Genomic DNA, 72,089 nt, shown 5'->3' on the forward strand with positions numbered 1-72,089 from the left:
GAAAGGAGTAGTACGATTCGGTAAGAAAGGAAAACTAAGTCCAAGATACGTAGGACCATTTCCAGTAATCCAACGTATAGGACCAGTTGCTTATCGATTACAACTACCAGAAGAATTAGCTGGAGTACATGATGTATTTCATGTATCCAACCTCAAGAAATGTTTATCAGACGAATCCCTGGTAGTACCTCTTCAAGATATAGAGGTAAATGAAAAGCTGAAATTTGTAGAGAAACCACTGCAAATAGAAGACAAGAAAATCAAGTTTCTCAAACACAAACGACTAGTGCTAGTCAAAGTCAAATGGGATTCAAAGAGAGGGCCAGAATACACTTGGGAGTTAGAATCAGAAATGAAGCGGAAATACCCTCGTCTATTCCAATAAATCTCGAGGACGAGATTTTTCTTAAGGTGGGGAGGATGTAACAACTCTCACAAAAAGTAATAATTAGGATGATAATTAGCCAATAAGAAAACCCTAATTAAGACACCCAAGTAATTCTGCATTAACCCTAAAATTTTCAGAACAATCAGAATCAGGATCAGGGCCCCTAAAACTCAAGGGGGGTAAACCCTAGCTAACGATTATCTAAAATATTCGTTGTCCAAATTGAATTTTGTTTAAGAGTTGAGTCAGCAAGGCTAGTCCCGAACCCAGCTAGCCTATATAATTAGACTGCTTCCCTTACGGACCGTAAGGGAAATGGCATACGGTCCGTAAGCGTGTCCAAAAATCAGTATAAATAGCAGACACTGGCACTTGCTTTCTGAAGTTGAAACGACGTAAGAATTATCTGTGTACGTCGAGTTATAGCAACAACAGTCCACACCACACACTAATTTACGAAGTGCTGCCACAAAACAGGGTAATAACTCGATCGCTATTACGATTCATTTTCCGACCGATCAATATATCCAATGGATGTTTAAGTGCCGCCCACATTAGGGTTATACTTTGTCGTTCGTCGTTAATTCGATGGATGTTTAAGTATCGCACTTTGTCGTTCGTTGTGAGAATTTGATCTCGTGAGTTATCGTAAATGCTGTATTGATCACTAACCCGGTTTTGTGTGCATTGTTATTTAAATTAGGTTAACAAGGCTAATCCATATTCTGTCCGTGTTAAATCTGCAATGTGAGTCATTCTCTTTTTATCAAATTATTTTCAAAAGCATGTTTTCAAAAGTTATAATTACAGTGATTAAGTTTATGTAATCACCAAGTTACAGCCAGTATGTGGGGTTTTGTATACATTACTGCTGTTTTATCACTTTAGGTGGGCGAACCTAAAATTTGTGATATTCGTCACTATTGGGGCAGCCAATAGTGGTATGACCATAGTCACAGATCCGGTCGAGTGACAAATACTGTGGGTAGTTGGTAGATATCAGAAACATTGTAATCTCTCTTAATACTGTAAATTATAATAAACGAGTCATTTTAAATAGGATGATTCACTCAGTATTTCCCGCTGACAAAATCTTTTTCAAACATGTTTCAGGTGATCTATTGTAATGCAGGAAAAATGCTGGGGAGCATTTCAAGCTTAAGAAAGTGGCTCATTATAAAATAAAGAAATATGTTTTGTAAAAATAAAGATTTCTCAGTGAAATCATGTTATTGTAAATTACCGGGTTTATATCCCGAGTTATGAAATAAAATAATCAGGAAAAAGTTTTTAGCTTTAAAAAGATCCTGATGATAAACTTCCGCTTCTAAAATCAATTAAATAGATATCACGGGATTTCTGTCCCGCGGCTCCTGAAACGGGTCAAACCAGGTCGGGGCCGTGACAAAAATAAGGTGGTATCAGAGCCACTGAGTTAAGCTAATTAAGTATTTAGAAATACTTAATTTTCCGGATTACTATTATGTGATTATGTGTTTTATTAAACTGACTATTTGTTAGTTACAGTATGGGTAAGCAAAAGCTGCTAAATATCTATCTTAAATTAGATAGGTCAGTCAACGAAGAGGGAAGTTCATCCCAAACCAAATCTTTAAAACTCCCTGCAATTCCTGAAGAAGGAATATTTGTGCGAAAAGCACAATATGAGAAACCACTTTCTCCTAGAAAAAGGAGTATAATTATTAAGAAAAGTAAAGAGCAAATCCGAGAAAAGAAGATTAAAAAGGAAACCCAGGAATTAATCAATAAATCACCTTGGGAAGATAAGCTAGATGAGAAATGGGCAAATTTGTATATGCTAGCCACTGTAGCAGAACATGCAGATATTTAAACACCCTAAGTCTAGTAATAACATTTCCCAGTAAATAAATAAATAAATTCAAGTGTGTTCTTTCTTGTTATTTTGTACAAATAGTGTGCAATAAAACTTTAGTGTTTATTTGTTAAACTTTGTTCCAAAATTTTTACTTAGCATTTTTGTTCATTTTGCATACACAGCATGAGTGAGATATCTGAAGCCTTTCAGAACCTCAATCTTTACCCGGTGAATATAGAAGTTTCCAAAGAAATTACTGAATATTTTCCTGATGTGGAACAACCTGTAGAATTCAATGCTCCACCTTTGACAAAGCCAAAACGAAAGAAAAGAAAGAATTATGTATGGGGGAGTCGTATACGTAGGAAAAAGCCAGCTACAAAACTTCCTAAAATAAACAATCCTTTAGAAAAAGGAAAAGAAATTGTATCCAAGGAAAGTTGTAAACAGCAGGAGATGGAAACTGAAGTCAAGGAAGATTCTAGGCAAATGGGAACGCAGTTTGAGGAATATTCTAAGGAAATAGAAATGGAAGTTGGACAAGGTTCTAGACCAACTCAGATGGAAATTGGAGAGAGCTCCAATCAAAACCAGGGAATAACTTTTCAGGAGGAAATAGATTTTCTATTAGCAAGCTGTGAGACTATTGAGCCTGTCAATACTAATGTTTTTACCTATCCTATTGAAAATCAACTCCCTATGAATTTTGAACCAGCAATCCCAGAACCAATAATTCATTCCCAACCTGTAGGAATGGACGAATGGTGGACGAATGATTGGCAATTTCAAAATATTGTCAACGATCCTTATTCCTTTCTTCCACAATTCGATCCAGAACCCCTACCTAATCCACCAATGAGTAATGAAAATATGGCTGAACTTCGCCATTTTGGTGAAGAATTGATGGATGCAGGAAACAGAATCAGGGAGATAGGGGGACAAATTGCCTGGAAGTATGATGAAAGGGAATTTCGTTTTTAGGACGACAAGTGATGAAAGATAGTAGGATGGTAAAACTATAGTTATGTACTAAAAGTAATAGTAAAATCAGTCTGTAAATAACTACGAATAAAACTTTGTAAGATATGGGTGTGTAGTGATGCATACTATAACCGATATAAAATGGAATCGAGAAATCGATAGTTTTGACTATACGTGTATTATAAATTATCTGATTTTTTTTATATTTGCTATTTATTAGATACTAATAAAAATTATATATATATTATCAGATGGCAAACATTGGTAATGAACCGGTAAATGAGGTTAATCAATCAGAGCAACATCCAGGGGATCAATATATGACTAGGCAAGATATTGAAAATATTGTTGCTCAAGGGATAGCCAATGCTATTCCAACAATCATTGCTGCTGTGAAATATCCAATCGAACCGCAACACATCATTCCTAGTAACCGTATTTCTGAAGATAACTTCAGTAATAGTATAAACGTGGGCAATAATCATGTTAATCATGATAATGAATCCCAGCACACGCCGCTCCCTAAGAAACTAAAAGCTGCAACACCTGGTTGCACTTTCAAAGAATTCCTTGCTTGTAAACCCACTGAATTTGCAGGCAATGAAGGGGAAACTGCATCACTGCGTTGGTTAGAGAAAACCGAAGCAGTAATTGCAATAAGTAAGTGTGCCAAAAATGAGCAGGTTATGTACGCATCAAATCTTTTTAAGGAAGGAGCACTCGAATGGTGGAACACTGTGTTACAAGCTAAAGGAAGAAATAGGGCTTATGCTATGACTTGGGAAGAATTTAAAAATCTTGTAGAAAGAAAATTCTGTCCTGAGTATGAAAAGGAACAAATGGCAAATAAGTTCCTAAATCATCGGATGATAGGTGTAGAGTGTCGCGGTTATACTTCGACATTCTTTGAATATGCTAGAGTGGTACCAACACTGGCTTCGCCAGAACCGGTACTCATTTCTCGCTATATTTGGGGATTAATTAGCGAAATTCGCAATATCGTTAAGGCTGCGAGACCTCGCACTATTGACGATGCAGTAGAATTAGCTAACACCCTAACTGATGAACTGGTACGCACAAGAGATGAAGACAGGAAAAAGGAACTAGCTCAGAAAATTACCCAAGGATTTCGGGTGGGTAATAGTAGTAATTTCAAGAAAAGAGGAGCAGGGCAATCTTCAACTCTGCCATTCTGCAAAACTTGCAAAAAGAAACATTTCGGAAGATGTAATATAACTTGCAATTTTTGCAAAACTATAGGACATCATGAAGAAAACTGCAGAAAGAAATCCATAATTTGTTACAATTGTGGAGAAGCCGGACATTTCAAAACAGAATGTGCTAAATTAGTCAAACCAGTAGACAACAAACCCAAGGCAACCGAAGGAGTTACTAAAAAGAATGTCAGGGCATTCAAGCTAACCACTCAAGAAGCCGAGCTCATTTCAGATGTGATAGCTGGTACATTCCTAGTTCACAACGTATACGCAAAAGTATTATTTGACTCGGGTGCAAATCAAAGTTTTATAAATACTTTATTCTGCCAAGCTCTTAAGTTACCATTAACACACATTAGGCAGATTTTTACAGTCGAAACTGCAGATGGGAATTCAGTTAAAATCAATCAGGTTTTGCAAAAAGTAGAAATAGAACTTTCAGGTCATAAATTTGCTGCAAACCTATTTGTAACATCCGTCAAATCGGGTTTCCAAAATCCGACCCGTTTTGAAAATCCGAATCCTAACCTTCGAAACCTCAGATTTTTTTCGCGAAATAAATAATCGTTTAAAGATTTATTCTTTAATTTAATCATCGTTATAGTTATTTAATTAAATCAATTAATTTATAGCACAATATAATTTTTTTTCTAATAGGTTATATAATTAGAGTTTTAAACGAATTAAATAACCATTGGTTTTCGACTACTTAATTAACTAATTTGTTAAATAAACATTTGCAAAGTTAATATTATTTAATGTTATTCTAAACTAATTAAGTAATGGTGTTAAAAACTTAGTTAGTTAGAAAGTATAACAAACAGGGGCCACTTGTGTACTTAATAGAAACAGTAGCTTACAGGGACTATTGGTGCCAATAACTGATAGTGTAAATAAATGAATTTTAAAAAGGAAAAACAACAAGAAGGGGTGATGCCCAGATTCGAACCCGCGTTTTACGGTTTAGCAAACAACACTACAAACACACAGCCACTCCACTGTAGCTTCTTTTGACGTTAGATCTATTAATCAGTTTCTTATTAATACGCGACAAAGTCGGCCATTGAAACCTTCAGTTTGCCGCCAAAGATGACAGCGAGAACACCAACTGTTCTTTCTTTCTTTTTTTTCGTTGATTGCCTTTCCTTCCTCCTTTCCTTAGAACGATCCCTGATTTCTCGAAATTTATATGATTGAAGCTTCCTTTCTTTTGAATGAATGAATCTAGACTTATTATCACACACGTACAAATCATTCAATCACGATATGTTTCCATACTTTACGAGACCTTCGAACGCTATAAATATAGAGACCCTCATCATTAATCGACACCCTTGACCCTCATCACCGTTTTACACCCTCACAAACTCTCACCCTCTTGTTGTCGATAAAAGCCTATCGGAGAAATACAGTCGTCACCGGAGTTCTACCGGAGTAAACAACACCGACACGACATGACACAATCACGCTCTTTCGTTTAATCCGCAACTTCTGTCCAAACCAAAGCACTTTCACGACTTACCGGAGAGACACGGAGATCGACGGAAGCCGTTTCGCTTTGTTCGGAGTTCGTCGGAGACATTCGGAGAAGACGATCGGAACCTTGCGGCCTTTTCTCTCGTTTCGGTATCGATTCTTTTACTCTTCGTTTTGGTAAAAACTGTCAAACACATCTTAACATACATATATATATACTCAGTTTGACATCATGTTTTTTTTAAAAAGAAGAAGATAACCGTTTGGTCTTGTATGAATGAATCAAAAATGGTTGTTGATGCTGTTTGAATACACGAAGTGCGCGAGATCGATCCCTGTCCCCTACAAATTCGCGGCATCTATTTTTTTCTTATTCAAACCAATTCTTTGCTAATAATATCAAGTTTACTGTGTTCTCGTTGACTTCTCATTCATTTATTTATAAACCATAACAAATTATATAATTAATAGTTTTGATTCTAATTCTTTTTTTTTAGTCTCTTAATCTTTATCCATATAACAAACGAGTCTTGTTTTGTTTTTCTTAAATTTGTCATTAATAAAATCATTAAATCTAATAATGATTCATACAGTAACTGACAATTTATTTCAATTCCTATATAAGATTAATGATTTTTTTTTAGATTTCAAAAACCTAATTCAATTAACTCTTTTATTTATAACATAAATTATTTGTAAAATAAATTTAAGATTTTATTTAGATAATAACGAGATCGTCATGTTACATTTAATTATCTAGGATAATCTCTTGCAACAATTGGATCCAATCCACTCTCGTATTCTTTTGCCAAGAAATACGCAACGCAATCTAAGGTGAGTATACTCGATCCCATTTTCGTTTTAAACACATTTGGGTGCAACATGTATTCCGTATTCAAATTACACAACACTTGAGTCTTGTTTTTAAGCACACTCTATCCGCATTTAAACATGAAACAATTTGATGCTTGTTAATCTCTTATGCTATGTATGTTGAACGTGTTAATCTCAATGCCCTTGAGTCTTGGGGTATTGCGATGTTGAACGATATGTGAACGATATGTGAACGATGTTGAACGAGATTGAACGATGTTGAACGATGTTGAACGAGATTGAACGATGTTGAACGATATTGAATGACAAAGTAGTAACATGTATCATTTTGTTCATGTTGGATATGAGCACATTTAAACATTTTATTCTACTATGTTATGTATCAAACTTGTATACTCGCCAACATATTTTTGTTGATGTTATTTTAATACATGTTGCAGGTTGATAGTCAAGATGAGGAAATCAAGTTAGGATGGACTAGATACCCATTTTAATAATAAACCATGTTTGTTGCTATTTGTCTTTATTTGAAACAATGTATTTGAATTTAGTCATTTATGAAATTTGATTTAATCTATATTGTCACAATTAGTGTTATGTTGTTTTGAGCAATTTGTTCGTCTCATCCCGATGTTTCCGCCATCGGTTGGGGTGTGACAGATTGGTATCAGAGCCATAACTATAGGGAATTAGGTAGGATTGCCATACTTTTCCCTAGTCTATAGTAGGAGTACTCTGATACCAGATTGGTATCAGAGCCATAACTATAAGGAATTAGGAATGCCTTGCCTAGTCTATAGTTTAGGAGCTTATTCACTATGTGTTGCTTAAAACAACTTCCTTTCTATCTTCTTTGTTTCCCTCTACTTTCTTTTGGACTCTTAATATACATGCCTTTCCTAAGGCTAACACAATACACACTTGGAGGCTATGAAGACACTCTTACAACACAATCGAAATGACTCATCAAGATAGGGGTGATTCCCACACTTGGTGAGGATTTTCACTCAGCTATACTTTGATTTTTGCACGAAATCTACCCTCAAGTTAGGAGTGATATCCAAACCTTGATGGGAGTTTTCCATTTCATATTCCAGTGGACCCTTATCTTAGGATAAGTACCAACCACATTAGGGCACGATGTTATCAAGTTAGAGGTGATACTCGCATCTTGTTAACTAGTCTCATTCCTCGATTTTCAATCTCGCCAAAGTTTCGATTTTCCCAATCGATTAAGGACGTGTAGTAACTGGAAGGACAAATATCGTTAGTCGCTTCTCGATGAGAGCATTTGTCTATTAGGCCAAAGCACGTTTCCTTAATTCGAAAAGGACTTCGATTCACTTTGGAATAGTCTTATGTTACGTTCCGTGACAATCCATGTTTTATGTTTTATCTCTTTTATGCTATGTCAATTTTCATGTGCTTTACATTTGTACGTTATATTATTTCAATTTATAACATGCATACTAATATGTTATACTGGATTCGTGATTATTGGGTTATTCTTATGTGATGGACTTGTCTTTTAACCCACACCTTAACATGTATAGCACTATGCGTAGTGCTATAGGAGTAGCGCCCGCCCGTATTCTAGTGGTCATGTTAAATTAACAACAATACACCCTCCTCGTTGCGACGATGTTGGGTAGTCAACTTTGCGGTACACGATGGGTTGACATGTTTATTCGCATGCCAGTGATACGTTAATTTGGTTAACAAAGTATGTCATGTGGATTGTTCTACATTTTATTCTAATACTCATATTCCCAATCATGGAAGCTTATCATCAAGATAGGAGTGATTTCCTTACCTTGACGACTAACTTCACTCAATTTTCAACTTCACCAATGAGCTAGGGATGATTTCCTTACCTCAGAGGTAGTTACCAACTCTTATTCTTTCTCAATGAGGCTTTATATTTGAACGTTACTTTCATTTCCAAGCTTGGAGACACGCTACGCACTATCTTCGCAAACTAAAACAAATAATAATAATCTCTTGGGAACAAACTAAATTTACGATATTTTCATTATCTATGTTACACTACGTGAAATTCATGTTTATGCTATGTGAAACTAGTTGGACCATTTATATGCTATGTGAACATTTTGTATGCTATGTGAAACTATATGACGCATTCATGAAAACAATTTCCTAAACATTGGGATCAAAACTCATCTATTCCTTCTTTTGAATCTTTAGAAGTCTCTCTAAGATTTCGAGGACGAAATCTCTTAAAGTAGGGGAGACTGTAACATCCGTCAAATCGGGTTTCCAAAATCCGACCCGTTTTGAAAATCCGAATCCTAACCTTCGAAACCTCAGATTTTTTTCGCGAAATAAATAATCGTTTAAATATTTATTCTTTAATTTAATCATCGTTATAGTTATTTAATTAAATCAATTAATTTATAGCACAATATAATTTTTTTTCTAATAGGTTATATAATTAGAGTTTTAAACGAATTAAATAACCATTGGTTTTCGACTACTTAATTAACTAATTTGTTAAATAAACATTTGCAAAGTTAATATTATTTAATGTTATTCTAAACTAATTAAGTAATGGTGTTAAAAACTTAGTTAGTTAGAAAGTATAACAAACAGGGGCCACTTGTGTACTTAATAGAAACAGTAGCTTACAGGGACTATTGGTGCCAATAACTGATAGTGTAAATAAATGAATTTTAAAAAGGAAAAACAACAAGAAGGGGTGATGCCCAGATTCGAACCCGCGTTTTACGGTTTAGCAAACAACACTACAAACACACAGCCACTCCACTGTAGCTTCTTTTGACGTTAGATCTATTAATCAGTTTCTTATTAATACGCGACAAAGTCGGCCATTGAAACCTTCAGTTTGCCGCCAAAGATGACAGCGAGAACACCAACTGTTCTTTCTTTCTTTTTTTTCGTTGATTGCCTTTCCTTCCTCCTTTCCTTAGAACGATCCCTGATTTCTCGAAATTTATATGATTGAAGCTTCCTTTCTTTTGAATGAATGAATCTAGACTTATTATCACACACGTACAAATCATTCAATCACGATATGTTTCCATACTTTACGAGACCTTCGAACGCTATAAATATAGAGACCCTCATCATTAATCGACACCCTTGACCCTCATCACCGTTTTACACCCTCACAAACTCTCACCCTCTTGTTGTCGATAAAAGCCTATCGGAGAAATACAGTCGTCACCGGAGTTCTACCGGAGTAAACAACACCGACACGACATGACACAATCACGCTCTTTCGTTTAATCCGCAACTTCTGTCCAAACCAAAGCACTTTCACGACTTACCGGAGAGACACGGAGATCGACGGAAGCCGTTTCGCTTTGTTCGGAGTTCGTCGGAGACATTCGGAGAAGACGATCGGAACCTTGCGGCCTTTTCTCTCGTTTCGGTATCGATTCTTTTACTCTTCGTTTTGGTAAAAACTGTCAAACACATCTTAACATACATATATATATACTCAGTTTGACATCATGTTTTTTTTAAAAAGAAGAAGATAACCGTTTGGTCTTGTATGAATGAATCAAAAATGGTTGTTGATGCTGTTTGAATACACGAAGTGCGCGAGATCGATCCCTGTCCCCTACAAATTCGCGGCATCTATTTTTTTCTTATTCAAACCAATTCTTTGCTAATAATATCAAGTTTACTGTGTTCTCGTTGACTTCTCATTCATTTATTTATAAACCATAACAAATTATATAATTAATAGTTTTGATTCTAATTCTTTTTTTTTAGTCTCTTAATCTTTATCCATATAACAAACGAGTCTTGTTTTGTTTTTCTTAAATTTGTCATTAATAAAATCATTAAATCTAATAATGATTCATACAGTAACTGACAATTTATTTCAATTCCTATATAAGATTAATGATTTTTTTTTAGATTTCAAAAACCTAATTCAATTAACTCTTTTATTTATAACATAAATTATTTGTAAAATAAATTTAAGATTTTATTTAGATAATAACGAGATTGTCATGTTACATTTAATTATCTAGGATAATCTCTTGCAACAATTGGATCCAATCCACTCTCGTATTCTTTTGCCAAGAAATACGCAACGCAATCTAAGGTGAGTATACTCGATCCCATTTTCGTTTTAAACACATTTGGGTGCAACATGTATTCCGTATTCAAATTACACAACACTTGAGTCTTGTTTTTAAGCACACTCTATCCGCATTTAAACATGAAACAATTTGATGCTTGTTAATCTCTTATGCTATGTATGTTGAACGTGTTAATCTCAATGCCCTTGAGTCTTGGGGTATTGCGATGTTGAACGATATGTGAACGATATGTGAACGATGTTGAACGAGATTGAACGATGTTGAACGATGTTGAACGAGATTGAACGATGTTGAACGATATTGAATGACAAAGTAGTAACATGTATCATTTTGTTCATGTTGGATATGAGCACATTTAAACATTTTATTCTACTATGTTATGTATCAAACTTGTATACTCGCCAACATATTTTTGTTGATGTTATTTTAATACATGTTGCAGGTTGATAGTCAAGATGAGGAAATCAAGTTAGGATGGACTAGATACCCATTTTAATAATAAACCATGTTTGTTGCTATTTGTCTTTATTTGAAACAATGTATTTGAATTTAGTCATTTATGAAATTTGATTTAATCTATATTGTCACAATTAGTGTTATGTTGTTTTGAGCAATTTGTTTGTCTCATCCCGATGTTTCTGCCATCAGTTGGGGTGTGACACTATTGCCTATGAAATTTGCTGAATTTGATGTTGTGTTAGGAATGGATTGGTTAATAGCCAACCATGCTCAAATCATTAGTGATAAAAACTCTATAGAAATTCAATCACCTACTTGAGTAGTAATCATGATTACAGGAGATAAACCGCGTAAACCCATGAAGTTCATATCAGTAATGAAAGTTGCTAATTATGAACGAAAGCAAGGAATAGTATATATGATTTCAGTAATCATTAGTACTAAGGGTAAAGAACTTAAGGAAATTCCTGTAGTCTCAGAATACCCAGATATATTCCCAGAAGATTTACCTGGATTACCACCAGATAGGGAAGTAGAATTTAGGATTCATCTAATTCCAGGAACTACACCGATAGCCAAGGCACCTTATCGGTTAGCTCCTACCGAAATGTTAGAACTAAAGAAGCAATTAGATGAATTATTAAGTAAAGGATTCATACAACCTAGCTCATCCCCTTGGGGAGCTCCAGTGTTGTTTGTGAAAAAGAAAGATGGATCAATGAGAATGTGTATCGATTATAGAGAGCTAAATAAAGTTACAATTAAGAATCGATATCCATTACCTAGGATTGATGATCTTTTCGATCAATTGCAAGGCGCTAGGTACTTTTCTAAGATAGACTTGCGCTCCGGATATCATCAATTAAAGGTTCAAGAAGAAGACATACCTAAAACTGCTTTTAGAACTAGGTATGGACATTATGAGTTTACAGTCATGCCCTTCGGCTTAACTAATGCACCTGCAACATTTATGGACATGATGAACAGGATCTGTAAACCATATTTGGATAAATTTGTAATTGTTTTCATAGACGATATACTTATTTATTCAAAAAGTCAGGACGAACATTGTCAGCACTTGCATGCACTCTTAACTTTGTTAAGAAAAGAACAGTTGTACGCCAAGTTCTTGAAGTGTGAATTTTGGCTACAAGAAGTGCAATTCTTAGGACACGTGGTGAATCATGAAGGTATTCACGTAGATCCTGCTAAGATAGAAGCAATTACCAATTGGAAGGTTCCGCGAACCGCAATGGAAATTAGAAGTTTTATAGGTTTAGCTGGGTATTATAGACGGTTTATTAAGGATTTTTCCAAGATAGTTGTACCATTAACTAAGCTAACCTGTAAAGCCATTAAGTTTGAATGGGGACCTAAACAAGAAGAAGCCTTTAGAATCTTGAAGCAGAAATTAACAAATGCTCCAATCTTAGCCTTACCAGAAGGAACTGAAGATTTTGAAATATATTGTGATGCTTCAAAACTAGGATATGGATGTGTGCTTATGCAACGCAAAAAGGTGATTGCATATGCTTCAAGACAATTGAAAAAGCACGAAGAAAATTATACGACTCATGACTTAGAATTAGGAGCTATAATTTTTGCCCTTAAGATATGGAGACATTATCTGTATGGAAGTAAGTTTACTGTTTATACAGATCATAAAAGTTTAAGGTATATACTTGGGCAAAAAGAGTTAAATATGAGGCAAAGAAGATGGATGGAAATCCTGAGTGATTACGACTGTGATATTCAATATCACGAAGGAAAGGCAAATACAGTCGCAGATGCCTTAAGTCGTAAGTATCATGAGAAGCAAAAGCGAGTCCGTGCTCTTAGAATAAATCTACAAGTAGATTTAATAGAACAATTGAAGGAAATTCAGGAAACAGCAATCAAAGATGATGGTGAAGGAATGAAAGGTTACATAAAAGAATTGGAACAAGGAAATGATGGAATTTGGAAATTTCACAAAAGTAGAATTTGGGTACCTAAGCAGGGAAATTTAAGATCTAAGATTTTAGAGGAAGCTCATAAATCTAGGTATACTTTACACCCAGGAAACAATAAGATGTACCAAGATTTAAGAAAGAATTTCTGGTGGATTGGAATGAAAAAGGATATAGCTAGTTATGTTTCTAAATGTCTTACTAGTTCACAAGTTAAGGCAGAACATCAAAAACCTTCAGGTCTACTACAACAATTAGAGATGCCAGTATGGAAGTGGGAACTTATCACAATGGATTTTGTTACTAAGTTACCTAAAACCAGAAAAGGTAATGATACGATTTGGGTAATTGTGGATCGATTAACCAAATCTGCTCACTTTCTACTTATGAAAGAAACCTTTAGCATGGAAAGATTGGCAAAGTTGTATGTAGATAAGGTCGTATCTTTACATGGAGTTCCACTCTCCATTGTATCAGATAGAGATAGTCGGTTCACTTCCCATTTTTGGAAAAGCTTCCAAGAAGCAATGGGAACTCGACTAAACCTCAGTACTGCATATCATCCGCAAACAGACGGGCAAAGTGAAAGGACGATCCAAACTCTAGAAGACATGCTCCGAGCATGTGTAATTGATTTTGGTGGTAATTGGGATAACCATTTACCCTTAATTGAATTCTCCTATAATAATAGTTATCACTCAAGCATCGAAGCTGCTCCATTCGAAGCACTGTATGGACGCAAGTGCAGAACTCCAGTTTGTTGGGCGGAAACAAGAGAAAGTCAATTATCAGGTCCAGAGATTGTACAAGAAACCACAGACAAGATAACTCGAATCAAGGAAAGACTGAAGACGGCTCGAGATCGCCAGAAAAGCTATGCAGACAATCGCCGCAAGCCACTAGAGTTCCAGATAGGAGATAAAGTACTTTTGAAAGTCTCCCCTTGGAAAGGAGTAGTACGATTCGGTAAGAAAGGAAAACTAAGTCCAAGATACGTAGGACCATTTCCAGTAATCCAACGTATAGGACCAGTTGCTTATCGATTACAACTACCAGAAGAATTAGCTGGAGTACATGATGTATTTCATGTATCCAACCTCAAGAAATGTTTATCAGACGAATCCCTGGTAGTACCTCTTCAAGATATAGAGGTAAATGAAAAGCTGAAATTTGTAGAGAAACCACTGCAAATAGAAGACAAGAAAATCAAGTTTCTCAAACACAAACGACTAGTGCTAGTCAAAGTCAAATGGGATTCAAAGAGAGGGCCAGAATACACTTGGGAGTTAGAATCAGAAATGAAGCGGAAATACCCTCGTCTATTCCAATAAATCTCGAGGACGAGATTTTTCTTAAGGTGGGGAGGATGTAACAACTCTCACAAAAAGTAATAATTAGGATGATAATTAGCCAATAAGAAAACCCTAATTAAGACACCCAAGTAATTCTGCATTAACCCTAAAATTTTCAGAACAATCAGAATCAGGATCAGGGCCCCTAAAACTCAAGGGGGGTAAACCCTAGCTAACGATTATCTAAAATATTCGTTGTCCAAATTGAATTTTGTTTAAGAGTTGAGTCAGCAAGGCTAGTCCCGAACCCAGCTAGCCTATATAATTAGACTGCTTCCCTTACGGACCGTAAGGGAAATGGCATACGGTCCGTAAGCGTGTCCAAAAATCAGTATAAATAGCAGACACTGGCACTTGCTTTCTGAAGTTGAAACGACGTAAGAATTATCTGTGTACGTCGAGTTATAGCAACAACAGTCCACACCACACACTAATTTACGAAGTGCTGCCACAAAACAGGGTAATAACTCGATCGCTATTACGATTCATTTTCCGACCGATCAATATATCCAATGGATGTTTAAGTGCCGCCCACATTAGGGTTATACTTTGTCGTTCGTCGTTAATTCGATGGATGTTTAAGTATCGCACTTTGTCGTTCGTTGTGAGAATTTGATCTCGTGAGTTATCGTAAATGCTGTATTGATCACTAACCCGGTTTTGTGTGCATTGTTATTTAAATTAGGTTAACAAGGCTAATCCATATTCTGTCCGTGTTAAATCTGCAATGTGAGTCATTCTCTTTTTATCAAATTATTTTCAAAAGCATGTTTTCAAAAGTTATAATTACAGTGATTAAGTTTATGTAATCACCAAGTTACAGCCAGTATGTGGGGTTTTGTATACATTACTGCTGTTTTATCACTTTAGGTGGGCGAACCTAAAATTTGTGATATTCGTCACTATTGGGGCAGCCAATAGTGGTATGACCATAGTCACAGATCCGGTCGAGTGACAAATACTGTGGATAGTTGGTAGATATCAGAAACATTGTAATCTCTCTTAATACTGTAAATTATAATAAACGAGTCATTTTAAATAGGATGATTCACTCAGTATTTCCCGCTGACAAAATCTTTTTCAAACATGTTTCAGGTGATCTATTGTAATGCAGGAAAAATGCTGGGGAGCATTTCAAGCTTAAGAAAGTGGCTCATTATAAAATAAAGAAATATGTTTTGTAAAAATAAAGATTTCTCAGTGAAATCATGTTATTGTAAATTACCGGCTTTATATCCCGAGTTGTGAAATAAAATAATCAGGAAAAAGTTTTTAGCTTTAAAAAGATCCTGATGATAAACTTCCGCTGCTAAAATCAATTAAATAGATATCACGGGATTTCTGTCCCGCGGCTCCTGAAACGGGTCAAACCAAGTCGGGGCCGTGACATTAACCGATCGGTTAGGTACTTCAGAAATGGGTCCTCAATGGGATGTCACCTGATCGGACGGCATGTTCGATCGGGTGGCACTCCAATACGTCGAACGAGTTGAAAATCGATTAAGGGTGGAAGCATAATATCTCATGATTCGAAGAGTAATGTTATCCAACAGTCGTTCGATTGAACATCACTTCGTTCAATACTATACTTCATGAAATTGTTAAAGAGTGGGGCCATGTGCTAGCCGATCGGCTGGCCTGGTCGATCGGCTGACATGTCCGATCGGTTGGGCTGTTCGTTCGAACAGCCTGTTCGATCGGTCAGCATTCTGACCTGGTCGGCCTGTTCGTCTAACACTTGGCTGTTCTGGTTGTTTGACGTTATATCGAGGTATTTTGACAACGAGCTGAACCATGGCACCTTCCTTCTTACTTGTTTCCCCTGCTCGGACAGGAATCACCCAATGTCCGGCCGGTGAACGGTTCAGAACGGTAGTTTAACGTTTAACCCGAAATCGGTGAACCTCGTAGATAGAATCCGAATCTTGAACCACACAACCATTAAAATGATTAGTGAGTTGGCTCAAGCTCCATTTCTACCGGTTTGAAGGCATTGAGTGTAAAAGAGTTGAAAGAAAGTTGAAAATCCTTCTTTCAATCCTTCACACCATGTAAATGTTCAGATCTGTGATAGATCTTAGTTTGTTTATATGGAAATCGGCTAGATCCAAGTGATTCTTAGTGGATTGAGACCAAAACATGAAGTTCTTGAAGAACACCATGATGACATCATCCTAGAACACTTAAATCTTGATGATTTCATGGTTAGAAATCAAGATTTGAAAGATAGAAAGGTGTAGGAGTGTGCATAGCTCAAAAACGTACAAGATTTAGGATGAAATCTTACCGGGATTGAGAGAAATCTGAGAAATAGTGAAGAACACGAGCTGGTCGGTCAGAGGGTTTCCAAAAGTGGAAAGAATGACAATGACAGGCCTATTTATAGGCTTCCAAAGGGGAAAGAGCTAGCCGATCGGCCAGGCATCCCGATCGGATAGCCTGCTCGATCGGACAGTCCGTCCGATCGGCTAGGAGCCTGATCGATCAACAGCCTGCTTTGAGTGTTCGGTGCGACGGTTTCTGATAATTTGATTTCAATTGAAGACGATACGAATACGATAGAGTTTCCTATTCAAATTACTTTTAGTTCCAACCACTATATCTACATACAAGCATCTACATTTCACACTATCTTTTCGCTACCATTCATCATAATTCAATTTCGATTGAGTTCGATTGAGTTTCGAGTTTCGATTCGATTGATTACCACACATAACATAAAGTAAGCACACACAGGTAACACGTAAGGCACACATACACGTAATATAACACCAAATTCGCATAATTCGAGTTTCGAGTTTAATTGATGATTCGATTAGCTTGATTATTGATTGATTGACTTTATCGCATTGTTACTTCCTACTATTCATAGTCGTAAAGCGTTTTGTATCGATTAAACATTCGATTACTTTGATTAACAACACTTACTCCACATAATACAAATAATAAAACATAGAATAGACTAATTACGGTCGAAGAAGTCAAACTTGACTTTGACTTTGACTTTGACATTCGGTAACACGGGGTGTTATATATATATTGTTATATAGTGTTATATAGTGTTATATGGTGTTATATGTTGTTATATAGTGTTATATGATGGATGTATAGTGTTATACATTTCTTGTAGCAGTTACATATTTATGTATTTTTAGAATTTAGGATCGATAGAATTTAGCAGTTAAATTTGAATCTCTAGAATTTAGGAGTGGATCACTAGAATTTACGAGAGGTTACCTAATTTAAAGCATATACAAAGACACTATTACCCCTATAATTTTCAAATCAGTCCATATAATTAAAACTCAATTTATACTTTGGTCTGTATTGATCTCAACCATTAGATCAAAGATCTAATGGTTAAAAAACACTTCTTACACTTCTCACACTTTAGACACTTTGTACACTATCCCTACCCTATATATATAGGGGACCGTTAAAATGAAAACCACCTCCAGTTATAAGAACCATGAGAACTACACCGTACGGGGCGAGTTGGACCAAATTTTTTTTCATAAACGTAGATACGTGTATTATAAACACATTTGTAAAAAGAAAATTAAAAAAAAATGTCGTGTGTGTAGTTTTGAGCACCACAAGTTTGTGTTTACGGGTACCGTAAATTTTACAAACTTGTGGTGCTCAAAACTACACACACGACATTTTTTTTTTGAATTTTTTTTTACAACTGGAGGTGGTTTTCATTTTAGTGGTCCCCTATATATATATATATATATATATATATATATATATATATAGTGTAAGGTTCATTGGGAAACACTAAAAAGTGGGGAACAGTGGGGAACCGACTCAAACGAACTCCGATTGGACTCATTCCAGCGGCGACGGAACCGGCTCGTCGAACCCTAACTATGATCTTTTAACCCTAAACCCTAAATCATAACCCCTAAACCCTAAATATATTAGGGTTTGGCTTTTAGGGTTTAGCTTTAAGGTTTAGCTTTAGGGTTTAGCTTTATGGTTTAGAGTTTAGCTTTAGGTTTAGTCTTTAGGGTTTAGCTTTTAGGGTTTATAGTTTAGATTTTACGGTTTAGCTTAGGTTTTAGCCTTATTTTTTAGCTTTAGGGTTTAGAGTTTAGGAGTTAGGACTTAGGGTTTATGGTTAAGGGATCTTAGGGTCCGATGAGCCGGTTCCAACGCCGCTGGAATGAGTTCAATCGGAGTTCGTTTGAGTCGGTTCCCCGCTGTTCCCCACTTTTTTTAGTGTTCCCCAGTGAACCTTCCCCTATATATATAGGGTAAGGTTTATTTGAGAACCACCTTTATTGTGAGAACCACGAGAACCAATATGAACACAAAATAAAATCTAAAAAAAACCAAAAAAGCACTCAATTTTTGTTTAATATAGTTTTTAAAAAAATCGCTATATTTCATTACAAATCTTTTTTGAGTAACAGTTATCCATGCACATGTGCATATGTATCATTACTTCAACAAATTCCGTAATACATTATCAGTAATAGACAATTGCACTTTAATTTACAGTACTATCCGTAATACACTACTTTTTACATTACCAATATTTAAAATGCACATATGCATCATTATGTATAACCATGATATAACGTGTTTTGGTACAAAAAGTTTGTGATTTTGAATGGAGAAGTAGGCCCATATACATGTTTTTTGGTTAGTTATATCCATGGTTGCCAAAGTCGCTAGGGGCCCTCTAGTCGGTCGACCGGGGAGTTGAGAGTACTCGGCCTAGGCGGAGAGTACTCGGGGAGTACTCGTGTGACAACCAGTAATTAACGGCTTCTAATTACACGATTAACTAACGTCTAAGGCGATATTAAATAGTTTTTAAGACATGAATTAACTTAATTAGGCTTTTGGAACGCCTAGGAACGCCTATCTAACCTTACAGTGCGCGTATTGTGGTTTTCTGGAAACCTGCTGAGCAGCAAGTGATAACGAACTGACACCGTACAAAATACTGACCACATCGACAAATACGAATTTTGTGCATATATTTTATATATATGAATTTGGTTTTGTGAATATATTGTATTTTCAAAGTCACGAAACGCGCAAACGTGAACGAAAACGCGACTGCAGGAACACTCCGGCAACGAAAGGGAAGCATCAGACACGTGTATTAACTCAAAAAAAAAAAAGAAATATTTTGATATATTTAGCTTCGCTTTCGAATTCTGATGCTCACAGTTAAAACCGGATCGAAAAACGAATCAGAAATGACAAACGGAACGTTTTACGCAATTTTAACGCAAACGACGAACGGCAAATGGAGTCGCCGCCATACGGCGGCACCCGACGACTTTGGTGATGGCTGTTGCAGCGGCGATAGTGGTGGTTGTTCAAGTTTGGGTATGGTTCAAGTGCGGTTCATGTCGGGTCAAAACAGTCAACTTGGGTCTCGTTTCGGGTTCGGGTCAACCCAGTCAACACAGCGAGTTGACTGGTCAAAGGTGTTCAGTTTTGGTCAACATCAGATTCAGTTCGATTCAATTTCTGTATGATCCGTAATCATGATTACATTTTGATTACATGTGTTAAGACTTAAGTTTGTATGATTCGGTCGTAGCGCGTCTAGCAAAAAAGGGTCCATACATTCACAAGGATACGGTCCATGTATTAGAAAAAAATAATATTTTAATTAGCGTATGACACAATTCGACGAACCCAAACATTGGTGATAACTCATTCAGAATATCCGAATATGACATGTTAATTATACATGAGAGTATACCATTTGAAAATAACGAAGGAAAGAAAGATGGTCTAATACATAAATCATACCACAAGATATGGTCATGATCATGTCCAACAAATCACTCTTTTTAGATCATCGACCATACTTCATTCCCATCAATATTTATGAACTCTTATACTTCTTGTCTTTTAACTTGATTTGATTGCTCATGCCATACACCTAAGACTATATTATACACATTCTAGGCTACCCTTTTTGGTAATTAAAACCCATTATACAACTTTTTATTTTCAACCGAAACCACCCCATCCTTTCATTTCTCTTTGATATTAAAGATCTTATACATAAACACAACCTTGTTTCCTTATTCGACTGTATAAGAAGCAAACACACAAGATCAAGTTTAGTGGTGCTCCAACATAGCAAGCTTTATTCATCAAGGGTTCAAGACTCATTATCTTTTTCACCCACCTCCTCCTTGTTTGCTTTAAGTGAGTGTTAACCCTCTAAACTCTATTTTCTTTTATGTTATTTAAGTTGATTATGTAGACATGGTTCACCCAAGTAGTTGTTTTGTATTAAACTAATACCTTGAATAACTTATTTTCTTAAATATCGGTGTTATTTTAAGGATTTTACATGAGCTTTTACAAAAGCCATGTGTTGATGTTTCATGTATTTTTCATAATAGATATGAAAAAAAAAAAAAAACATCCGTTAGTCTTAAAGCTCCAAGTACTATGTGTGCCATAATATTTAAATAAAAGTGTATACATATGTTTTGTTTTGGGGTTTATACATGTTTTTTTTATTAGATATGTTCATGCTTTAATACATATGATTCTTGAAATTTTACGAGTAAATATATTTTTGAATAAAATATTAATTAGTAAAATGACAAGGATTTGAATATTATGTAGTTTTGTTATTTTAGTCATGAAAGTATGGATTTAATATCTGATTTATGTGAAGACTACATTCATGGCATTTTGGAACAAAATAACAAATATTATATATCTTGGGAGAATATATTTATTTTAACACAAATATGATTTTTCATAAATAGAGTCTTTAATAAAGAAGAATATACACTTTGGAGTTTCAGTTCAAATGTGTGTATATATAGATATCCACATATTATATTGCTCGTTACTAAATACATATATGTTTCACTAAATTACTTACATTTAGTGAAATTTAAGGTTTTTAAACCTGAGATTTCAACTTTATCGGTATTTTTTTTCTATTAGTTATATGATACATGTGTATACATGAGTTATATATATACTAGTTTGAAAAAGCTAAATTTCCATTATCATATAAGTATAGGGAATACATGTGTGGAAATGTGATATATTATTTATACCCAATGTAACATTTCGTATTTTCAAACTTTCCATTTTTGGAAAGTCTACTTGTACTTTCTACCTTTGTAAGTTGTACCTTTGTTGTACTTGATTCAAATTCCAAAATTGTACTCGAGACTTGAAATCATAATGAAATTGCATGATTTTATCCATATTTTGTGTTTGAATACTATGAATCATTGAAACTATGAAACTATGTTAAACACGTTGAAACTATGTTAAACACGTTGAAACTATGTTAAACACGTTGAAACTATGTTAAACACGTAAAAACAGAGGAATTCCATCTTAATTTCGACTCTTTAATTCATCGTTGCCAAGAGATTACCCTAAACCGTACAAAATTGGGAATTTATACGCTGATTCGGTAAAAATATTGAAGTTTGGGTTAAATTTGATTATTATATTATTTTATTATTATTTTAAATGAATAAAATAACAATTTAAATTAAATAAATAATTATTTCTGAATTTTTATTGATGTTTTAAGCATTTTCGTTAAATAACCTAACCTGGTTAGCTTTTACTAAAGGGCAGCACTAACTGAGTTGGAAAACTCAGTTAGTGGCTAACCCAGTTAGTTAAAACTAACTTATACCAAAAAAAAAGGGATTAAATCCCAAGGATGTGAGCGAACCGGGTTTCGAACCCGCGACCAACAACAACTCAAACAGCGCACAAACCAACTGGTCTACACCAGAACATGTGTTTATCTTGGATCTGTTTTGCATTTAACCAGTCATTAATTGCGTAATTTAAATCTAAAGAAACCGCCAAACCTTTCATCTTCTCCGGCTATTGATTTTCGACCGGACTTTTGCGACCTTCCATTGTTCGTAACTGGCATCTCCATCCCCTATATAGGCAACCTAACCTTCTTGATCTTTCCTTTTCATTTTCGACCATAACCGAAACCGAAGTAAACCACGAACCGAACTCGGTTCGTTGTCGTTCACGCCGCCGGAAGACCACCACCCGCCGTCGCCGGAAACCTGCAAAAGACCGCCGACCATCGCCATCCTTGTCCGGTAACGTATTCCGACCTATATGTTCGTTTCCGATTTACGTATCGATACTATTATACAACTGTTAATATTATTATTATTATTATTATTATATAATTCAGTATTATAAGATATAAATACATAAAATCAGGTTTATATATTATAAATATTAATATATAATACTGAAAATTTTTATAAAAAAATCAAATATATCTATTTAGAAAACAAATATACTAATATAATTATTACCAAACATATTTAATTATTTTAAATCTGAAATATTTATTTAAAATCAGAAATTTAATAAAACAGATTTATTTATTAAAATAATCAGATTTATAATTATTATCTATTTATTAAAACATATTTATTATTTCGGAATTTTATTTAAATATTTCAGTTTTATAAAATCAGATTTATTAAAAATCAGTTTTTATTTATTTATTTATTTCAGAATTTATTTCTGAAATTTAATAAAATCAGATTTTATTTATTTATTTATTTCAGAATTTATTTCTGAAATTTAATAAAATAAGATTTTATTTATTTATTTATTTCGGAATTTATTTCTGAAATTTAATAAAATCAGATTTTATCTATTTATTTATTTCAGAATTTACAAATCAGAATTATTATTTAATAATATTTAGAAATCATATTTTTGTATATTTTTTATCAGAATTTTATTTCAGAATTATATTTTAAAATCAGGTTATTTATTTATTTTCAGAATCTATAAATCAGAATTATTTATGTATTTCAGAATTATTATCATAAAAATCAGATATATTGTTTTTATTAATTCAGAATATTTATTTTAAATGTTGTTTAAATTATAAATTAATTCTGAATTACTATTTAATTATTATTTGATCATATTTATTAATTTCAGGATTTATATTCTTTAAATCAGAATTATTGTTTATTTAATAAAAATCTAGAAATTTTATTTATTTTATTTTCAGATTTATTTATTTGTTTTATAAACTAGAAACTTTATAAATAAGTTATTTGTTTATAAGATTATTAACTAATGTTGTGGTAATTATTTTAGATTGTTAAAATAATTATTTATCTATTTAAATTCCTATTTATTTTATTGTTCCAACACTTTAGGAATTTTGTATTATTTATGTCTTATTATCTAAATTATTCTATAAATTCCCAAATAATTAATCAAATCCTCAAATTAATAGGGTAATTCTCTTGTGCACGATCTTCTTGGAAAATCCCTGATTCTATTATCTTTTTCCAATATACGCAACGCAACCTAAGGTGAGTATACTTGACCCATTTTCTTTTTACACGTTTGGGTGTAGTATGCATTTCCTTATCAAAAACACAATGATAAACACTTTCATTGCACAATCTATCCATACTATTGTGAAACTACTTGATCATTGATTATCTATGTTGTGCTGATGTTAACATCTATGGCTATATGTTCATTAACTTTGCAAGCCTCCCCTATCAATGGCAGCGCTGTAGGTTGTAACGCCCCTCCCGTATATACGGGTATTGCTAGGTTCTTTTAACTCTATCACCACCCTTTCGAGGGTTAGGCTATGTTAATTGCGTTAAACTATGGTTTGGACATGTGGATTTCATCGTTACGAGTATAACAGTTAATTAATATCAGTTGTTCACATGGAATAGATTTGATAAACTATTTAACTCTATTATGCTATATTCAAACCTGTATACTCGCCAGCAATTATTTGTTGATTGTATTTTAAATGCATACTGCAGGCTGAGGATTCAAGAAAACAAGAAAAGGCTAGGATGGCTTAGAAACCCATCAACTATTTAAATTTACAATCTATGTTATGTACTTTTTCATTTCCATGTATTGTATGAAACTTATGAATATCAATGAAATAAACTTTAATTATTGTCACAACTAGTGTTATGATGTCTTTGAACAGTTTGTACGTCTCATCTCGATGTTTCCGCCATCGGTTGGGGTGTGACAGATTGGTATCAGAGCCATAACTATAGGGAATTAGGATTGCCTTGCTTTACCTAGTCTATAGTTTAAGAGCTTTCTCATTTACTTGCTGTTAAAGACATTATCCTTGCTTTCTTCTTTGCTTCTCTCTATTCTTTTGGACTTCTAATATACAAGCCTTTCCTAAGGCTAACACAATACACACTTGGAAGCTTTGAAGACACTCTTATAACAGAATCGAAATGATTCATCAAGATAGGGGTGATTCCCACACTTGGTGATGATTTTCACTCAGCTATACTTTGATTTTGCACGAAATCTACCCTCAAGTTAGGAGTGATATCCAAATCTTGATGGGAGTTTTCCATTTCCTAATCTAGTGGACCCTCATCTTTGGATGGGTACTAACCACGTTAGGGTACGATGTTATCAAGTTAGAGGTGAAACTCGCATCTTGTTAACTAGTCCCATTCCTTGATTTTCGATCTCGCCAAAGTTTCGATTTACCCAATCGATTAAGGACGTGTAGTAACTGGAAGGACAAACATCGTTAGTCGCTCCTCGATGAGAATGTTTGTCTATTAGGCCAAAGCACGTTTCCTTAATTCGAAAAGGACTTCGATTCACTTTGGAATAGTCTATGTTACGTTCCGTGACACTCCATATTTATTGATAAAATCTCTTTTTATGCTATCTCAATTATCATGTGATTTATATTTGAGCGTTATCTTCAATTCAAATTTGGGAACACGAAGCACGTTATTATCGCAATCCAAAACAATTAATAACTACTCTCTTTCGTGAACAAACTAAATTTATATTGCTTTCATTATTCTATGTGAAACATCATTCTATGTGTAATACTATGTTAAACTATGTGAAACTATTTGGTGATCCATGTGAGAAACTATGTGCTATGTGATGCATACATGAAGTCAATTTTCCTAAACAAAAACATTATGATTAAAAGTCTCATCCATTTCTTGTTTTGAATTTCTAGATGTCATCATCTCGTCAGTACTCTCACTCTCCCAGAAAATCCAAGTTCCTTTTTATCAGATGTACACTTTATTATCTTCGATCTTTTATGATGAAACTCTTCCTTGTCAATTTTGAACCATTTTTAGGATTTCACTTTTGCGCATACATCATACGATTATACATCATTAGCATGCATAATTTCACTTAATTTTAATTACACTTTCGTAACAACGAGTGAAGACATATCATCGAGATAGGAGTGATTTCCTTACCTTGACGATTAACTTCGCTTCTTTTCTCATCTTACAACGACCTCACCAACGGATTTGGGGTGATTCCCTTACCTAGGTGATCGTTACCAATACTTTCTTTAATAGATTATATTGCGTAAACACGATCATGTTTATACCTAAATCATTTATCATGTATTTCAAAATGCTTCAGTTATTTAGACGTATCTCCTATTCTATAATCTATTTTCACATCGCTCGCATACACAAAAATTTTCAATGTTACCAAAAACGCGTATTCCTCGATTTCAAAAATTTCACAAAATACTACTGTCACCCTAATCAGTTTAATAAATCTATTGCCCACAAAATTTCGTATTCCACGTAATTACTAAAACGCACTCATCTCGCATCACTATACTAAAGAATTCTAAATTTCCAATTGAAAATCAAACCAACTTTTCATACAGAATATTACAAATATTATCCGATCAGTTATCAAAACTCTTTTCAAGATCAACAAAAACATTTTATTAAGGACACCTTTCACGATCACCAGGTTCATATACCAAAATTCCTTTTCCTAAGGTTAAACCTTTTCACTAGAATCTGTAAACTTCGAAGTTAGTAATACAAAAAAAAAAAAACTTCTTAAAACGATGCAAACTTTTTAATTCGAAGAACTTTTCAAAACCTCGCTTGATACGTTAATTAAATTCAAAACACGTGGGCAAGGAAACTTTATAAGGACGACAAATTTTCAGCTATGAAATTTTTTTTTTTTTTAAAACCATAATAGCACTTCCATTCTTTTACAAAGTATCCTTTCGCATAATCAAAAGATGTTTTCCTTTATATTCTCTTTACAATTCACAAACTAGATTCTACATTCCTGACAACTCAATCTAATTTAACTTCACGTTTTGCACAGACAACTATATATGTATATCATTTTACACGTTTTAGTCAATATCTCACAACAATCTCACGCGTGTCACTCGTTCTCTTTTTCCTTTCATATTCAAAACTTTAAACCTTTTATGCGCATAAACTCATGTATTTTAATTTTATATTATAAACAAAATCATTAATCCCTACGTCCATACTTATACATTTTATGCTTTCACTTATGTTCACACTTACGCATTTATGTTATACTCACGATTCAAAACTCATACGTTTTACGTTTATACACACACTCACAATTATACATTTACGTGATACTTAAATTCATATTCATACACCTTCGTTTTACTTATAATCATATACACATTCATACGTATGCAATTTGCGTATACGCTTATACCGCTATGTTTATACTTGTATTTATATTCAGACACATTCTCACGTCTGTTATGATCCTCGTATTTATATACTCATAACTACCACGACACGTTTCGTGTCTATACTTTGACTCATATTTACACACGTACTCCCCACAATACGTTCGTATGCTTACACTTGTACTCATATTTATACTCATAGTCGCAACAACATACTTGTACTTGTACTTATACGATCACGTTTACACTCATATATATATATATATATATATATATATATATATATATACTCATACATTCCATTCGTACTTAAACATTCATGTTTTACACTTAATTTTCACATTTACAACCATACTCATGCATCTTATGTTTATACTCATATTTATACTCGTAATCACACTCGTACTTCTGTTCATACTCTCATTTATACGAATTTTGTCCATACTCACGTCATTCGTTTGTGCTCAAATTGTGCTCACATTTATGCTCATTTTAATACACGTTATGCTTATACTTTTGCTCACACTCCTGGCATGCGTTTTATGTTTATGCTCACGTGCGTGTTCAAATTTAACCTTATACTATGCTCATGCTTTTTACTCAAAATTTATACATTCGCACATGTACACGGGCGAAACCCGAAGGATTCGTTTACGTTAGTCTTATACTATTTGGAACGCGAACATGCTTACATGTTACATTTTTATACGCACACAATCTTATTTTCAAATTTATGTATACCTTGATTCATACGCAAATTAGTACAAGCTATGCGGATCATGCGACGATTGGTATAATCGCGGGTGCACACGGGATTATAGTAATAAGCGCATGAGAACCATAGAGTGTACTACTGTGTATGGTAAGACATGGAACGTAACATGACACGAATAACGAAACGGACGTAACATGGTCAAAACATGGTGGATACACCGCTGGTACATCCTATATATAAGTGTTTTCACCACGTTACCAAACTTTCGTGAAACGTGCCATGAGAAATTCAGTGTTTTGCACACCTTTTTGGACCTAATGCAAACTTTAAACAACTTACAAACGCATTATGTCCGATTATCCAAGACGAAACTCCATTCTTACTACGCAACTTTTGTATATCCAATACTTATGCCATTCTTATACTTGCATCCACTTAGAGTCAATCGTTCACTTCCATACTCCCACCATTCTCTATTATTCCATGTCTTTGATATGACTCCCATTCACAATCAAGTTTCATCTATTCCCTCTGTGGAATCCTTGGATGCCATCTTTTCAACAGTCTTCCTCTTAGATTTCGAGGACGAAATCTCCTAAAGTAGGGGAGACTGTAACATTTCGTATTTTCAAACTTTCCATTTTTGGAAAGTCTACTTGTACTTTCTACCTTTGTAAGTTGTACCTTTGTTGTACTTGATTCAAATTCCAAAATTGTACTCGAGACTTGAAATCATAATGAAATTGCATGATTTTATCCATATTTTGTGTTTGAATACTATGAATCATTGAAACTATGAAACTATGTTAAACACGTTGAAACTATGTTAAACACGTTGAAACTATGTTAAACACGTTGAAACTATGTTAAACACGTAAAAACAGAGGAATTCCATCTTAATTTCGACTCTTTAATTCATCGTTGCCAAGAGATTACCCTAAACCGTACAAAATTGGGAATTTATACGCTGATTCGGTAAAAATATTGAAGTTTGGGTTAAATTTGATTATTATATTATTTTATTATTATTTTAAATGAATAAAATAACAATTTAAATTAAATAAATAATTATTTCTGAATTTTTATTGATGTTTTAAGCATTTTCGTTAAATAACCTAACCTGGTTAGCTTTTACTAAAGGGCAGCACTAACTGAGTTGGAAAACTCAGTTAGTGGCTAACCCAGTTAGTTAAAACTAACTTATACAAAAAAAAAGGGATTAAATCCCAAGGATGTGAGCGAACCGGGTTTCGAACCCGCGACCAACAACAACTCAAACAGCGCACAAACCAACTGGTCTACACCAGAACATGTGTTTATCTTGGATCTGTTTTGCATTTAACCAGTCATTAATTGCGTAATTTAAATCTAAAGAAACCGCCAAACCTTTCATCTTCTCCGGCTATTGATTTTCGACCGGACTTTTGCGACCTTCCATTGTTCGTAACTGGCATCTCCATCCCCTATATAGGCAACCTAACCTTCTTGATCTTTCCTTTTCATTTTCGACCATAACCGAAACCGAAGTAAACCACGAACCGAACTCGGTTCGTTGTCGTTCACGCCGCCGGAAGACCACCACCCGCCGTCGCCGGAAACCTGCAAAAGACCGCCGACCATCGCCATCCTTGTCCGATAACGTATTCCGACCTATATGTTCGTTTCCGATTTACGTATCGATACTATTATACAACTGTTAATATTATTATTATTATTATTATTATTATTATTATTATTATTATTATTATTATTATTATTATTATATAATTCAGTATTATAAGATATAAATACATAAAATCAGGTTTATATATTATAAATATTAATATATAATACTGAAAATTTTTATAAAAAAATCAAATATATCTATTTAGAAAACAAATATACTAATATAATTATTACCAAACATATTTAATTATTTTAAATCTGAAATATTTATTTAAAATCAGAAATTTAATAAAACAGATTTATTTATTAAAATAATCAGATTTATAATTATTATCTATTTATTAAAACATATTTATTATTTCGGAATTTTATTTAAATATTTCAGTTTTATAAAATCAGATTTATTAAAAATCAGTTTTTATTTATTTATTTATTTCAGAATTTATTTCTGAAATTTAATAAAATCAGATTTTATTTATTTATTTATTTCAGAATTTATTTCTGAAATTTAATAAAATAAGATTTTATTTATTTATTTATTTCGGAATTTATTTCTGAAATTTAATAAAATCAGATTTTATCTATTTATTTATTTCAGAATTTACAAATCAGAATTATTATTTGATAATATTTAGAAATCATATTTTTGTATATTTTTTATCAGAATTTTATTTCAGAATTATATTTTAAAATCAGGTTATTTATTTATTTTCAGAATCTATAAATCAGAATTATTTATGTATTTCAGAATTATTATCATAAAAATCAGATATATTGTTTTTATTAATTCAGAATATTTATTTTAAATGTTGTTTAAATTATAAATTAATTCTGAATTACTATTTAATTATTATTTGATCATATTTATTAATTTCAGGATTTATATTCTTTAAATCAGAATTATTGTTTATTTAATAAAAATCTAGAAATTTTATTTATTTTATTTTCAGATTTATTTATTTGTTTTATAAACTAGAAACTTTATAAATAAGTTATTTGTTTATAAGATTATTAACTAATGTTGTGGTAATTATTTTAGATTGTTAAAATAATTATTTATCTATTTAAATTCCTATTTATTTTATTGTTCCAACACTTTAGGAATTTTGTATTATTTATGTCTTATTATCTAAATTATTCTATAAATTCCCAAATAATTAATCAAATCCTCAAATTAATAGGGTAATTCTCTTGTGCACGATCTTCTTGGAAAATCCCTGATTCTATTATCTTTTTCCAATATACGCAACGCAACCTAAGGTGAGTATACTTGACCCATTTTCTTTTTACACGTTTGGGTGTAGTATGCATTTCCTTATCAAAAACACAATGATAAACACTTTCATTGCACAATCTATCCATACTATTGTGAAACTACTTGATCATTGATTATCTATGTTGTGCTGATGTTAACATCTATGGCTATATGTTCATTAACTTTGCAAGCCTCCCCTATCAATGGCAGCGCTGTAGGTTGTAACGCCCCTCCCGTATATACGGGTATTGCTAGGTTCTTTTAACTCTATCACCACCCTTTCGAGGGTTAGGCTATGTTAATTGCGTTAAACTATGGTTTGGACATGTGGATTTCATCGTTACGAGTATAACAGTTAATTAATATCAGTTGTTCACATGGAATAGATTTGATAAACTATTTAACTCTATTATGCTATATTCAAACCTGTATACTCGCCAGCAATTATTTGTTGATTGTATTTTAAATGCATACTGCAGGCTGAGGATTCAAGAAAACAAGAAAAGGCTAGGATGGCTTAGAAACCCATCAACTATTTAAATTTACAATCTATGTTATGTACTTTTTCATTTCCATGTATTGTATGAAACTTATGAATATCAATGAAATAAACTTTAATTATTGTCACAACTAGTGTTATGATGTCTTTGAACAGTTTGTACGTCTCATCTCGATGTTTCCGCCATCGGTTGGGGTGTGACACCCAAAGACCAGGTTATTTCAAAGTATATTTATCTAAAAATAAATATATAATTTTATATATTTATTTATCGATTTAGACGAGTCACAACTCGGGGTAAGATATTAATTTATTTTATAAGCCCGAACACGTTTTCCATACAAGATTCCAAGGACGAGTTATGATACATTATTTTTCCCATATATATATATATATATATATATATATATATATATATATATATTCAAGAAATCAAGGGCATGTCACCAACGGTTCGTCGAGTCAAAACGTTCGAAACACAACAAGTATTCCTATTGTGTCTAACTAGTTGGGTGAATATTATACATGACCAACTTGTATGTTAGGGTATTTCCATTAAAATTTAAGGTGGTCTTTACTTGTAGTAGGTTTTGACAAGGTTATTTCAAGCTTTAGGACTTGTTTGTCTTCGGTTGAAATATAGAGTATTATGCTTTGCCGCCCAGGTGAGTTCATAACCCCCACTTTTTACTGTTTTACATTTTTATAAATGTTTTCGGAGGTGGAAAGACATGCAAGTTTTGCAAAAATAAACAACTTTTCGTTGAACGAAAACTCATATTTCTAAACCATATTGCGAATGGATTTCAAGGAACTCAAATGATTTACGAACGGTTTATACTAAACATACCGGTTTTACAAAACAAACGCGTATTTTCACAAACGTGCATGATTTTCATGACTAGTGACAGGAATGTCCTAGTTACTACAACGGGACTGGGTTGTTCTGCGTACGAACAACGAGACAACCCAATGGGTTTATGTCCCCCTTTTTTCTTTTGACATACATATTAACTAGGGTATGATTAAGCTATGGAATGAACTCTTGGATCACGTGCGAATAGGCGCTAACTTAGGCACCATTAATCCTTTTAAGGACCACGGAACAGGGGGTAGATCTATCGGGTACGGGCAGCCCCACTCACGGTCCTTGTGCGGCCACTTCGAGTGCTTTTGTGTCCCTGTCGAAGTGAATCGACACTTAAATCGTCTACCGGGTTGAGTGCTTCCTATGTCGGCACACATATTAATGTCTTAGCTACACATTAATGATCAACATGTTCATAGACGCATTACATACCTACTTATAAACTGAACTTTCAAATGTTTTTAAGATTCATTTGATGTAAACTCACAAATACATGGATTTACAAACTTTGGTAAAGTTTTTCAAATTATACCTAAGTAAGAGGACGCGCTGATCCTGCTTACAAAGGTGCGTTTGGGCTCGGCCCATTCTCTCTCGTGCAATGCACAAAGACTATTGTGGGCTAGACTCACAGTTTTTCATATATCATGCCAAGAAAATAATTTTACTGTATTTTCTCAACAACTTTGAAACCGGTTATCAAAAAGATTTATTTTAAATCTTTTCAAAACAAACTATGAACTCGCTCAACTTTATGTTGACTTTTTCGCATGTTCTTTCTCAGGTTACTTTTTCAGAAACAATGGCACGGTTGGAATAGGGGAACCATGTGGAGTCGAGTACTTAGTGGCGTTCGTTCACTGTTTAGAAGTCTTAGCCTTTTGCTTCCGCTGTGCAATGAAGATACCGGTCCAGTCACGCCAGCTCTGATGTTTCGGGGTGTGACAACTCGGACATGTTAATTATGAAGAAATTTGTTTTTAAAAATTAAATATTTGTCATATAACATAAATTTACTAATATCTGTAACAAATACGTTAGAATGATATTGATTCATTAATATGATAGACATAGATATTATGTTTTATTGTTTTTTAAAGTCAAACTCGGCCCAAGTTGACCTACTAGATCCGATTCTGACCAAGGTTGGCCACGTTTGATCGATTCCGAGTAATTAGGCGGAGTTGAAAAAAGTCGCCTCGGCAAGCTACCTTGTAGCGCTTACTCGGGGAGTACTCGGCCTTGGAGACCTTGTTTTACAATCATGGTTATATCTAGTGGTTGATGGTTTGGTTATAGTTGTCAATTTATGATGTAATATGTTGATTGGATGGTATAAACGGTGTTTATATACATGTAATAAAGTGAAAATATTGGTAATGGTATTGTATTATGGATGGTAGGAGGTAATGATATTGTATTATGGATGGTAGGAGGTAATGGTAGTGTATTATGGATGGTATGATAGATGAAAGGGATAGTGTATTCAAAGTAGTGTACCAAAATACCTTATTTCATGTTGATACATATAGATGCATATGTGCATTTCTAATATTGGTAATGTAAAAAGTAGTGTATTACATATGGTAGTGTAAATGAAAATGCAATTGTCTAATATTTGTAATGAATTACGGAATTTGTTAAAGAAATGACAAAAAATGCACATGTGCATGTTTATGTATTATGGATGGAATGATAGATGAAAGAGAAAGTGTATTCAAAGTAGTGTACCAAAAAACCTTATTTCATGTTGATACATATAGATGCACATGTGCATTTCTAATATTGTTAACGTAAAAAATAGTGTATTACACGTGGTAGTGTGAATGAAAGTGCAATTGTCTAATATTTGTAATGAATTACGAAATTTGTCAAAGAAATGATACATATGCACATGTGCATGGATAACTGTTACTTGAAAAAAAATTGAAAATTTTTTATTTATTATTGACGAAATATAGCGATTTTTCCAAAAAAAAAATAGTAAAAAAAATTTTTTTTTTTGGGTGTTTTTTAGATTTTTTTAGGTATTACTGTTTGTGTTCACACTGGTTCTCGCGGTTCTCACAATAAAGGGTGGTTCCTAACGGATCCTTATCCTATATATATATATATATATATATATATATATATATATATATATATATATATTGCAAACATAAAGCCTGGTCGAGCTCGGGGTTGGCTCGCTTGCACCCCTAGTCATATCCATTTAAGTTCCGAAAACTACAATGTCTGCAACTCTCAAAAGTTAAATAAGGATCTTTACTTAGGCCAAAGGAGCATTTCTATATATCAATATTGCAAAAAAGAAGCCGCAAGAAGAAAGAAACCTGATATGTGATATATGAAAGGATAATAGGATATACACCGGTGTAAGACATATGACATGTGTAAGACATATGACAGGCGATATGTACACAACAATCGTTACACTCCCCAACCACTCAGGACTGCCTCTGGGATTCCTGCATCCATATAAAATCAATACCAAAACTAAAATCCAACACTTCAATAAAAGATTAAAACACAAAAGCTTTTATACTAAGTGGCTTCAGTTACTATTACATCATTTACACTGCATGCAAGTCTCTGAAATCAAGCATATACAAAAATTTGGTTAACAAAAGTCATGTGCCAACATCTCTCTTCTCTGTAAGAATTTTTTGAATTATAGAACCACCATTTTTCTACCATTTCAGCACCATCCTACGCATATAACCGGTCTTTCAATTATAATGATACATCAATATTATCTTTATCTGGTGGACCCAACTGCAAGTAACCATTATGCTTCTCTTCCTCTCTCCTTTTACCTGAAATCAAAATAAATGAGAAATATTGTCAGAGTAACTTCCCTGACATGTTAGTTAGAATAATGTATCAAAACCAAAACTATAATAGGCAAGACAGTGGATTGCGTAATGGGTCAAAAGAGGTTGGGTTAGCCCTTTGTTCATTTTTTAATCACAGTATTATTATGAAAATTATTATCTAGATCTCTGCCTAACTTCACAAACTGTTGACCCATTTTCCTTTTATTTACTACTTTTGTAGAGCATATTGAGATAAACATAAGTCAAATGAGCCCATTCACACAAAACGACCCAATTGTAAATTAATGGGTAAAATGTGCTAACGATAGTGGAAACCATGGCATAGTGGGAACCTTACTTTTACTCTCTAGCAGAAGTGATGCTTTGAAAAACTGAAAATGGGCCAGATGATAAATGCTCCAAAACCCTTAGAAACCCCAACCCCTGGTCTACAATCTGCTCCTAGAATTTCGAAATAGTGGAGCAAAGCTTCAGCACAGTTCATTCCACCAGCATGACATGAACCTGCTATATAGACGAACACACTTAAACCATGACACTTTGTATCCCATACACTATAAGGAATGACATATACCATACGTAAATCCAAAAACGAAAAAATCATTCCATTTTGCACCTAAAATACAACTCTCAAATTATAATTGTCAATTGGCATTACACTATTTGCGTTTATTGAATTTCCCTCGGTCTCTATACAACCATGTTAGTACATTCATGTCTATAGCCTTCGTCAATCCGAGCCGTAGCGAGAAACAGAAGAAAACGAGATTTATATTGTTATATTAGTAATAACTAGACGAAAAGGCAAGGTGGCATAATTGTAATTAATGAGAAATCTCATTAAAAGCCGAGGCCTATAAATAGGAGACTTTATGTTAGATTAGAGACTTTTTGCAACTTTGGTCACTTTAGAGCTTTGGAGAAGATAGGAGCTAGAGAGAGAAACTAGAGAGAGAAAGTGACATCGTGATTCAAGGTTCTTGTACGTTTTCAGATCTAATCAATAGAATCACAGATTATATTACGTCTCGTGTGTTCGGTCACGTTCGTGTACGGATTCCGCACGTCACACGTTCGGTTACACAATCGTTTCGGAGTCAAAACCGGTCCTACAAGTGGTATCAGAGCAGGAGCTCGAATACACTGATCCAATACACATTTCCGCTCGTGATTTCATCGATTTCAGATCCAGATTTCATCTATTTCTTCATCTTTTTCATATTTTTCACGTTTTTAACTGATTTTCGTCAAATTGAATGGGTTTTTACGGTCCAAATCGTCTGATTTTTTGATATGTTGTGCGTAAACACCTGATCTATAACCCTACCAAGTTTCAGATCCAAATTCCTAACCGTTTAGGAGAAATCTGAATTTTTCAGTTCGAATTCGCTGTCAAAATTTGCAGGAGAGTTTCGCTTATTTGTCCAAACAGTTCCGCTTATTTGTCCAAACAGTTCCGCTTATTTGTTCAAACTGGTTCGCTTATTTGGTCACAACGTGGTTCCGCTTGTATGGACCAATAGAGTTCCGCTTTTATGAACATGATGGTTTCGCTTATTTGTCGTTTTTTTTTAAGTTTGATAACCTGATCTGAAAGTTCAATTGATAACAGTTCTTGGGTCCAATTAAAACAATTCTTGAATAAAGTGTGTCAGCCGTTAATAGTGATTTGCATGTGAACTGATCAAAAGTGAACTTATTTTGTTTGAATGTGGTTCAATTTGTGTGATAATATCGATATTGTCGGCCCAATCAATTACTTGATTCTCTGAATTCTCTTGTGGAACATGTGACTTGGTAGTGATTAAGCTCATTAATAAAAAAAACAGATGTCGGCCACTTTAAAGTAAAGGTCCAATAGAAGTGTATTCAAAAAATTGTCAGCCCACATATCAGTCCTACACATTTAAAGGTCCAATCACTAATCAAGCGCTAAAGTTGTTGTCGGCCCTATCACAAGCCTTTAAATAATCTTGCATGTGATTAGCATTAATTGATGTTAGCCCACTAAAATCAGCGGCCCAATACGAAACTTTCAGTCCATGTATTGTCTTTGAATTTTAATAAAGTGTTAGTATACAATCAATTTTATTGAACAATCAATTGGCCCAATCAGATTTGTTTAACTTGGAATGGGCGGCTAGTGGGTTATTTGGTTCAATAAGAATAAAGTGTTAGTATACAAAGTGTTCGGCCCTATTAGATTCTTCTTCGTATTAGTGGCACAATCATAATTTATATTGAGTCTATTGTTTATCGGCCCATCAGTTTACGAGATACATTTGGTCAAGTTTAAAATAGACTATAAAAATTGTTGTCGGACATATTGGAAGCCCATGTGACCTCATATGTTATTGGCCCGATCAAGTGAATAAATCAAAAGTATTATCCCATGTGATATATTCCCGACCCAAGTGACGGGTGTCCGTAGGACAACCCTTAAAAGGTTTAATACAACGCATATTCTACACTTTATTCGGTTAATTGCTTGAATTAGATGACCACTTTGTGTTGGGTTATGCAGGTGATTAAAGTGCTCAAAAGGTGGGTTTTAGGAGGCACGAATGGATGCTAGAAGTTAGGGAATCAAAGTGTTGAAGAATGCAAGGGTTGATGGAGAAAAGAAGAAAATTTCACACTCAGCACCGTAACCTACGGCTCCCAGCCGTAGGTTACGGCTCCAAAAGCTTCAACAATGCTCCGCCGTAAGACAGGAGCAACTTGGCGTAAAGATTCACTGCCAGCCGTAAGCTACGGCTGGGAGCCGTAGCTTACGGCTCCTAGTTGACTTGTGCACATCGCTGACTGCTGTAAGCTACGGCTGGGGGCCGTAGCTTACGGCTCCGACTGATCCAAAAGTGTAACTTATGGCTTTTAATGCCATTTTGATGGAGTTTAATGACCCTTATCATGGGTTTTTCGGTTACTACTTGGAAAAAACGAGGGAGGAGCATAAAAAGGGAACTTGGGAGCTCTAAAACATTATCTTTTGGATATCTAATCATCTTGGAACTATCCTTTCACTAAATCTTGATCTAGTTCTTGTTGGTGAAGTTTGTGAACAATATTTCCTTTCTATTTTGGTATGATGTTAGTTAAAGCCATGAGTGGCTAAATACTTGGTGATTATCTTGTGTTGAAGGTTTGAGTAAGACTATGTGTTTACATTTCATATTTCTAGAATAACAATTGCTTTTTATTTGAATTGATTGTTATGGTGTATGATTGATTGTTAGTAACTTGTTAATTCTTAAATTGAACTAATTAGAAACCATACGTTCTTGGTGCCGTTGGCAATCGAGATATCATGGGTATAGTTATGTTTGGGTAAGGGTTGATTGATCATCGGGTGACAACCTCACGTTCTAGGAATCTGAGTACTTAGTCCCCTTTCATCACTGCAATTGATTATACATGAACTATGTCTATGTAGTTCTTTCTAGTGAAATGTTAACACAAACGTCGAACCAAACCGGAAACTCAAGATAGTCATTTGTCTCTCAATTGTTTACAATCCAAATCTTCATTTTGCAAATTAGTTAATTAATCTTAGTTTTTAAAACCAATCAAATCAAACCAACTCTTGAATTTTATTTTTTTCTTGCAATTAGTTTAATTTTAGTTAACTTAGATACACTTCTAAATAACACATTTTCCACAAACTCCCTGTGTTCGATACCCACTTACCACTATCTATTTAGTTGTTATTGGGATTAAATTTGATTGTGACCACGACATCACGTCAAATTTTGGCGCCGTTGCCGGGGAGTAGTGCGCAACGTGTGTTATTTTTGTTCTTGTTTTGAGTTTGTTATTTTTCTGGTTTACGCTGGGTGTGTTAGTGTGCAGGTATTGACAGGTGCATGCGTACTAGGAGCTCTCACAAGCTATCACCACTAGTGTTTGATCCAGAAATCGAGCGAACTTTGCGAGCAAACCGAATTTTGTTAAGGGAAAATACAATCAGCAGTTCACCAACAACACCAATTACACCACTTCGATACATGGATCCACCACCACCACCACCCACTACGGGTGAATCCACCTCATCATTTATACCAACATCCACTCAACCCTCACCAAATACCACCATTCCACCAAATACTACCGAACCCACCATACTTCAAAATGTCACACCAACCAACACCACACAGCCCATTACTACACAAGAAGAACCAACCGTCACATTTAACCCTTCCACTACTATACCACCATTATCCCATTTTTTCCCGGGTGCGGGTCCGTCATATTCAAGCCCTACCATAGCACCAATTTCGTCCATTGTCCATGCTACACCGTTTCGACCATCAAATCAATCGGGTTTCCAATACTCGACTCTTCCATTTGGGCAATCGTCGGGAATTCAAGGAGATGGGTATGATGAAGGTTATGAGGAGTTTGAAGGTTTTGATGAAGACGGGTACGCTTATGGGGGTGACGGAGAGCAAGGGGAGTACGGTTATATGCAAGGCCAAGTACAAGTGATTCCAAATGTTGGTGGGGTACAACAACTACAACTCATGCCTCAACATACTAGGCCAAGGCCACAAGGGCCGCAATTGCAACGTCCGGTTCCTTTGCAACAAGTTCGACCGCAACATGTGCAACCGCCATTCCAAAGGCCAATTCAACACCTACCGGTGCCACAACAACAATTTCAACAACCAAATGCACCACAAGGGCCTATACAAAGACCAATGGGTCAAGTTCGTCCAAGGGGTCGATTTGGTGTGCCAAGGAGGCATCTTAGGGAGAATGCGAGGGGTATTGAAGCGTATTTTAGACCGGTGATCACTCACAATCCTTCACCGGTGGTCATCCCTCATAATAACCAAGGAAGAACATTTGAAGTAAGGACCAACTCTTTGCAAAGTTTACCAAAATAAAGGGTTGGCAACGGAGGAGCCTTACTTCCATTTAGAGGCTTATGACTCGATTTGCAACACTCTTGGGAGTCAAGGTTTTTCGGCCGATGATGTGAAGTTGGTCTTATTTCAATTTTCCTTGGAAGATAAGGCAAAGAAGTGGTTCTACACTTTGCCATCAGCATCTATTTATACTTGGGGGGAGATGCAACAAACATTTTTAGACGAATTTTATACCGCCCAAAAGACCAATGATGCGAGAAAAGGGTTGAGGAGCTTTCAACAACAACAAGGCGAAATGTTCCATGAAGCCTTCGAGCGCTTAAACATGATGATTAAAAATTGTCCACACCATGGGATTGAGCTTTGGGAGTTAATGAACGCCTTTCATGAAGGGTTGTGTGCCGAAGATGCACGAGATTTGATGTCCATTACAAATGGGACATTTGGCACAAACTATGAGCATGAGGATTGGGAATTTTTGGAACAAATGGCGATCACCTCAAAGAGAAAGGCTCAAGCTTCAAGGAGAGCACGACCGGCCGTTACCCGAACACAAGTGCACGCGGTTGATGATGGTAACATACAAACTTCTAACCAAATTTATGATGTTTGTGCATTGTGTAATGAAATAGGTCATGCGGCGGAAAATTGCCAAGGAATGGTGGAAGGGCAATTTGAAGAAGTTCATGCCGTTCAAGGTCAAGGAGGGGGTGGTAGAAATTTCAATATGAATTCTAACACTTATCACCCCGGGTTGAGAAACCACCCGAATTTTCGTTATGGGAACCCTTCGAATCAATCAAACCCGAACTTTCAAGGTAGCCAAGGGAACTATGGTTCGCGCCAACCTTACAATAATCAAAGTGGGTATCAAGGTGGGAACAACCAAGGATACCAAAGGCAATATCGAACGGGTCAAGAACAAGGGGGGTCTTCGGGTGGTAATGAAATGATGGAAATGTTGAAGAGCATGCAAGCGGAAATGCAAAAGAGGAACCAAATGGATGACGCTCGCATACAAAAGGATGAGGCCCGAGACAAAGCAATCCAAACTTTAACCACTCAAATGGGTCAACTTGCCACCGAAGTGTCCGAATTGAAGAAGAGTAAAGGTCAATTACCAAGCGACACTAAGGTAAATCCATCCCATGGTACTTCAAGAGGTAACAATGTTAATATCCATCATGTAAGTGTTTTGAGAAGTGGGAAAGAGTACAAAACCAATCCTTCACCGGATTTGGTTGATGGGGTGGTTGAGGATATAACGGGTCAAGATAGTGAGGAAGAAAATGAACCACCCATTGTTTCTTCTAAAAAACCCAATTTTGAAAAACCCGAAGTTATTAAAGAAAAAGAAAAAGTAAATGAGGGTGAGGGGTCTAGTGAAGTGCCGTTTCCTTCGGCTTTATTAGATCCGGGTAGAAAAAATTTTATTTCAAAACGGGGTCCTCAAAAAGAGGAAATGTGGGAGGTTTTTAGACAGGTTAAAATCAATCTTCCTTTGCTTGAAGCTATTAAACAGGTACCCGCTTACGCGAAGTTTTTAAAAGAATTGTGTACCCAAAAGAGGCAACAAAAAGTGCCTAAATTGGTTGATTTGAAGGAGCGGGTAAGCGCGGTTTTAAAAGGAGATCTTCCTCCTAAGTTACAAGATCCGGGAACGCCTTTTATAAATATTCAAGTAGGAAATTTTCAAACTGCAAGGGCGTTATTGGATCTTGGAGCCGGAGTAAGTATCTTACCGGGGGGGGGTTATACGACCAATATGATTTTGGTCCATTGAAACGGGTTGAGACAACGGTGGTATTAGCCGATTTGTCTCATAAACTTCCTCGGGGGATTGTACGGGATGTGATAGTTAAGGTTGATGAGTTTTATTATCCCGTGGACTTTCTTGTGCTAGACTACTCATCTGCGGACCCAATTCAACAACAAAATATTATTTTGGGTCGGCCGTTTTTAAACACCGCACATGCCGTTATTGATTGTCGATATGGTACGGTCGACATGACATTCGGTAATAGAAAGATGAGATTAAACGTTTTTACTAATGGTACTAATGTTTATGATGAGTGTTTTGTAGCAAACTTCATAGATGAATATGATCCAAAGGAGTTCGAGGAAGAGATTTTGGGTTCTTGTGTTCGTGGTGTGTCTTTACAGGTGCACGCATGTGATTTGGAAAAAGAAGAGAAAGAGCAAGAAGCTCTTGCGGTGAAGGAAGGGAATCCACCATGGACCTACCAAACGGATACTTTACCGGTGGAAATTGATTCGGGCACAAAGCCTTCTTTGGAAAGTCCACCAAGTGTGGAGTTGAAGGAGTTACCAAAGCACCTAAAGTATGCATTTTTGGGAGAGAATGACACCTTACCGGTGATCATTGTCTCCAACTTGGAGGTAGCTCAAGAGGAAGAATTGATGCGGGTGTTGAAGGCTCATAAGGCGGCGATTGGGTGGACGATAGCCGATTTAAAAGGCATAGGTCCATCCATTGTGATGCACAAGATTATTACAAGTGAGGACGCAAAACCGACACGTGAAACACAAAGAAGGTTAAATCCGAATTTGATAGAGGTGGTGAAGAAAGAAGTCATCAAGTGGTTGGATGCGGGGATCATTTATCCCATTTCGGATAGTGCGTGGGTAAGTCCAACTCAGGTAGTGCCTAAAAAATCCGGTATCCAACTAGTGAAAGATGAACAAGGTGAGCAAATCGCCACTCGCCCGGTAACTGGGTGGCGAGTGTGTATTGATTATAGAAAATTAAACGCGGCTACCTCAAAAGACCATTTCCCGTTACCCTTCATTGACCAAATAATTGAGAAACTTTCCGGTCAAAAATATTATTGTTTTTTGGATGGGTACTCGGGATATAACCAAATTGCTATTCACCCGGACGACCAACACAAAACCACGTTTACATGTCCATATGGTACATTTGCTTTTTGGCGAATGCCATTTGGACTATGTAACGCCCCCGCCACGTTCCAAAGATGTATGATGAGTGTATTTTCGGACATGGTCGGGGAATCTCTTGAAGTGTTTATGGATGATTTTTCCATTTTTGGTCCAAGTTTTGACTCTTGTCTTAATGAATTAGAAAAAGTTTTAAAAAGGTGTGTTGAGACAAATTTGGTATTAAGTTATGAAAAGAGCCATTTTATGGTTCAAGAGGGTATTGTTTTGGGGCATGTCATTTTGGACCGGGGAATGGAGGTAGATAAAGCAAAGATTCGGGTAATTTCGTCTTTACCCCCACCAAAGAATGTTAAGGGGGTGAGATCTTTTTTGGGACATGCGGGGTTTTACCGAAGGTTTATTAAAGGCTTTAGTGTAATCACAAAACCTTTATGTAACTTGTTATTAAAAGATGTTCCCTTTGATTTTACTGACGAATGTTTGCAAGCGTTTCATGTTTTGAAGGAACAGTTGGTGAAGGCTCCTATTTTACAACCACCGGATTGGTCAAAGCCGTTCGAGATTATGTGTGATGCTAGTGACACAACCATTGGAGCGGTTGTAACACCCCCAAAATTCCACCTGCGGAAACCCCGCGAGGCATGTTACGCATCAGAGTTCGAGCCACCAATCACATTGAACCAATGATAGATATTTAAGTAAGTCATGACATTAATCACTAATATAAAATGTCAACATGTTATCCATTTCTCAGAAGTTGTGTAGCGGAAGCATGTAACCGTTTAGAAATCGTTTCATAATAATAATCAAATCAATGTATTGTTTATAAGTGAATCCAAGCGTCTCAATCCATGACCACTCCAGCACTCCCAGATCGCAAGTCCATGTTCCAAACGTTAATGACCTACAAGCATGCAAACAAGTGTGTCAGACTACGCTGGTGAGTTCAAAGTGTTGCTTACGTGTTGTGTTACCAGTTATATGTTAATGCGATTCAATGATGCGTTACGATGTTGCTCAAGTTAGTTACCCTAGGGACTACGCCCTTACGTAACCGAGGAGTGTGCCTCTTAGCAACCCACTATGTTGTTCAGTTAGTTACCCTTACGTAACCGAGGAGTGTGCCTCTAAACAACCATAGTGAAACCCAGATAATTAGTTCACCCCCGTCCTTACGGCCCGGTGTGAGGTTTCCCACCTAATAGCGCTATCAACTAATTACCCCCATTGCCCTTCAGGCAATAACCAAAACCGATTTAGTTGTTTACCCAATGTTTCCCTTCCAATGTTTACCCGTTGTCCCAAACCACCGGGACGCATGCTTGAGAAAATGCAATGAACTCACCTGGGGTTGCTCGGTATGATACACGAAAAGATTCAGTTAAGCTACAATGTGATCAACCACGTCCTAGCATGTTTATCATATAAGTCAGGTTTGTATACAAGTATTGCACGTATGTTCTACACAGAGTTAACACGTTACAACACGTATCGGTCACGACAACACTTAATAGTTAAACAATGTATTCAACTTGTGCGATCATCATAAGCCCAATAGTATTTGGTCCAATCATGTTGTGCGATTCAACAAATCCAGCCCAAATAAACATAAGTGATCCAATAGCGTGTACGGCCCAAATAACAACGTAGGTAACTTGTGCGATCCGGGTAAGGTTGTGCGATGTCACTTGGGCTTGTTCGGCCCAACATATAAGCGGACAGTTCAGTTTGTGCGACTCAAAGAGTCTTGTGCGATTGAGGATTCCTTGTGCGATTGGATAACTTGTGCGAGTGAGGCCTTGGGCTGTCCGGCCCATTAACACCAACCGGTTATCATCTGTGTGTGGCCCAATATGTTGTGCGATCGGCACCAGCTTGTGCGATCCACAACATATTGTGCGATCATGCAAACTTATTATCTTGTGCGTCCGACTTTGTGCGATTAGTTTTGTTATTTCCGGATTTCATGCTTATCAGTTACAATCACTAATCGGTTTCCTAATTTACCTCCCATCAATTAACACGTTTTCAACCAATCCATCTAGCATGCCATCGATTAAACAAGCATATTTCAATTGTTTCTCAAGAACCCTAATCGAACCATCCGTGAACAACTTAAACATTCAAACTATCCGATTTATATGAACTTGTAGCCGATCAACATAACTCGATTTACTAACACATCATCAAGCTAACAACCTGAATCTTAGAAGCAAAACAGTGGATTAACATCTTGATCAAAAACCGATTCGTATCCTTGATTACTAGCATACGTACTAACTTAACAATCACAATATCATCCGTATACAAACACACACACATTAGCCGATTAACAACATGAAACTGATTAGCATTTACACAAATCCAAAAACATATATCCGACTGATTACTTGCATGAAGGCCGATTCACATACATAAAAGGATATCATCGATATACATACATCTCAATTCATGCGACTGAAACATGTAATCATACATAATCAAAGTATCATCTATTAACAAACAACATCAAGCACTAACCGATTTGTATCCGAAATAAGGAAGGAACAATCCGAATGAAGACGAGATCTTCGAGGAGCTAAGGTTGTTGCCGTCGGCTATGAGAGGAGAGAAAGAAGAGCTAGGGTTTGTGTGTGTGTGAGAATTGGAACAAGTGAAAGAACAAAACCCCTAGATGGATGCTTGTTTACGTGCAAAACAAGTGGGCCGAACCCCATTCGGGTGCCCTATGGACCCGCGTACAAGGTGTAAAGCCCAAATAGCTTTGTGCGATCAAGTGTGGGTGTGTGTCGTTGTGCGTTTGGGTCGTTTCTATACATACATGCATACCATACACACAATATAAAACACATAACACAATAGCATTCAATACATCAATCATATTAGTCACATAATCAGTCAGGTTCATGAAGTCGTGTCGTGTTCACAAATGTTACACAAAGGTAGGTTCGGAAATTACGAGTTGTCACAGTATCCCCAACTAAAAAGAAATTTCGTCCCGAAATTTGGTACGCACTCACTGAGAAAGTTAGATAAGTTAAAGCTAGGTAGGTTATATTGTTTGCTGGTTTTCCTGGGGTGTCACATCCTCCCCATCTTGAAAGAAATTTCGTCCCGAAATTCACCAGTGATATCAAGAGTCGGTTCAATTCCTTGAACAATTGAGAACATTGAAGTTTTAACATATCCTTCCGTTCCTATGTGAACTTCAATCCACGTGTTGAAGCTTAACAAGCCCTCACGACTGTCATATGACTCATGCTAGCGAACCTTGACTTCTTAGTCCATGTCTTCGATAGATTCCCTGATATATATACAACTGATCTGATAGCCTCAAATTCCGGTAAGGGTATCACCAGGCTTTCATCGGGCAACCACTGTCTTAAACCTAGGGCATACATACCATTACGATAGTTATCCCGTTTCATCAATTAGCCTGAGTTTGTGAGCCAAGTCACCGTTTGTTCCAGTAATCCGAATGTCTCACGCGTCGGAAAGTAAGCTTGCCAAAGAATGGGACCCAAATGCATCCAGTTACGTAGTAAGCGCCGTCTGCCTTCTGTTCTAATCGCTGTCGTGAGCCACGTATGGCTTCAGCTTTGACATTTTTGGGTTGCAATGCTTCTACCTGAGCATTTCGTATTTGTGCTGGAAGGCTAGGCTGAATCGTAAGCTGTAGCGCTCGCACGCGCCAAGGTAAAGTGTCCTTCCGACTGAGGGCGTCAGCCACAACATTGGCCTTGCCTGGATGGTACTTGATATCGCATTCGTAATCGTTCAGTAGTTCAACCCATCATCGTTGACGCATGTTCGAATCCTCCTACTTAAGAATATACTCGAGACTCCTGTGATCGGTGTAAATCGTGCACTTGGTACCGTACAGGTAGTGTCGCCATATCTTAAGCGCGAAAACTGCAGATCTCAGCTCTAAATCGTGCGTCGTGTAGTTCCGTTCATGAATCTCGTAAGCAATGACCTTGTCGCGCTGCATTAACACACATCCAAGACCTTGGATGGATGCGTCACAATATTCTACGAAATCGTCCATGCCCTCTGGCAATGAGAGAATAGGTGCGCCGCAAAGCCTATCCTTTAGGTGCTGAAAAGCAGTCTCCTGGGGATCTCCCCACGGTAGGTGACACCCTTCTGTGCCAGTAGTGTAAGTGGCTGTGCAATCTTCGAGAAATCCTTGATAAACCGTCTGTAGTAACCTGCCAAACCCAAGAATTGGCGTATCTCCGTTGGCGCACGTGGTGCAGGCTTGTTTCTGGTCGAACCTCCCTTGGATGGATCGACATGGACCCCATCCTTGTTCACTACGTGGCCTAAGAAGTGGACTTCACGAAGCCAGAAGTCGCATTTCGAAAACTTGGCGTACAGCTGTTCCTTCCGAAGAAGCTCCAAAATAAGGCGTAGATGCTGCTCGTGTTCCTCCTGACTCTTGGAGTAGATCAGAATGTCGTCGATGTAGACAATGAAGAACTTGTCAAGATAGGGTTTGCACACCCTGTTCACAAGGTTCATAAATACGGTAGGTGCGTTCAATAATATCAAACCATCCATCATATCAAACATAAAGTATAGTAGTTAAATTAATTCATAAAACCCAATACGATTGATGTTCAAACCAAACTTTGTCTGAGTAGCGAAAACATAATAATGAAAACCCAAAATAAGTTATAAGTTCAAATATCGTACATTACATCCCCTTGTCCTAACACGAAAGCTCGACCTCTTGCCTCGTTGCCATTGTTGTTGTTTCCCGCATTGTCGTTATTCGGGCGGTTGTTGGTGTTGGCGTTCTGGTTTAACTGGGGGCAGTCCCGTTTAAAGTGACCCTCATCACCACACTGATAGCACCCCTTCCTGAAACCCTGGTTCTGCTGGGATGGTTGCCCCTGCTGTCCTTGGTTTTGCTGGTTCTGTTGCTGCTGGTGTTTGGGTTGTGAGGTCCTACAATCCCTGGCCTCATGGCCTGGCTTACCACACTTGTTACACGTCCGACCACACGGCCCCCAATGATGATAGCCACACCTGTTGCATCGTGGCTTTCTCCCTGCATACGAACCCTGGCTGTGGTCACTTCCCTGGCCTTGATTGACAGAAGACGACTGGCTGATGTTGCGGTTACTGTTGTCTGGCCTTTTCTGAGTCTGGCCCGCACTAGATGCTTTGTCATAATCACTCCACTTCCGCTTGTTATCATTAGCGGACGCAGTGGCAGTGGGTGTAGCAGCAGTAGTGGCTGAAATACGCGGGGGTAATGAATCACTCTCTACTTCTTGGTCCACAATCTTATGAGTCAGACGAACGATCTGTGTCAGATCATTGAGATGGGCTGCAGTGACCAAGCTCTTCACACGCGGAGGCAACCCTTTGATGAATAACTCAATCCTCCGAGACATAGGCCGGGACAAGTTCGGGCACATGTCGGCCAGTTCATACGATCGCTTTACATACGCTTCGACTTCAGATCCAACCATCTTCAAGTCGTAGTATTCGTTTTCCAACTTCTGGACTTCATCCCGAGGACAGTACTCCTCCCTGATCAGTTCTTTAAAGTCTTCCCAGGTTGTCGCATTCGCTGCCTTGATGCCCAATAACTGTACCTGGGCGTTCCACCATGTTAGGGCACCATCCGCCAAGGTACCCGCAGCATATTTCACCCTGTCCCCAGCGAGACAGTTACAGATAGCAAACACAGACTCTGCTTTCTCGAACCATCTTAGGAGTCCCACAGCCCCTTCAGTCCCGGTGAAGGTCTGTGGCCTATAGTCCATAAACATTTTGAATGTGCACGCAGGCTGATTAGGTTGTGGTTGCGCTTGCTGACCTAAATAACGGGAGGAAACACATTATAGGAATGAAAAGACGTGTACGTGGTTTAAGAGTTAAGAGTACTTGGTACATTCCGTACCAGCTTGATAGGCTGCTAAAGCCTCAGCCACGCGAGTATTGATTAGGTCTGTCAACTCAGCCTGAGTCATGGTGATGTTACCACGTCCGTGTCCTCGTCCACTCATGTTTCTATAGTTGGGAATAAACCGATTTAGGAATCGAAACGAGATAGGAGTCAAGTATCATACTGATATTTACGTACTACCAAGTTCACACATAGTAAGGCAGAACCCTTCTCACGCTCGATAAGCCTCACTGGGACTTGCATGCACCCCGCGTTATTATTAAGTGTGCACCCATAATAATAAGGCAATTTGCATGCTTATCTCAGTGCCTCTTAGCTTGCGCTCAAAGCTTCCCCCGTTCAAACAACACAACAGATGATATCACAGTTCTATGGTTTACATGAGTCGAAGAGTAGTGTCACACTATCGAGTCACTATGGTGTTAAATGTTTCAGTTCATGTTCGCTGTGAGTGTGTGACTGCTGAGCAAGTAATATATAAAGTGAGAGAGAGACAAACCTTGCAATCTGGAGCTGAGTGTCATGATCGATTTTCGAAATTATTCGGTTATAGTCTGGTTTTACAAAATGTTTTAAAACCTAGTTCACTATAACCAGTGGCTCTGATACCAACTGTAACACCCCCAAAATTCCACCTGCGGAAACCCCGCGAGGCATGTTACGCATCAGAGTTCGAGCCACCAATCACATTGAACCAATGATAGATATTTAAATAAGTCATGACATTAATCACTAATATAAAATGTCAACATGTTATCCATTTCTCAGAAGTTGTGTAGCGGAAGCATGTAACCGTTTAGAAATCGTTTCATAATAATAATCAAATCAATGTATTGTTTATAAGTGAATCCAAGCGTCTCGATCCATGACCACTCCAGCACTCCCAGATCGCAAGTCCATGTTCCAAACGTTAATGACCTACAAGCATGCAAACAAGTGTGTCAGACTACGCTGGTGAGTTCAAAGTGTTGCTTACGTGTTGTGTTACCAGTTATATGTTAATGCGATTCAATGATGCGTTACGATGTTGCTCAAGTTAGTTACCCTAGGGACTACGCCCTTACGTAACCGAGGAGTGTGCCTCTTAGCAACCCACTATGTTGTTCAGTTAGTTACCCTAGGGGAACCGCCCTTACGTAACCGAGGAGTGTGCCTCTAAACAACCATAGTGAAACCCAGATAATTAGTTCACCCCCGTCCTTACGGCCCGGTGTGAGGTTTCCCACCTAATAGCGCTATCAACTAATTACCCCCATTGCCCTTCAGGCAATAACCAAAACCGATTTAGTTGTTTACCCAATGTTTCCCTTCCAATGTTTACCCGTTGTCCCAAACCACCGGGACGCATGCTTGAGAAAATGCAATGAACTCACCTGGGGTTGCTCGGTATGATACACGAAAAGATTCAGTTAAGCTACAATGTGATCAACCACGTCCTAGCATGTTTATCATATAAGTCAGGTTTGTATACAAGTATTGCACGTATGTTCTACACAGAGTTAACACGTTACAACACGTATCGGTCACGACAACACTTAATAGTTAAACAATGTATTCAACTTGTGCGATCATCATAAGCCCAATAGTATTTGGTCCAATCATGTTGTGCGATTCAACAAATCCAGCCCAAATAAACATAAGTGATCCAATAGCGTGTACGACCCAAATAACAACGTAGGTAACTTGTGCGATCCGGGTAAGGTTGTGCGATGTGACTTGGGCTTGTTCGGCCCAACATATAAGCGGACAGTTCAGTTTGTGCGACTCAAAGAGTCTTGTGCGATTAAGGATTCCTTGTGCGATTGGATAACTTGTGCGAGTGAGGCCTTGGGCTGTCCGGCCCATTAACACCAACCGGTTATCATCTGTGTGTGGCCCAATATGTTGTGCGATCGGCACCAGCTTGTGCGATCCACAACATATTGTGCGATCATGCAAACTTATTATCTTGTGCGTCCGACTTTGTGCGATTAGTTTTGTTATTTCCGGATTTCATGCTTATCAGTTACAATCACTAATCGGTTTCCTAATTTACCTCCCATCAATTAACACGTTTTCAACCAATCCATCTAGCATGCCATCGATTAAACAAGCATATTTCAATTGTTTCTCAAGAACCCTAATCGAACCATCCGTGAACAACTTAAACATTCAAACTATCCGATTTATATGAACTTGTAGCCGATCAACATAACTCGATTTACTAACACATCATCAAGCTAACAACCTGAATCTTAGAAGCAAAACAGTGGATTAACATCTTGATCAAAAACCGATTCGTATCCTTGATTACTAGCATACGTACTAACTTAACAATCACAATATCATCCGTATACCAACACACACACATTAGCCGATTAACAACATGAAACTGATTAGCATTTACACAAATCCAAAAACATATATCCGACTGATTACTTGCATGAAGGCCGATTCACATCCATAAAAGGATATCATCGATATACATACATCTCAATTCATGTGACTGAAACATGTAATCATACATAATCAAAGTATCATCTATTAACAAACAACATCAAGCACTAACCGATTTGTATCCGAAATAAGGAAGGAACAATCCGAATGAAGACGAGATCTTCGAGGAGCTAAGGTTGTTGCCGTCGGCTATGAGAGGAGAGAAAGAAGAGCTAGGGTTTGTGTGTGTGTGAGAATTGGAACAAGTGAACGAACAAAACCCCTAGATGGATGCTTGTTTACGTGCAAAACAAGTGGGCCGAACCCCATTCGGGTGCCCTATGGACCCGCGTACAAGGTGTAAAGCCCAAATGGCTTTGTGCGATCAAGTGTGGGTGTGTGTCGTTGTGCGTTCGGGTCGTTTCTATACATACATGCATACCATACACACAATATAAAACACATAACACAATAGCATTCAATACATCAATCATATTAGTCACATAATCAGTCAGGTTCATGAAGTCGTGTCGTGTTCACAAATGTTACACAAAGGTAGGTTTGGAAATTACGAGTTGTCACAGCGGTTTTGGGTCAAAGGGTCGATAAGAAGCCGGTGGTGATATACTATGCAAGCAAAACTTTGTCCGAGGCACAACTCAACTACACCACAACCGAGAAAGAATTATTAGCAGTGGTGTATGCCTTGGACAAGTTTAGATCTTACATCTGGGGGAGCAAGGTGATAGTGTATTCGGATCATAGTGCAGTCCGATATTTGATGGAAAAGAAGGATGCGAAGCCCCGATTGATTCGTTGGGTGCTTTTGTTACAAGAATTCGATCTTGAGATTCGGGACAAAAAGGGATGTGAAAATGTTGTTGCGGATCATTTGTCCCGAATCCCGTTGGAAGGTGTTGATGACCCAAGTGAAATCAATGAACGGTTCCCCGATGAACACTTATTGGCCGTCTCGACTTATGTTGCACCTTGGTATGCCCATTACGTTAATTATTTGGCTAAGGGTGCAATACCAAATCATTGGACTAAGAAGAGACGACAACAGTTTCTTAGTCAAGTGAAGCAATACATATGGGATGAACCTGACTTGTTCAAAATCGGGGCCGATCAAGTGATACGAAGATGTGTTCCCGAAACGGAAGTTTTAGAGATCTTGATCCATGCTCATTCATCGGCGTGTGGAGGGCATTTTAGTGGGAACAAGACGGGTTATCGGGTGTTATCTAGTGGGTTTTATTGGCCCACGATTTTCAAGGATTCTTGTGAGTATGCTCGGAATTGCATTAATTGTCAAAGAATGGGAAGTATTTCGAAACGTGATGAAATGCCGTTACAACCGATTTTGGTAGTAGAAGTATTTGATGTTTGGGGAATAGACTTCATGGGTCCTTTCCCAAACTCAAATGGGTTTTTATATATATTGGTTGCGGTTGATTACGTGTCGAAATGGATTGAAGCTATTGCCACAAGGACCAACGATCATTCCGTCGTATGTAAGTTTGTGCAATCTAATATTTTTGCTCGTTTTGGTGTGCCTAGGGTGATAATAAGTGATGGTGGTTCACATTTTAAAAACTTCAATTTTGGAAAATTATTAAAAAGATACAATGTGAATCACCGCATTGCCACACCCTACCACCCGCAAACGAGTGGTCAAGTGGATGTATCTAACCGGCAAATTAAAGAAATCTTAATGAAGACGGTGAGAACGGATCGAAAAGATTGGTCAAGCAAGCTTGACGATGCATTGTGGGCTTATCGAACGGCTTACAAAACTCCACTGGATACCACTCCTTATCGGATGGTTTATGGGAAAGGATGTCATTTGCCTATGGAGTTGGCACATCGGGCATATTGGGCAATTAAAACGGTGAACGCAAACTATGATGAAGCGGGTCGGGCGAGAAAGCTTCAATTGAATGAAATTGAGGAAATAAGGGATCAAGCCTATGAAGGTGCATCCGCATACAAAGACAAACTAAAAAAAGTTCATGATGCGAAAATAAAGAAAAAGAACTTTGAAGTGGGTCAAAAGGTGTGGTTGTATAATTCAAGGTTGAAAATGTTTGCGGGGAAACTCAAAAGCAAGTGGATGGGTCCTTACGTTGTCCGAAGAGTGGGAAGGTTCGGTGATATTGATATTCAAGACGAACGAACAAACAAGCAACAAACGGTGAACGGGCATCGGCTTAAACCGTACTTGGAAGGTAATGATATCAACAATCTCGAACTAGACAAAGTGGGTTACATTTTTCACCCAGTGGATGACGAGGAAATGTGAAAGAGGCCCAGGTTTGGTATTTGTAAATATTTAGTGTAGTTTAGTGTGTTTTGAATAAATCCCGTTTAAACCGGTGTTCGAAACAAGTGTGGGGAAATTTTTACGGATTTCCCGAACATAGTGTTGAGGACAACACGGGTTTTTAACGGGGGGTAGGGTAATATTTTTATGTTTTCAAGTAAATTATAAAAAACGATAAAAATTAAAAATAAAATAAAAAAATTTTTTTGAAACTGCCCAGCTATAGCCGTAAGCTACGGCCCAGAGGCGTAGCTTACGGCTCCAAGGAGAAAATAAGGAGCCTTACGGCTCTCGGTCCCTGTCTTACGGCTACACAAAAATTCCCAGATCCAGCCGTAAGCTACGGCTGAGGACCGTAGCTTACGGCTCGCACTGAAAAGATGGGGTCCTCTACGTGAAGTTTCGGAAAATAAAAAAAAAATAGAAATAATAAAATCCGAAATATTAATAATAATAATAATTATTTTTTTAAAACAACCCCACCCACACAATTCCATCATCAATCCCCAACCACATATCATCTTCTTCTTCTCCATTCTTCTTCTTCTTTCTTTAGAACCCTAAGTCACCAAAACCCCCATTACTTCATATCTCCTTCAAATCTAACCCGATTTTAGTGTTTTTTGGGTCCATTTTGGGTGAAATTTCACAAGGAATTCAGATTTAGTCTTGAATCTTGAAGATTCCTTTGTTTTGGGTCGGATTTGGGCCTAGGGGGTGCCGAAATTTTGGGGCTTTTTGTGGGTTTTTGTGTGAACTTCAAGCTTTTGTGATTCTCATCTTCTACAACACTAAGGTATGCAAGTTCTTTTCATTCTTTGAAGTACATTATGGTTTGTAAGTTTTCATTATGTTTTTGCTTACACACTTGCTTGTATGAGATAGATGATAGAACATTGTGAACCATTGAGTGCTATAGGTATAAATGTGTTGATGCCTAATGAAAATTTTTTGGAAAAATTCTGATTTTAGGGGACATCATGCCAAAATTTTGTTTGAAAGAATAAAATTTTTGGTTTTTGCACATCTATACCCATAGCATGAAGCAAGTGTGGGGAAGAGTGGATAAGAAAAACTAACTTGATTTGTTTGCATGATTTTTGAATGTGTGTAGGCATGGCGTATAGGAAAGGGAAAGGAGTTGCAAGTTCTTCTCAAGGGGATGCGGCACAACAGAAAAGGAGGAGATTGGTTCGGGTTGGTGACCCGGACCCGGTGAAGGATGCACCTCCAAGGGGGCCAAAGCCGGATTGGACATCCGGTTCATTATTAGACCAACCCGCGGAATGGAGAGAGGATTTATTTCATGAACAAATGAACAAGCTAAAACAAAGGGGAGAAGCATTTATTTGTGAAAAGGAGATTCGGGAGGTTGATTTCGGACCATTCGGGATCATAGCCAAGTTTAACGCATTGGGTTGGGGGGCGGCTACAAAATGTTATGATGGTGAGAAGAAAAAAATGTATGATACGCAGATTCAAGAGTGGGTGGCATCACTTGAATGTCCCCCGTTCAAGGCTCCGAACAAGATGCGGTTAGTTGGGTGGTGTAATGGAGTGAAAGTAGAAATGTCATATGACTCTTTGCGCCGGGTAGCAAAGTTTGATGATGGGGCGGCCAATGAATACATTTACCCGAGTCTCAAGGATAGTTACCATGAGCCCGCTAAACATCCACAATGGCAAAATATGCTTGACTACCTCTTCCTTCCGGGTACAACACATGGGAAGCTATATAGAAGAAATTTAAGAATGGAAGCAAAGTTGTTATTGACGTTGTGCATGTACAATGTCATGCCGAGGCGGGGTGACAAGATGGAAGTGCGACATCAAGAAGTGCCAATCTTATATATGATGATGCATGGGTCACCCAAGGTTCCTTTCCGATTTTTGGTGCTAAACAACATTTGGTTGAGCAAGAATAGTGGGGAAAGAAAGATTATACCTCACTGCCGGTTGATTACGGCATTGCTTAAAAAGTACGGGGCAATTAAGGGAGATGAAAAAGGTTCTTACAAGAGGTTTAGACCATTCGACCTTAAGAATCTTGGGTCGGATTGGACTTACGACCGGGAGAGGAAGAGGAACCCGAATCAGCGGATGATGAAATAAGTGGAGATGATGATTATCGTGAAGACACATTCATGGTAGATGCTCAGGTGAGGGTTACCGGTCAAGCGGGGGTTCAAGGAGCTGGCGTACAATCTGGTTATGTGGGTAGTGCATTTGATTATGCACAACAGGCTTATGACCCGTACTGGGCCCATTCGGGGGATATGGGTCAAATCATTCAACAAAGGCGGCCACCCACTTTTGGTGATTGGAGTGAACCAAACCAGATGCTCTTTGATCAACAAACATTCATGGGTGCTAGTGTGGAAAGGGCTATCAAAAGAAGTTACGATAGAAATGAGCAATGGAACCGTGCTCATAGATATGCCCGTGATGAAGAAACAAACAACCGTTACTTGGATGATCGTCAAAGACGTATGCATGACCAATGGCATGCGGGGCAGCCAGTTGTAGGAGATCCACCCATTGTGGACTACACCACGTTGCCACCATATGATGGTAGTGTGTCATACCCCACCCCGCCTTTGCACCATTCTCAGTGGGTGGACCCGCATGCTATGAGTTATCAACAAGCAAATCCAAGCAGTGATCAAGGAAGCAGTAGTAGCGGTGGAGCATTTGGCTTTGGAGAGTGGACGGATATGATGACATCCATTTTTGGGCCTCCACAGCCGAAGTACTACTAGCCAGGTCGTATTTTGCTCTTTTGTACATTTTTGTATATATGTCTATGTGTTTACGTTTATGTTGCGGTTGGGAGGTCGGGTGGTGTTTGTGTTAATATGTTGTTGGGTTGTGAGAGTTGGTGGTGTCTTTTATAAAAAAAAAAAAAAAAAAAAATTTGGGTTTGAGAATATAAGCAATTGGGGATGTTCTTGGTTCAAGTGATCTTTCCCTCAAAACCATACATTGGGACAATGTATCCCAAGTGTGGGGATGGGGGAAATTTTTGAGAAATTCAAAAATTTTTGCAAATCCAAGCGAAAAGTGTAAAAATTTGAAAACTTGATATTGTACCATTTAACACACCGACACCCGTTCTTAGCTTTTTCTTGGTGAGAATTGAACCACATATGAGAGTTAATTATTTGCTTGAGTGGCGGTGTGTGTAGTGTGTAAATAGAACTTGTGTGTGAATGCTTGTTAAGTCCTAGAGTTGGCATGCTTTTGAAGATGATAGGGGACTTTTAGGATGCATCGTCTAGGTGAGTGTGAGTGTGGGATTTGGGGGGTTGGACCTCATTAATTATATATATGAGCATGGTTGCGAGAGGGGCGGGGGTTTGGACATTTAGTTGCCCATTTTGTGCCTAAAAGCCGATCATTTGTTACCCCTTAGCTAGTTTCCCAAAAATTTACCCGACTTAACCCGGTCTTATACTGTTAGTAGTTGTTTTAGTAGTGTGTAGATATGTTATGGTGTTATGTTGAATATTAAAAAAAAAGAAGAAAAGAAAAAAAAAGAGAAAAAAAAAGCAATGAAAAAAAAAATAAGTGATGTTGAGTTGTCTTGTATATAGAAGTTATGTCATGTTTATTGTTTGTTTCATTGTGTAATAAAAGACCGGGTTAGGTCCTTCGCTACTACATATATATTCCCTTTCCTACCCTTGCACCTAGCCCCGTTATAACCGTAAGTTCCCTTGATTCATAAGCATGTTAAATATTTGTTAGGAGTAAACTTGATTCTCATACAAGCTTATTGTCGCACACACACACATATACGCATTGAGTGGTTTAGCATAACTTGCTAATTTTTCTTGTCACCGAGAGTTTTTGTGAGGGGTGTGTTTTATGGTATGATAAAAAGTTAGTAAAAGGACGGCACTTTAGTTTGGTTCGCACGATTGGTCGCTTATGGTTAAAAATAGTTTTTGAAGTGGTTGCTTGGGACAAGCAACGGGTAAGTGTGGGGATGTGACGGGTGGTCCGTAGGACAACCCTTAAAAGGTTTAATACAACGCATATTCTACACTTTATTCGGTTAATTGCTTGAATTAGATGACCACTTTGTGTTGGGTTATGCAGGTGATTAAAGTGCTCAAAAGGTGGGTTTTAGGAGGCACAAATGGACGCTAGAAGTTGGGGAATCAAAGTGTTGAAGAATGCAAGGGTTGATGGAGAAAAGAAGAAAATTTCACACTCAGCACCGTAACCTACGGCTCCCAGCCGTAGGTTACGGCTCCAAAAGCTTCAACAATGCTCCGCCGTAAGACAGGAGCAACTTGGCGTAAAGATTCACTGCTAGCCGTAAGCTACGGCTGGGAGCCGTAGCTTACGGCTCCTAGTTGACTTGTGCACATCGCTGACTGCCGTAAGCTACGGCTGGGGGCCGTAGCTTACGGCTCCGACTGATCCAAAAGTGTAACTTATGGCTTTTAATGCCATTTTGATGGAGTTTAATGACCCTTATCATGGGTTTTTCGGTTACTACTTGGAAAAAACGAGGGAGGAGCATAAAAAGGGAACTTGGGAGCTCTAAAACATTATCTTTTGGATATCTAATCATCTTGGAACTATCCTTTCACTAAATCTTGATCTAGTTCTTGTTGGTGAAGTTTGTGAACAATATTTCCTTTCTATTTTGGTATGATGTTAGTTAAAGCCATGAGTGGCTAAATACTTGGTGATTATCTTGTGTTGAAGGTTTGAGTAAGACTATGTGTTTACATTTCATATTTCTAGAATAACAATTGCTTTTTATTTGAATTGATTGTTATGGTGTATGATTGATTGTTAGTAACTTGTTAATTCCTAAATTGAACTAATTAGAAACCATACGTTCTTGGTGTCGTTGGCAATCGAGATATCATGGGTATAGTTATGTTTGGGTAAGGGTTGATTGATCATCGGGTGACAACCTCACGTTCTAGGAATCTGAGTACTTAGTCCCCTTTCATCACTGCAATTGATTATACATGAACTATGTCTGTGTAGTTCTTTATAGTGAAATGTTAACACAAACGTCGAACCAAACCGGAAACTCAAGATAGTCATTTGTCTCTCAATTGTTTACAATCCAAATCTTCATTTTGCAAATTAGTTAATTAATCTTAGTTTTTAAAACCAATCAAATCAAACCAACTCTTGAATTTTATTTTTTTTCTTGCAATTAGTTTAATTTTAGTTAACTTAGATACACTTCTAAATAACACATTTTCCACAAACTCCCTGTGTTCGATACCCACTTACCACTATCTATTTAGTTGTTATTGGGATTAAATTTGATTGTGACCACGACATCACCTCACCAAGTTCAAAGCATTCCAGTTCACAAGAGGTGGTTCAGTCCCAGGTCGTGTGTTTTTGTCAGGTTGTTTGAATTTGATCCGGGTCATAGCACTTCGTACGGTTTGACAACTTAAATCTCAGTTCGCATCAAGTTCAGTCTGCACAGTCTGTCAACCTTCTGTCCGCACAAGAATATTCACCAGTTCGAGTATTATTTTGAGTTAGTTGTTTGATAAGTGTTTAATCTGATAAGTGTTTGTTTGTTTTGTTTGATTCAAGGTAATTCGAGATATTCAAGGTAATTCAAGAAGTTCGCATTATGGCTGAAGAATTCTACAACACGTTTTTCAACGTGTTCACATCCGAATCGTCCGAGATTGCAAATGTTACACCAAAAACTATCACGAAGGCGATCAACGAAAACATCAAGCATGATAACTTTTACGGAACTCATTCAAAGCCACCAACTCTGGAAAGCGTTGAAGATTATACCTGGTGGAAAGAACGTTTCATCAACTGGGCGAAAGCGTATGCACATGAAAGCTGGTTTTGTCTGGAGTTTGGATACGAAAAGCCAAGAGATGATAAAGGCGAAGAACTATCGTTCAAGAGATTTTCCAGAGAAGAAAAATCTGAGTTTGCAGCTGAACAAAGAATGGTTGCTTTGATCCAGACAGCAATCAGAAATGATATATTTGCCTTGCTTACTCATGATGGATCTTCAAAATCAGTCTGGAACCTTTACGAGTTAAAGCTGAGGGGGGAAAACAGATTAGAAAAAATAAAATTGCGTTACTTAAAAAAGAATTTGATCTGTTTGACACTATAAAAGGAGAGACAGTGAGACAAATGATAGAGAGATTCTGTCACCTCAAAATCGAACTTGAACGTTTTAAAATTGACAAAACAAGAGAGGAACTTATTGATAAAGTCATTGAAGCGTTACCACGAGCTGATCAGTGGCAAACGTTTGTTTTTATCCTAAAAAATGATGCTTCATATGATGAAATTTCTCTTGATTCTTTGTTTGAAAAGATTGAAAGTCATGATCTGGAGTTACAAAAGCAAAGCAAGATGAATGGTTCTTCACATCAACAGAATGTGGGCTTGTATTACAAAGGCAGTGTACCTTCTGATAAAGGCGTTGGTTCACCGAAAATAGCATTTAGTGGTGAGAAGATGATAGAACCACCAACAACGTCAACAAGTCATCATTCTGGATATCATTCATTTTCAAAGTCAAATTCTGATGAAACTGAAGAAATTATGTGCAACATTGCTCTTAAACTGAAGAATTCTCCTGCAATGAGCATCAATGCAGCAAAGCAGCAAATGGGTTTCCTTGCATCTGTTCTAGAATCATATGAAGGTCTTGTAGCTGGCAAAATTGGAAATTCCGAATTGACCAAAGAAGACTACGACCAAATTGATCCGGAAGAGATGGAGCTCATTGACATCCGTTGGTGTTTAGCTAGTTGTATTCGAAGAGCTCAGAGGTATATGGAGATTACCGGGAAACAATCGCTTGGAGGTGCGTCAACAAAGCTTGGATTCGACAAATCCAAAGTGACATGCTTCAGATGCAAGCAAAAAGGTCATTTCAAAAGAGAATGCAGAAACTCTGAAGTTGCTGAAGGAAATGAACGCCCTTTCAACGATGACTATTATCGAAAGGCAATTTACCATCGAAGCAGAGAAGAGCCAAAGTTAATTGAAGATAAACCGAAAGAAAAGTCAAGAGCCTATGCTGTAATTTACGATGATGAAGGCTATGATTGGTCTGATATTTGTCCAGAAGAAGATCGTTTAGAGAATGTTTGTAAAACAGCTCATGGGAGAGCTATGACAGAGGAAAGAAAGTTTGTTTTTGTTGCTAAGATTAAAGATGAAAACAAAGACAAAGACACTGCTGAAATCAGTAAAGAAAAAGTTGAGATCAAAGAGAGAACTCGAGAAGAGATCTTGAGTGAAAAGAAGTACAAAGAAAGAAATGTGGTCTACAACAGAATGGACGACATGCAGGAAGAGTATGAAAATGCTGTCAGCAGTCGAAGATGGGATACGAAGAGAGAATGTTACTACAACAGAGAAGGAGAGCCGGTTGTTCCAATGAAAGACATAATTTTTGATGATGTTCTTCTCGTAGTCCCAATGAGAGCCGAATATTATCGAAATGTGATGAAAGATGACACATATGCTAAAAGGCTTGAAAAGGAGATCAGATATGCCATGTTATCATGTCTGAGAAAAAGGGATGAAGAGAGAATGAAGAAGAATGTTGAAGAAATGGTGAATAATCTGAAGAAGGTTGCTGAAGAGGTTAAAACAGAAGCTGTTAAAGTTAAAGTTGTGAAAGAAGCTGTTACTGAAGAACAGCAGATTGAAAAAGAGGTGAAGAAAGAAGAAAAAGAAGAAAAGAATGAGAATTTGGATGCTGGTAATGATGGTGAGGAAGTCAGTATTGAAGAGCAGCAAGATGATGCTGATCAGATGCAGACAAAAGCTGCTGAAAACACCGAGGTGCCTATCACTGAGGTAAATTCTGATTCTGAAAACTTAAAACTGATTGAACAGTGCAAGAAATGCATGGAACCGTGCAGAGCTTGTACTGAAAAAGATGAGCAATTCAGAACAAGAGAACTTGATTTCACAAAAATCGAAAACATTTTCAAAGAAAAATGCAAAGAGATGTTAGAAAAAGAAAAAGGTTTTTAACGAAAATGATGAAAAACTTTCAGGAAAATGTACAAAGTTAGAAAAAGAAAATGAAGTTTTGAAAGAAGATGTTTTGAAAATGAAAAATGAATGCGAACAAAAAGAATTTGCTTGTCAAGAAATGAAAAAGGGATATGACTCAATGAAATTATCATATCATGTTACAAAAGAGTCATATGATAAAGTAAAAGACGAAATGAAATGTGCTCAATCTAGAATGAATTATCTTTCTGAAACAACCAAAGAGCTTAAACGAATGTATGCTATAAAACAAGATGTTGTTAATTCCTATATTGAAGATGTTGCTAAGCTAAAGCGACAGATTGCTGATTTAGAACAGGAAAACAACAAGTTAAAAAGTTACCACGTGTCGTCATATGTGCTTGAACGAATTTTCAATATAAAACCGGGAGATGGTGAGTCTGAGCAAAACAAGAAAGGCATTGGCTCAGAGTTTCATCAAGTTCCACCAGCGGAAAAGTTTGCATTTTATGATGAGGAAAAGGTCGAAAAAGCTTTCAACATGGTAGACCAATTGCCAGACAACATTGACATAACCTATTCCAAATCTGATGATTCTCATGATTCAGAGGTGGTAGGTAAAGTCGTTGAAAGTGTGTTGAAAGAAGAGTCGATTGATACAGGTAAATCTGAATCACAGGATGAAGATGAAGGAAATCTTCATGATGCATATCTGAAAAACATAAAATCCGAGAAAAATTTGAATGATGATTCAAAGGGATTGGTGTCACACCCCAACCAATGGTGGAAACATCGGGATGAGACGAAGTGTGAAGATTGCTCGAGACATCATAACGCTAATAATTGTGACAAGTATTTAAATAATTCGATTTCATTTCATAAGATAAATTGTCAACATTACAAGAAATTCAAATACAACAAGTTTAACAAAAATAACATGACAACATAACAAAATTGATACAACATATTAAACCTAAACGTCTATATGTGTATCTAGGCATCAACGCTACTTCTTTTCATAGCATCGTCATCATCAACCTGTAACATGTTTAAAATAATTCAATGCGAAAGCAAAGGCGAGTATACAAGTTTGATACATACATAGCAAAAGATAAGTTTTAAACAATTCCTCATAGCAAGCATGTGATTCAAGATAAACGTTTAAACATGGTATGTGTCTAACATATCAAACCAAGGAAACGCAATATGCTCATGACATTACCGATGATAAAGGGCGGGTCGTTAATCCTATAGCGCTACATATGTCACGGTTTGGCTCGTACGAAGTTAATGATAAATTCAACACATAAGTTTCACCCAAGTTTAAAGTATCAAGCCATCACGTATACAAGCATGTTATAGGAATGTTCATGTGTTTAAGCAAAATGTTCATCTGTAAGTTTGTTGATAGATAAAACATGTTACACCCCAAAAGTGATAAAAGTAAAAGGGGGAATACGAGTATACTCACAAAGTTTGCATGTGCTTTCCATTTATCCAATTATTGACGAGTTGATGAGGTTAGAAGATTGAATGTGTAGGGTTAAAGTTCAAGTATGCTTAGAGTCGAGATTCGGTATTTAAAACAACATAAAAGTAAGATATGATAATAGCATGTGAAAATAATCATCTTCAACACTTAACACTTGTGTGACACTTGGTAACCACAAGGGTTATGATAATGTTTTCATGAGTTGAACACCCATAAGAATCACGGCAAGGTTTAGGTCTTAGGTGATGTTCTACTACTTTAACATATAAACACGAGTTCAACATCAAAGGTTCGAATGAGTGTATATATATTTCTAGGTTAAGTACTACATACTATTTAGTCCAATAATTCAAGTAGGAGGTAGAAGATTAGGATCTTCATTTAGGCACCTCGTGTTATCATAGAGTACATACATGAGGTAGGAAGAACAAGCTCCCATTTAGGCACCTCTATTGTTCACCACTACACTTGTTGTTATAAACAACAAGGAGGGTCACGAACATACAAGTATTAAGGAAATAACAACAACTAATCTATAGAAAACATCAAGTAATGAGTGGATTCTTATGAAGGATAGCCCAAGCTTGTCCAACCATCACACATTCATCAAGCTTCATACTTGAACACTACTTGTGGGTAAAACCCTAACTAAAACAGAAAGTTTATGTGGTTTTAACCTCTGAATTAGATGTCTCAACCATGTTTTTAAGCTTAACCAACCATAAGAGAGGTTGTAAGCATTAGGACATTGGTTTGAGTTGTGTTAAACACAAGTTGGATGAAGTTTGCATAAGATGTAACAAAACAGAAAGTTTTCGGTCAATTTCGGAGCAATTCCAGGTCTGATTTCTCCAAGGAGAAGTCAAGGAATCAAACTCCATGATTAACCAAGCAAATAGGAAGAAGAATCAAGTGTTTTCATCAAGAAATGAGCAAGTTATACCAAGTTTAGTGCAGAGGTATGAATCTGTCCGAAAATACAGATTCTTGCTTGAAGTTGGGAGTGTTTTGGTGAGATTTGAGAGTGGTGAAAGTGTCCAAGTCCTTGGGGAAGCTTGGGTATTTATAGGGAGGTGTTTAGGGTTGATTAGAGGGGTTAACAAGTGCCAAAACTCGGTTTAAACTTGAAATCCCGCTAAAAAATGGAAGCTGGTCGCGACTGTTGGGACTTCTGCCGACCAGGGACCTCACGCGGCCCGCCTGAGGTTTCAGGCTAAGTCCACGCGGGCCACGAGCCACTTGTGGTTCTGGATAAGTTTCATTTTGTTACAATTTTGGCCCCTTGAGTTGCATGATTGATGATTTAAGGTGTTTTAGGGACCATATTTGCCACAAAGGCATAGATTAAGATATGATTATGTCTGAGGAGTATAAACCAAGTATAATCGAGCGTATAAGTATCAATTCAAGTGTCGTTCTTGTTCAAAACACGTTCAAAGCATAAGTTTAGTTTGATCACAAGTTTCACACATAGATTCCAAGTATAATGATTAAACATCGATTGATGCACGAAGTTGAACATACGAGCATAATTAGAGTGCATACAACATATATGTAACGAAATACCAGTTTCATTAATGATCCAAGTCTCGATTTGATAAAGATTACAAAGAAAGGAAACGATTACAAGAATACAAGGTTTCCAAAATAGAATTACGAACAAAACTTCCTATAATTGGAAAGTACAAAATAGCCGGGCGTTACAGTCTCCCCTCCTTTAGGAAATTTCGTCCCGAAATTTATTCAAGAGGTAGACTTGAAGAGTTTTAGTAAAAATTTGAGACTTGAAAATTTTGAAATATTTTGAAAGGTACAAAACTTTGGAGAACAATAAGGTAAATTTGTGAGTGAGTTTATTGCCTAAAATAATTTAAGGTGTCTGACATAGTTGAAAATATGTAGGTGCGTATACAGGTGAAGTGAGTCTAACAGCTTTGAGTAACTTAAATTGGCGACGTGTTTAAAAAGGTGACGTATTAAGAGAGAAGATGATGACAAACGGTTTGTATTTTGATGGGACGTGGTAACGGAATCACATTTGTAGAAGATTGTTTATTGAGTGAAACGAGAAGGTTTGGCACCTTAAATAAAGCTTTAAGGTATACTAAGTACAGTTACACAAGAATCCAGAATAGGAAGACTATTTTATAGGTAAGTTAGGACTCGAATGTTTAAACAAGCTTAATTGCGAACGAGGTTTGTATGAACTAAAAGGGTAAGGAGAATAATACGAGTATAGAATGAACGAATGACTCTTAAAGAGTACAAGTATGAGAATAGCATAAGTGTTGGATAGATGAACGTAGTGTGTTAAGGATGAAGTCTCGTCATGGATAATCGGATATAATGCGTTTGTGAGTTGTTTTAAGTTTGTATTACGTCTACAAGGTCTGTAAAACACCGACTTTCTCATGGCACGTTTTACGAAAGTTTGGTAAAATGATGAAAACACTTATATATAGGAAGTACCAGTGGTGTATCCACCATGATTTGACCATGTGACGTCCGTTTCGTATTCGGTGTCATGTTACGTTCCATGTTTTACCATACACAGTAGTACACTCTATGGTTTTCATACGCCTATCACTATAATCCCGTGTGCACCCGCGATTATATTGATCGTCGCATGATCCGCATAGCTTGTCCTAGTTGTGTATGAATTAGGGTATACATAATTTAAAAATTAAGAATGTGTACGTGTAAGAATGTAGTATGTAAGCAAGTCCTTGCTTAAGTATGTATGTGACCCACGTAAGCAAATCCCTCGGATTACGCTCGCGTACGGGTACGAATGTATGAATCATGAGTATGAATGAAAGTATGAGCATAAGTTTAAGTATGAATATGCATGTATGTATGAGCATAAACATAAAACGTGTAAGTAGTATGTGTATAAGTATAAGCATAAAACGTATGAATATAAGTGTAACGAAGTTGTACAAGTGTAAATGAAAACATAAAATGCCTAAATCATGAATATGAATGTAGTATAAACATGAATGTAAGTAAAACGTAAATGTATAATTGTGAGTGTATGTATAAACGTGAAACGTATGAATTTTGAATCATGAGTATAACATAAATGTGTAAGTGTGAATCATAAGTAAGGCATAAAATGTATAATTATGGATGTAGGAAATAATGATTTTGTTTATAGTATAAATCGAAATGCACGAGTTTATGCGCGTAAAAGATCAAAAGTTTCGAGTATGAAAGAGAAAGGGAACGAGTGACACGCGTGAGTTTGTTGTGAGATAAGGAGTAAAACGTGTAAAACGGTATGCATATATAGTTGTTTACGCAAAACATGAAGTTATATAGATTGAGTTGTCATGAAATGCAGAATCTAGTTTGTGAATGCAAGGGAATATAAAACAGCTATTGGTTACGTGAAACGTGCTTTGTAAAAAGAATGGAAATGCTACTACGGTTTTAAAAGAGATTACATAACTTGAAAATTTGTCGGTCCTTATGAAGTTTCCTTGCCCACGTGTTTTGAAGTTAATTGACGTATCGAGTGAGGTTTTGAAAAGTTCTAGAGATTAATAAGTTTGTGCCGTTTTAAGTAACTTTGTATTAGAAAGTTTCGAAGTTTACGGATTTTCGTGAAAAGTTGATCCTTTAGAAAAAGGAATTTGGTATATGGATTTAGTGTTTGCTGAAAAAGCGTCTTTTAATAAAATGTTTTATTGCTTTTGAAAGAAGTTTTAGTAAATGTTGAATAATATTTGTAATATTTTATAAGTGTTTTAATAGTTATGTTGAATACAAAATTTTGTGAGTAATGGTTTTGTTGGACCGATTAAGTTGATGAGTAGCATTTCGTGAAATTTTGAATGTCGGGGAAAAAGACGTTTTATGTAACACCTCGAATTTTTGTGTCCAATGATGTGTTAACACGTGTCATTTGTTTACACGTGGCATTGATATTAAATAAAGGACTAATTTTGACAGACCTTGAAAGTATGTAAATTCGAGGGTTATAAATGTCAACCAAGGGTGAATATACTGTATAGTAACCCTAAATGATGCTCGTACCTTCAAACGAATAAATCATGGATCGTACGGAAGCAAAACGCGGAAGAAAGTGAGAGATTACAAGCTACAGGGGTTAACTGTGTCAACATGTTTAATTATACCTCTGAGTGACCCTTTAACGTTCCTGAGGCTTTGTAACAGTATAATACACTCACTAGAATACAATATATAAATTTCGCGAAGTTCCGTTTTAAAACGAGAAAGTTATGATCAAATTCGTAGGAGAAGGGTTAAAAGCGTCAATAATATAATTTAAGGCCTTCCGGATAATAAATAAATTTAACCGAGGGCTTAACAATGCGGGTAAATAACGCGAGGTCCTTAACTGTAATTAATCAAGGGCCATATCGCAAAGTTACCCCTTCAAACCCGAAAGGTCAGGTAATTAATTACCAAGATTTTATAATCATGACTAAAAGATTTAAAAAGATTTATTTTTAACCCCTTACGGACCGTAAAGGGTATGCCTTACGGACCGTAAGAAGGGGAATGATTGATTTTGATCCGCCTATGGCTTACGGACCGCAAGGCCGAAGCCATACGGTCCGTAAGCGATGCCCAGCGACAGAAAGTTGGTTGTTGGCTGATTTAAACGGCAAAACAACTAAGGATGGGTTTCTCAGGGTCATGGGCGCCCCCTACTCGACCCATAACCCTCTAGGACACATGCCATCCATCCATGATCAGTTGTAGAGTGTTGTGTAATGATCTAAGGGCTTGTCTTTGACTATAAATAAGCACCTTGTGCTCATAAGTTTCATCACAACCCAACAACACTTCTCTGGTCATTCTAAGAGCTCTCAAGCACTCTTCTTTGTTCTATAAGCAAGTCTCAACTTCTGTAAGTCGTTTAGATCTTTTGTAGTTCAATTTATACTTAGTAAATAGCTAAAAACCAAACCGTCGTAAATACGGTTTGACTTCAAAATAAATCCGTAATGGCTCAGGCTTATGACGGATCAAAAGTAGTTATGAGTTGGTATTTATGTGGGTAATAAACCTCTAAAAGGGTTCCCTCTGATCACCACTCTAACTAGCTCAAATGTCGAGTCAAACGAATGCTTAAAAAGTCAACAGAAAGCTATTTTTGCGATTCTTACATAATCTGTAATGCATATGCTATGGAACCTGTTTAGACACTCATAAAACATGATATTAAGTATATAAACTTGTTTGCGCTCGTTTGAATCGACATTTGCTATATTAACCCGGTTTGGAGCCGAATGTCACAAAAGTTTGACTTTTGCTTTGACTTCAGTTCTGACCCGTTAGTAAGGTATAGATATACCTTAGGACTCTCTTAGGACCAAGTTACATGATGGTATAACCCTCTGTGACTGGTTCATGATTTGTCCGAGTCTTTTACGCATTTCCGTTAATCGCCTAAAAGTTGACCGTAACGGCCTTTTTAAAATAAAACGAGTATTTCGGACACGTGAACGGACCATAACCTTGCTTACTAAATTATAAGCATGTCCTTAAATTTTCACGTCAATCCGAGGTCTAGAATGGTAGTTATGCTAAATAGCGCAATTAAAGTAAACTTTTGTAATAAACGGCGCAATTAGCATAACGCCTATCTAAACCAAGATTTCGTCACCAAAACTTTTACCCACTGTTATAAAATAATATTTTTGGAATTTTAAAGATTTTTAATAATTTTTACCTCGCTCATAACCTGCGGTTATGGCTACGGTTCGGTAAATACCGAATATGCCCTTTTCGGCCAAAACTTGAGTTCTACAAGGTCTTTTGACCCGATTCCAGTTGCTACTGATTTTAAATAATAAATAAAGTATTTTAAACTTTATAAACTGTTCGGGAAACTCAGATTTCCTGTAGAACTCGAAAAGCTCTTTAAAAGTCTTTAAAATGACCGAAAAACCCCTACGGGGCGATATATTAACTAAAACTCCTTACGGGCATCACGGAAGGTATCCTACTGCTACCACAACCTCTTTAAGGCATATTGACTTAGGAAATAAGCGTAAGACTCTCACGGTTAACCATTGCGCCTATTGCGCGCACGATTCGGCTTATGAAACTAGTTTTCATAAATTAGCCGATATGGGTCAAGCCATATTATTTTGACCCCGAAATCCAGAGTGTGAACCTTAAACCCATATAAAACAAGTCTCTGAACTTGTTGGGTCAGAATCACACTCCATTCTCGGTTTTCGCCTTTTTCGCGCGATTAAACCGTATTTATATTTCGGAACCAACCGGTCTAGGCTACGGCCAATATAAAGACTCGTTAGGATTCTAATAGGTTAATTAAAACCTTCGTTCCAGAATAGGAGCCCCAGTAAAAGCTATCGGTGACTTAATCAAATTAAGGATAATACTTGCAAAGGTAAATACTTTAACTTATTTTCCCTATACGGGCTTGGGATACGGTATATTAATACCGCTTGATTGAGCATCATATCTTCCATCGCTTAGGTGGTTAATTGAATAATGTGATCGGCTCATTTAAACAGTCTTGTTACTTAAAAGCCTTTGGGGGGTTAATGACCGTTGTCCCGGATATCCTTGGCATCATTTTACGAAATGGCCACGACCTCGACATCCCGGTGTAGGCGTACACCCGGTATATTATGTCGACATTATTATTATTAAAAGACGTAGCCGTTGGTTTTTACACTACGGTTTTACGCAATGTGGTGTGTCTATTAATCTTTAACCCGGACAGGATCCGGGCTACTGAACGCATAAAAGGACATGTAATTCGTTCACAAGATTTTAATAATTTTCCCAAGTTATAAAAGAGTTTGTGCCTCGTGCATTCAAATCAATTTTAATAAACATTTTAAAATGTGTCAGTTGAACGTATTTACCAGTGTAAACTGACGTATTTTCCCAAAAAAAGATTAAGTGCAGGTACTACACGAAATTGGCTGGTAGTAGCTTCCTAGCATCGTGATAAGTCTCGCAAGCTTGATGCTGTATCTGACTGAACAATACTTTATTATTATTTTGATCCCCTGTGGATACAATTCGACTTCTGTAATACACTTGATATTACATTCAAAAGGTTGAATTATATTTATCTTTATGCTTCCGCTGTGCATTTATATAATTGTGTGGTTTGACTATATTGTTGCCAACTACGTCACGGTAATCCCCCACCGGGCCCACCGGTGATACACGTGGAAATCGGGGTGTGACAGGTTGGTATCAGAGCCAACATTGAGTGAATTAAACACTATCACTAATGTGTTTAATCTCAGTGACACAATTGCACATACTTGAGTCTAGACAAGAACTTAGGACAAATTCGAATTGTTATTCCAATTTTGTCTTTTCTTTTATTATTGGTATTTAAAGTTTTATAAAGCAGGAAATATGCCACCAGTGATTTTCCGAGGTAGAGGAAGGGGAAGAAGAGGCAGAGGAGAGATCGTTACTCATCACGATCACGAAGCCGGACCTTCAGGTACGCGAGCTCCTTCGACTACCAGGAGTGAAGAACCGCAGAGGCGAAGAGACCTTTACGAACCTGCGAGGCATTCCACCTCGCACAGCTCGACGCCATCATACCGGCACTCATTCGGGCCAAATTCAGAAAATGATCCCAACAACCCGCAACCCTCCTTCATACCTCTACAACGTTCGGTATCACACCGAAATTTTGACGACCCTACTCCATACTTCAGAGGTCAGTTTAATCCAGCTGACTACATCCAGGAACCTTCAGGTTTTGTTCCACTAGGGCCACAAGATCACTTCTCCGAAGATCATATGGACGAAGATACGGATCCTACAGAACCTGCTCGTGGTACGCCCACGCATCCGATAGAAGTCTCTGATGGGTCATCCTTCCATGGCACGCCCTATCAGGGACCTGATAGCTTTCAAGCGTTGTTCGACCGACATGAGTGGTACTACACGCCACCTCAGCAGACATCACAACAACCGCGACATCCGCAAGATCCTTCCGAGGATTCACGCTTCGTGGCAGTTACGCCACCACCTCCGCCACCGGTACAGCCAGTAATGCCTGATCCGCCTAGGCGTAGGAGGACAAATGCTCGTATGTCCACACGAGGAGGAGGGGATTTCCACTTCAGCACCCCTCGACACTCTAGTAGTAGCCACTATCTGCCACTACAAGAAGAAGGACCTTCAAGTCCTATACAGGAGGCGAACTCCGCACCAGCTGCACCAAATTCGCCACCATTTGGGTATGACCAACCCATACCTGCTTACACGGGTCCAACGGCTTACAACCCGTTCGAACCGTCGCAAGCGCATTACAACTACAATTATGAGCGCGACCCATATGTGGTGTCGGCTAGATATAATGCACGCTATCCTGACGGAGCTCATGGGAACATGGGAGCACCGGACTACTCAGCTCATGGGTATCCAATACCTCCCAGACCTCCAGTTCCGCAACAAGCGCCACAACCACGTTTCTCTCCTCCTGAGCAGGAAGAGATACTCCAACGATTGGATCGTGTGGAGAGAGAGTTCGAGGAAGAGAAAAAGAGCCACCGAGGATTTCTCAAAGGCTTGGCGAATTTACTAAAGGGCAAAAAGAAGAAACGTGACCACTAGCCCTTAATAGTTGTACTAATGTAATTTCGACTTTGAAATAAGTCCCTGCGAGGACATTTATCGTATTGCAGTCCCTACGTGGACTTATCTTTTAGTCCTTGTATGGACACCTATCTTATATTAGTCCCTGCGTGGACTTGTCACTTATTTTAAACCTCTATGGAGGTATGTACTATTTAAAAGACCCGTTTAGGGCGGTGTGTAATCGTATTAATATTTTGGAATGTTATATTATGAATTTCATTTTGTTATCACTATATATGAAATAAATCAAAACCATTCCTTTTAAATTGATCTGCCTAAATAAAGAATCTTAAGAGTGAAACCTAGCCTGGTGACTTTTAAGATCCGGCCAAGATGGTATGACCTGATTAAAAGATTCAGATTCCCTGTTAACCTCTGCAAGCATGTTGACAATCATGGCAGATGTGATTCGTTAAAATCGCACACGTCATTCTTATACAATAATCCTTTAAAGGATTTCAAAACCCAACTAAATGATTTATAAATCGTGGGTTAAATCACCAATGAAGGTGATCAATTTATCAAACATCCATTAGTGATGTAGTGCCTACGGGCCAACCTTATTAAAACATCCATTAGCGATGTAGTG

The sequence above is a fragment of the Helianthus annuus genome, chromosome 15 (genome assembly GCF_002127325.2).
Source record: "Helianthus annuus cultivar XRQ/B chromosome 15, HanXRQr2.0-SUNRISE, whole genome shotgun sequence".
In the NCBI taxonomy this organism is placed as follows: domain Eukaryota; kingdom Viridiplantae; phylum Streptophyta; class Magnoliopsida; order Asterales; family Asteraceae; genus Helianthus; species Helianthus annuus.